The 69,802-nt window shown below is 61.9% G+C and overlaps 1 protein-coding gene across 1 annotated transcript; it reads right to left on the minus strand.

Moving 5' to 3' along the window:
* Nucleotides 1-510: 510 nt before the first annotated feature.
* C1QL1 (complement C1q like 1) lies at nucleotides 511-46,933 on the minus strand. Its single transcript, XM_075911420.2, has 2 exons — nucleotides 46,267-46,933; nucleotides 511-1,199 (listed from the first exon to the last, which is right to left on the minus strand). Exons 1-2 carry the CDS (start codon nucleotides 46,798-46,800, stop codon nucleotides 1,020-1,022), a joined length of 714 nt encoding a protein of 237 aa, XP_075767535.1. The 5' UTR covers nucleotides 46,801-46,933; the 3' UTR covers nucleotides 511-1,019.
* Between the last annotated feature and the right edge of the window lie 22,869 nt (nucleotides 46,934-69,802).

The following is a 69,802-nucleotide window of genomic DNA, read 5'->3' on the forward strand; positions in this document are numbered from 1 at the left end:
GGCTTTGTAGCCATGGGGGGGGGACGAGGCCTGCGGGGGTCCGTGTAGCTGTTGGGCGGTGGGATGGGATCTGTGGAGTGGCGTGTGGCCATCGGGGGATGGGACATGATGGAGCTCGTGGGGGCCTTGTGGGCACTGGGGGTGAAACGGAGCTGGTGGGGGCTGCGTAACTCTTAGGAAGCAAGATGGGGCTTGCCAGCATGGCTACTGGGAGGTGGAACAGGGCTGGTGGGGGCTGCATAGCTGTTGGGGGGTGGTAGGCTGGGGCTCATGGGACTGTGTGGACATGGGAGGATGGGGCTCGTGGAGGTCGCGTGGCCAAGGGAAGACGGGGCTCATGGGGGCCGTGTGGCCATGTGGGGATGGGGCTTGTGGGGGCTCCATGCTTGAGGGGGAACAGGGCTTGTGGGGGCCATGTGGCCAAGGGGGGATGGGGTTCATGAGGGCCGCATGGCCGAGGGGGGATGGGGCTCGTGGGGGCCACGTGGCCAAGGGGGATGGGGTTCATGAGGGCCGCATGGCCGAGGGGGGATGGGGCTCGTGGGGGCCACGTGGCCAAGGGGGATGGGGTTCATGAGGGCCGCATGGCCGAGGGGGGATGGGGACCATGTGGCTGAGGGGGGACAGGGTTCATGGGGGTCACATGGCTGAGGGGGATGGGGCTCGTGGAGGCCACGTGGCTGAGGGGGAACGGGGCTCATGGGGGCCGCATGGCCGAGGGGGAATGGGGCTCGTGGGGGCCACGTGGCTGACGGGGGATGGGGTTCGTGGGGGCCTCATTGCCGAGGGGGGATGGGGCTCATGGGGACCATGTGGCCGAGGAGGGACGGGGTTCGTGGGGGCCATTTCGGGGGAGGGCAGACAGTAGGGACAGGGCAGGTGTCAGAGTCTCTCTGTCGGCAGCCGGATGCCCTCCCCAGTGCTGCGTGGGCAGGGAGGCCATGGCCAAGGCCCGGGCCGGGCCCCAGGGAAGGGCCCCTCCCGGGCAGTCTGCCCCGTGCGAGGGCGGCGGTGACGGCTCAGTCCGAGTAGATGATGAAGCCCGAGAACGTGCTGTATTTGTTGTTGTTGCCCCCGTGCGCCTTGCCGCCGTCCAGCTTGACGAAGACCTCGTCGCCTGCGTCCAGGTGCAGGATGACGCTGTTGCTGGCGTAGTCGTAGTTCTGGTCGGCGTCCTGCGCGATGGCGCTGGCCCGCACCTGCGGGGAGAGACCACGGTCAGCCCTCGCCCACGGGCAGCCTCGTCCTGGCTTCCCGCAGGCGAGCCCAGCCCCCCGACCTGCTGCACCTTCCTGCCCAGCACAGTGACCCCCAGCCCTGTGGGCCAGGGCCACCCCACAGGGCGGAGAACAGGAGCTGGGGGGCAGGACACATGCGGCAGGAGCAGCTTCCTGGGGGGGGTGTTGGGGTTGGGGACAATTAAAGATCCTAATTCGAACTACCTACTCTGTGCCGTGTGTAGCCACGGGCACGGAGTGCGGACTAAGGAGGATTTAAAAACAGCGGCGCCCGGGAACATGCAAATGAAGCCTGGGATATTTAAATCCCGGGCTTCATTTGCAACTCTGCTTGCCCTAACTACCCTACCTAGATCGAACTAACGAGCTAGTGTAGACATACCCTAAGAGACTGGGTAACAAAATGGCAAATGAAATGTAATATTGATAAATGTAAAGTAATGCTGCTCTACCACTAAAGAAAGCCTTTTCCGATAGATCCCTTATGCCTTGTAAAACGAGGTATACAGGACCTATCGGAAAAGGCTTTCTTTAGTGATAGATTAGCATCTATACTGCCGCTTTTCTCCGACAAAGCTCTGTGCCAAAAAAAATGGTGGCCATTTTTATGCTAATGAAGCACGGGATATTTAAATCTCCGCTTCATTAGCAATTTCACCCAGCCTAATCTGCATCTCTCTGCTGTACCCCCAGCGTACCCCCCGTGTGCAGCGGCAGTCAAAAAAGCAAACAGAATATTAGGAATCATTTAAAAAGGGATAGAGAATAAGACAGAGAATATCTTATTGCCTCTATATAAACCCATGGGACGCCCACATCTTGAATACGGCGTACAGTTGTGGTCGCCTCATCTCAAAAAAGATCTCTTAGCATTGGAAAAGGTTCAGAAAAGGGCAACCAAAATGATGAGGGGTTTGGAACGGATCCCAAATGAAGAGAGATTAAAAAGATTGGGACTTTTCAGCTTAGAAAAGAGGAGACTAAGGGGGATATGATAGAGGTCTATGAAATCATGACTGGTGTGGAAAAAGTGAATAAGGAAAAATTATTTCCTTATTCCCACAATATAAGAACTAGAGGTCACCAAATGAAATGAATAGGCAGCAGGTTTAAAAAAAACAAAAGGAAGTTTTTCTTCACGCAGTGCACAGTCAACCTGTGGAACTCCTCGCCAGAGGATGGAACAAGATCCTTCACTCAGATGAGCATTTCCAGCCACAGCGAGGAGATGGGAGGGGTGTGGGATAATACATGGCTGGAATACAGGCACAGCAGGGTACAGGAAGGGCAGGCTGGGATAAGAAGGAGGGGGTGTTGCCCAATACATTACAAATGAACCTACTTGGTCTGAGGCTGAGATGGACGTAGAAGTTTTTTTAAACAACTAACAAAATCATCTGAAGTGCAGGACTTGGTGGGGATAGGAGGCTGCAGCTACCCAGACATCTGTTAGGAAAGGAACACAGCGGGGCCCAGAATGTCCAGCCAGTTTTTGGAATGCACTGCAGACAATTTTTCATTTCAGAAGGTGGAGAAAGCTTCTAGGGCGGCTGCTCTAGATTGGATTTTGACAAATAGGGAGGAACTGGGTGAGAATGTAAAAGTGGAAGGCAGGTCGGGTGAAAGTGGTCATGAAATGACAGTGTTCGTGATTCTAAGGAGTGGTAGGAGGGCGAACAGCAAGATAAAGACAATGGATTTCCAGAAGGCGACGTTAGCTAACGCAGGGAGTTGCTAGGTAAGAGCTGATGGGAACCAAATCTCAGGGGAAGCAGTGTGTGAGAGTGGGTTGTTGTTCAATGAAGGGCACAAGAGCAAACCCTCTCATGGCATAGGAATGATAGGAGGTGCGGCCAGAGACCTCCCTGGCATAACCAGGAGATCATCAATGATCTGAAACTCAAAAAAAGTGCCACCAAAAGTGGAAACTAGGGCAACTGACAAAGGATGAATATAAACAAATAACACAAGTACGGGGGGGAAAATTAGAAAGGCCAAGTTACAAACCAAGATTAAACTAGCTACACACAACAAGGGCAACAAGAAAACATTCTACAAATACATTCGAAGCAAGAGGAGGATCAAGAATAGCATAGGCTTGTTATTCAGTGAGGTGAGGAAAACAGCAACAGAAGATGTGTAAATGGCAGCCAAGTGCTAAATGCCTTTTTGGTTCCAGTTTTCAGCAAAAAGCTTAGAAGGAATTAGACTGGATTGTAACTCTGCGAATACAGAGAAGGTAGAGTACAATCAGAGGCTAAAATAGGGAAATAGCAGATTAAAAATTACTTGGACACGTTACATGTCTTCAGGTCACCAGCTTTTGATATGGTCACCCACAATATTCTTGCCAGCAAGTTAAGGAAGTATGGATTGGATAGATGGACGGTAATGGATAGAAAGTGGATAGAAAGCTGGCTAGACTGTCATGCCCAATGGGTAGTGATTAATGGCTTGATGTCAGGTTGGCGGTCAGTTTCAAGTGGAGTGCCCCAAAGATCAGTTTTAGGGCTGGTTTTATTCAACATCTTCATTAATGACCTGGTTGAGGGGATGGATTGCACCCTCAGCAAGTTCTCAGATGACACTAAGCTGGGGGGAGAGGTAGATACGCTGGAGGGCAGAGATAGGGTCCAGAGTGACCTCGACAGATTAGAGGGTTGGGCCAAAAGAAATCTGATGAGGTTCAACAAGGACAAGTGCAAAGTCCTGCCCGTGGGCCAGAAGAATCCCAAGTATTGGTACAGGCTGGGGACCAACCGGCTAAGTAGCAGTTCTGCAGAAAAGGACCTGGGGGTTACAGTGGATGAGAAGCTGGAGATGAGTCAGCAGGGTGCCCTTGTAGCCAAGAAGGCTAATGGCATATTAGGGGGCATTAGGAGGAGCATTGCCAGCAGATCCAGAGGTGTCATTATTCCTCTTTATTCGGCTTTGGTGAGGCCACATCTGGAGTATTGTGTCCAGTTCTGGGCCCCCCACTACAGGAAGGATGTGGACGCATTGGAGAGGGTCCAGCGGAGGGCAACCAAAATGATTAGGGGGCTGGAGCGCATGACCTATGAGGAGACACAAGAAGCAATGGGCTTAACTTGCCGCCAGGGATATTTAGGTTGGACCTTAGGAAAAACTTCCTCAGTGTCAGGGCAGATAAGCACTAGAACGAATTGTCCAGGGAATGTGTGTGTGTGTGTGTATGTGTGTGTGTGTGTGTGGGGGGGGGTCAAATGCCTCCCTCCCCCGATTCCAGCTTGGCCCCAGGGTGCAGGAGGAAGAGGAGCTCTGCTCTTCTCACACTGTATCTCCCTTTGGCATGCTTGGCCCTGGCCTTGGCAGCCAGGTTTGGGCAGGAAATGGAGAGGGAGGGTCCCACTGCTTCTTCAGCCACTCGGGTCATTGCTTGGTGGAGCGTGGCAGCTTCCTGAAAGCCCGGCCGGGCTGGTGGCCTGCCCCGTCCCCTCTGCTCTGGTGTCGGGAGGCACAAGTGGTCTGTGCCTAGGGAGGCTGGAATGTCTGTCACTGGAGATGTGTAAGAGCAGGTTGGCCAGACGCCCATCAAGGATGGTCTAGACCAGGTTTCCCAATTTTATTTGGCCACCAAACCCTTTTAAACTCGAAAGAATTTTGCGGAACCCCTAATAACAGTCTTATATGTGGAGCTGAAAAAGTAGAGCACAAATCACTAAGGATAATAATAAACAAATGCTAAACAAGGTCGTGAGATCAACATGTAGTTTAATTGCGCACATTTAAAAACAAAAATCACATTTAATGTGTCCAGAAAATAAAGTGACTGTTTTGACGGCTGACGCTTCGACTGTGTCCGACGCGGTGCTAGTATCTTCGTACTCAGTCACTCACGTGATCCACGCTCCCTGAGAGTGGGGGCGGGGATTGACGGCAGTCTAGAACAGGCCATCACAGCACCGACTGACTGCGCGCAGTACTGAGCAGTGACACCATCGTCTCCACTCCCTGGCTAAGCTGGCATTACACAGAGACACGTATCGTGGCAAACACCAATGAAAATTGTTTTCAATAAAATTCATAAATGCTTAAATAGTAATCATCTTTTAAATCATAACATGTTACTGCAATGGAATTTTCTCACGGAACCCCTATTTTCACTTCGCGGAACCCCGGGGTTCTGCAGAACGCCATTGGGATACACGGGTCTAGAGGGTGCTTGGTCCTGCCGTGAGGGCAGGGGACAGGACCTGATGACCTCGAGGCCCCTTCCAGACAGCCCTACGCTTCTCTGATTCTACTCAAGCTCTTTGAGGGCATCAACAAGTGTGTGAAAAGGGGGGATCCAGTAGATCCAGTGTTCTTAGATTTCCAGAAAGCCTCGGACAAGGACCCTCCCCAAAGGCTCCCAGTATGCTGTCATGGGTGAACAGGGAAGGTCTCTCATGGACTCATAACTGGTTGGAAGATGGGAAAAGAAGGGCAGGGAGAATGGTCAGTTTTCGGACTGGAGAGAGGTAACTAGTGGGGTCCCCCAGGGGTCTGTCCTGGGACCCATCCTATTCAGCCTGATTGCTGCAGAGAATGTGGTTAGAACTGATGGGATGAGAAAAGGCCAAGGGTGGCTGGGGGGACGGGCAGTTCCAGATCGTCTGTGGGTCTATCAAGCCAGCCAGCTCAAAGCAGCAGTGGGTGGGGGGGCACCCCGATCCAATCAAACCCTTGGTCTGTATTGAACAAGGAACTGAGGCAGTGTACAGGTCGCTAGGCTACCAAGGAGCCGTTGAAAATCGTGCCCTCCAGAAAAGTATCGCCTCCGTTAGCAAAGGCTACTCTATGGGCTTGAGACGGGACAAGAGACACAAGTCCTGTTCCTTTGCCAATAGCAGCCATCGCAAACCATCCAGAGCTTAACCCAAAGCGCAAAGCAGCGAGCTCGAAAGTCTAGCAAATGCCTGGCCAGCTAGGCAGCAAAGAAACTCTTCTAACTTACCTAGAGACCAACGCTCACGGTCGCTGGCTCGCTCTCCCGCGGCAGCAGTTCTTTAGAGCTGCGCACTGTGTGTGTCAGCTCTCAAAACGCTGTTTTACAGAGAGCGAACCTTAATCAAAGCAATGGCAACTGGTCATTTAAGAAACAAAGCTAATTATAACGAATGTAGATCAGTCCTTGCAGATAACTTCCCTAACAAAAAATGCCCAGATATGATCCATGGGGGAAAAGACCTGGATAGACCAATTATCCCAAAAGAAAAGGGCTTGATTTGGAAAAGAAGGCCAGCAACCTCAGTCTGTAGCAAAAATATAGATATATATATATTTACAATAATGTTTCAATGGCACTTCACTCCTGGCCAGTGAGAGACAGACAGACAGGCAGACAGAGTCGAAAGACGAGATTTTATACAGTTATCGCGGCCAGTCACTAAAGAGCACAGGGACGCAATCCGTAGCCAGAGCTCACATTGTTGGATATTCATTACCAAATGACCCCAAGTGCTTCCGGCACTTCCCAGTAGAATTGTTTACACAAGAGGAAATGAAGAATGAATCTCTCATCTGCTAGTAGCTGCTCCGCTCCTGAGAGCCTGCCCTGGAAAAAGAAAAATTGCCCAACTCCGGAGGAATGAGTGGAAGAACACGGGCGATGGGTGTTATGGGGAAATGAAAGCACCAATTACGGTCCCAGCCGAAGAGAGAGAGGATGGAGAGATACTGGAGATCCGGTTACCGCTTGCTCACTGCTCTGATGAGAGACAGACGCGCTTGCGAAGAACCCAGCTCACCTGTCCACATTTGTTAGCTATTAGCATTTGATGGACGTGCCTGGGTTGTTAAAAGACGCGCAGTCAGGGATATCACTCAGTGCACTAACAGCGCTAGAAACAGCCTGTCACAGCGAGGAGGGATACTCGCTCGCTAACGCGGTAACGCCTCGTTAACCAGTGAGGACATGCTGGGCCGTGTCTCTCCCAGCCAAAGCTCGCCGCTGTAATTAGCAGGTTTAGCCTCTGAGCGTTACTTGGCTGGATATTTAAACCCGTTTAAACTTCCTCGGTAAAGACATAAGCAGCCCAGCTCTGTTCCCGCGGCGGGGTCCTGACGGCGCACTTGGCCAGATGCCCTCAGACGATTCGCGGCGGGTGAGAGATCGCTTGCCTCTCGTGCCCTGCGCTGAATGGGGAGTGAGCGGCCGAGCTCAGGGGGCTGCAGCGAGGGAGAAGCAGCAGGAGGGAGAACCAGGCGGGTGACATTGCCCCAACTTCGCTCTGGCTCTGACAGAACCCACGGCAGGGCAGTTTCTCATGCACGTCTGTCAAGAAAAAGGCACAAAATGAAGCTAATTTTCAAAAGCTCGCGCAGTGGGCGGGGGGGGGGGGGGCTCGCCTGCCCTTCTCCTCAGTGCTCCCCTTCTCCCTGATACTCATGAGCTTATCGGTTACCATTAATGGTCACGTGTCGACTCCCAGCCCCGCTCCCGGGGAGCTGGCGGCCAGCCCGTGCTGCTGGCCCTGGATCAGGCTTAAAGCCGGCTCCCAGCGCGCACCGCTCCCAGTGCATACTGGCTCCCAGCGCGCACCGCTCCCAGTGCATACTGGCTCCCAGCGCGCACCGCTCCCAGTGCATACTGGCTCCCAGCGCGCACCGCTCCCAGTGCATACTGGCTCCTACCGCGCACCGCTCCCAGTGCATACTGGCTCCCAGCGCGCACCGCTCCCAGTGCATACTGGCTCCCAGCGCGCACCGCTCCCAGTGCATACTGGCTCCCAGCGCGCACCGCTCCCAGTGCATACTGGCTCCCAGCGCGCACCGCTCCCAGTGCATACTGGCTCCTACCGCGCACCGCTCGCAGTGCATACTGGCTCCTAGCGCGCACCGCTCCCAGTGCATACTGGCTCCTACCGCGCACCAGCTCCCAGTGCATACTGGCTCCTACCGCGCACCGCTCCCAGTGCATACTGGCTCCTACCGCGCACCGCTCCCAGTGCATACTGGCTCCTACCGCGCACCAGCTCCCAGTGCATACTGGCTCCCAGCGCACACCAGCTCCCAGTGCATAATGGCTCCCAGCGCACACCGCTCCCAGTGCATACTGGCTCCTACCGCGCACCAGCTCCCAGTGCATACTGGCTCCCAGCGCGCACCGCTCCCAGTGCATACTGGCTCCCAGCGCGCACCGCTCCCAGTGCATACTGGCTCCCAGCGCGCACCGCTCCCAGTGCATACTGGCTCCTACCGCGCACCGCTCCCAGTGCATACTGGCTCCCAGCGCGCACCGCTCCCAGTGCATACTGGCTCCCAGCGCGCACCGCTCCCAGTGCATACTGGCTCCCAGCGCGCACCGCTCCCAGTGCTTACTGGCTCCCAGCGCGCACCGCTCCCAGTGCATACTGGCTCCCAGCGCGCACCGCTCCCAGTGCATACTGGCTCTCAGCGCGCACCGCTCCCAGTGCATACTGGCTCCCAGCGCGCACCGCTCCCAGTGCATACTGGCTCCCAGCGCGCACCGCTCCCAGTGCATACTGGCTCCCAGTGCGCACCGCTCCCAGTGCATACTGGCTCCCAGCGCACACCGCTCCCAGTGCATACTGGCTCCCAGCGCGCACCGCTCCCAGTGCATACTGGCTCTCAGCGCGCACCGCTCCCAGTGCATACTGGCTCCCAGCGCGCACCTCTCCCAGTGCATACTGGCTCTCAGCGCGCACCACTCCCAGTGCATACTGGCTCCTACCGCGCACCGCTCCCAGTGCATGCTGGCTCCCAGCGCGCACCGCTCCCAGTGCATACTGGCTCTCAGCGCGCACCACTCCCAGTGCATACTGGCTCTCAGCGCGCACCGCTCCCAGTGCATACTGGCTCTCAGCGCGCACCGCTCCCAGTGCATACTGGCTCCCAGCGCGCACCGCTCCCAGTGCATACTGGCTCCTAGCGCACACCAGCTCCCAGTGCATACTGGCTCCCAGCGCGCACCGCTCCCAGTGAATACTAGCTCCTACCGCGCACCAGCTCCCAGTGCATACTGGCTCCTAGCGCGCACTGCTCCCAGTGCATACTGGCTCCTAGCACGCACCGCTCCCAGTGCATACTGGCTCCTAGCGCGCACCGCTCCCAGTGCATACTGGCTCCTAGCGCGCACCAGCTCCCAGTGCATACTGGCTCCCAGCGCGCACCGCTCCCAGTGCATACTGGCTCCCAGCGCGCACCGCTCCCAATGCATACTGGCTCCCAGCGTGCACCAGCTCCCAGTGCATACTGGTTCCCAGCGCGCACCGCTCCCAGTGCATACTGGCTCCCAGCGCACACCAGCTCCCAGTGCATACTGGCTCCCAGCGCGCACCGCTCCCAGTGCATACTGGCTCCTAGCGCGCACCAGCTCCCAGTGCATACTGGCTCCTACCACGCACCACTCCCAGTGCATACTGGCTCCCAGCGCACACCAGCTCCCAGTGCATACTGGCTCCTACCACGCACCGCTCCCAGTGCATACTGGCTCCCAGTGCGCACCGCTCCCAGTGCATACTGGCTCCCAGCGCGCACCGCTCCCAGTGCATACTGGCTCCTAGCGCACACCGCTCCCAGTGCATACTGGCTCCCAGCATGCACCGCTCCCAGTGCATACTGGTTCTCAGAAGCACTGCTCGCAGCACGCACTGGATCCTAGCACACACCGCTCCCAGTACATACTGGTTCCCAGTACACACCACTCCCAGTGCATATTGACTCCCAGTACACACCGCTCTCAGTGCACACTGGCTCCCAGTATGCACTGCTCTTAGGGCACACCGGCTCCCAGCATGCACCACTCCCAGTGCACACCGGATCCCAGCATGCACCGCTCCCAGAACACACCGCTCCCAGTGCATACTGGCTCCCAGCGCACACCAGCTCCCAGTGCATAATGGCTCCCAGCGCACACCGCTCCCAGTGCATACTGGCTCCTACCGCGCACCAGCTCCCAGTGCATACTGGCTCCCAGCGCGCACCGCTCCCAGTGCATACTGGCTCCCAGCGCGCACCGCTCCCAGTGCATACTGGCTCCCAGCGCGCACCGCTCCCAGTGCATACTGGCTCCTACCGCGCACCGCTCCCAGTGCATACTGGCTCCCAGCGCGCACCGCTCCCAGTGCATACTGGCTCCCAGCGCGCACCGCTCCCAGTGCATACTGGCTCCCAGCGCGCACCGCTCCCAGTGCTTACTGGCTCCCAGCGCGCACCGCTCCCAGTGCATACTGGCTCCCAGCGCGCACCGCTCCCAGTGCATACTGGCTCTCAGCGCGCACCGCTCCCAGTGCATACTGGCTCCCAGCGCGCACCGCTCCCAGTGCATACTGGCTCCCAGCGCGCACCGCTCCCAGTGCATACTGGCTCCCAGTGCGCACCGCTCCCAGTGCTTACTGGCTCCCAGCGCGCACCGCTCCCAGTGCATACTGGCTCCCAGCGCGCACCGCTCCCAGTGCATACTGGCTCCCAGCGCACACCGCTCCCAGTGCATACTGGCTCCCAGCGCGCACCGCTCCCAGTGCATACTGGCTCTCAGCGCGCACCGCTCCCAGTGCATACTGGCTCCCAGCGCGCACCTCTCCCAGTGCATACTGGCTCTCAGCGCACACCACTCCCAGTGCATACTGGCTCTCAGCGCGCACCGCTCCCAGTGCGTGCTGGCTCCCAGCGCGCACCGCTCCCAGTGCATACTGGCTCTCAGCGCGCACCACTCCCAGTGCATACTGGCTCTCAGCGCGCACCGCTCCCAGTGCATACTGGCTCTCAGCGCGCACCGCTCCCAGTGCATACTGGCTCCCAGCACGCACCGCTCCCAGTGCATACTGGCTCCTAGCGCACACCAGCTCCCAGTGCATACTGGCTCCCAGCGCGCACCGCTCCCAGTGAATACTAGCTCCTACCGCGCACCAGCTCCCAGTGCATACTGGCTCCTAGCGCGCACTGCTCCCAGTGCATACTGGCTCCTAGCACGCACCGCTCCCAGTGCATACTGGCTCCTAGCGCGCACCGCTCCCAGTGCATACTGGCTCCTAGCGCGCACCAGCTCCCAGTGCATACTGGCTCCCAGCGCGCACCGCTCCCAGTGCATACTGGCTCCCAGCGCGCACCGCTCCCAATGCATACTGGCTCCCAGCGTGCACCAGCTCCCAGTGCATACTGGTTCCCAGCGCGCACCGCTCCCAGTGCATACTGGCTCCCAGCGCACACCAGCTCCCAGTGCATACTGGCTCCCAGCGCGCACCGCTCCCAGTGCATACTGGCTCCTAGCGCGCACCAGCTCCCAGTGCATACTGGCTCCTACCACGCACCACTCCCAGTGCATACTGGCTCCCAGCGCACACCAGCTCCCAGTGCATACTGGCTCCCAGCGCACACCAGCTCCCAGTGCATACTGGCTCCTACCACGCACCGCTCCCAGTGCATACTGGCTCCCAGTGCGCACCGCTCCCAGTGCATACTGGCTCCCAGCGCGCACCGCTCCCAGTGCATACTGGCTCCTAGCGCACACCGCTCCCAGTGCATACTGGCTCCCAGCATGCACCGCTCCCAGTGCATACTGGTTCTCAGAAGCACTGCTCGCAGCACGCACTGGATCCTAGCACACACCGCTCCCAGTACATACTGGTTCCCAGTACACACCACTCCCAGTGCATATTGACTCCCAGTACACACCGCTCTCAGTGCACACTGGCTCCCAGTATGCACTGCTCTTAGGGCACACCGGCTCCCAGCATGCACCACTCCCAGTGCACACCGGATCCCAGCATGCACCGCTCCCAGAACACACCGCTCCCAGTGCATACTGACTCCCAGAGTGCACCAGTTCCCAACCCACCCTGCGGGCTCTGGATCAGACTTAAAGCCGGCTCCCAGCGTGCACCAGCTCTCAGCACACACCGCTCCCAGTGCACACTGGCTCCCAGCAAGCACCGCTCCTAGGGCACACCAGTTTCCAGCACACATCACTGCCAGTACACACCGCTCTCAGTGCACACTGGCTCCCAGTATGCACTGCTCCTAGGGCACACCGGCTCCCAGCATGCTCCACTCCCAGTGCACACCGCTCCCAGCATACACCGCTCCCAGTGCACACTGGCTCCCAGCCTGCACCAGTTCCCAACGCACCCTGCAGGCTCGGGATCAGGCTTAAAGCCGGCTCCCAGTGAGCACCGCTCCCAGTGTGCCGGCTGCCACCCCACCCTGCAGCCTCTGCACTATAAGCTTTTCACTGCAGAGCCTGCAGCGTGAGATTGTGAGCGGGTACGCGGTGACTCCACCGCTTTGTAACTCCCCTTGTGCCTGGCTGAGCAAAGGCTCTAGAAGGAGACGCCTGTCTCGGTTCAAAGGGTCTAGCGACAGAGACTCCCCCACCCCTGCTAGGTTGTCCCCAGGCGTAGCTGCCTCCCAGCGAACAAGGGGCAGCTGCCCGCGTGGCCATGGAGGGCACCGCTGGCACCGCGGAGGTCAATGGCTGCTGCTCCAGGGCGGCTGCCAGAGGCTGGGGCCAGGGCACGTGGGCCTGCACTAGCTGTGGGCGGAGGATGCATTCGCTCCCCACTAGATTCTCCCTCCTCCTGCTGCCCAGGGATTGCTGGCGCTAGACCAGTGGCCTGGCCCAATTGTCAAGTGCCCGCTGGGAGTCTGCCTTGGGAGGCGGCGGGGTTTTCGGTGCCCTCCGACAGGCGGCGCAAAGCTACCATGTATTTAAGAGAGATTGTCTGTCTGTCCATTCAAGAACTCCTCCGAAACAGTCGGCGCTAGGACCACCCCATTTGGGATGCAGCTCAGGGGTTGGTTGTGCCAGGACAATGGGGCGTGCCCAGAATGGAACTGCCTCTCTTAAAGCCAGACAGCAAAGAGACCACCAGGCCGGGAAAAGGGGCTGGTTGGGGGCATCCCCCCACTTTTCTGAGACTGCCCCAGCCCTGAGCCTCCCCCCGACACCTGATTCACAGGGGAGCGCTGCTGGTTGTTCCCCTTGGTCAGGGAGCGAGGGGAAAGCACCCAGTTTGCTGTATTCCTCTCGCCGGCGGGGGAGCGCAGGGTACAGACAAACCTGGACCTGTCCCAGCTGGGGGACGTGTGCCCCTCCCCCGGCTGTGCCCACTGCAGCAGCCATGGCACCTGGATATTTTCATTTCATTTTCCAAACACAAAGTGAGTTGAGCGGGGCCCAAGTAACCTCATGAATTCTTATCCGTGAGTCACGGTGCACTCCAGCCCCACTCCCGAGCAGCCCCCTGCCGCTGCCTCTGCCGCGGGGTGCCAGGCGGGAGCTGGTCCGTCGTCACCCTGCGCTGCTTCCTCTGATAAAGAGGCAGCGGGGGGCGTCTGAGCTCCTGGACCTGGCGTAAGCCAGAACTGAGCCGGGCTGCCTGCCAGCCTGGCTCCTAACACACTTTACATGCAGGGCAACGGCCGGGGTAGATCCTGGACCCATCACAAGCCAGAACTGAGCCGGGCTGCCTGCCTGCCTGGCTCCTAACACACTTTACATGCAGGGCAACAGCCGGGGTAGATCCCGGACCCATCACAAGCCAGAACTGAGCCGGGCTGCCTGCCTGCCTGGCTCCTAACACACTTTACATGCAGGGCAACGGCGGGGGTAGATCCCGGACCCATCACAAGCCAGAACTGAGCCGGGCCGCCTGCCTGCCTGGCTCCTAACACACTTTACATGCAGGGCAACGGCCGGGGTAGATCCCGGACCCATCACAAGCCAGAACTGAGCTAGGCTGCCTGCCGCCTGGCTCCTAACACACTTTACATGCAGGGCAACGGCCGGGGTAGATCCTGGACCCATCGCAAGCCAAGACTGAGCCGGGCTGCTGACCAGGCTGCTAAAAATGTACTGGAGGTTGGCAGGGGAAATGCATGTCGTCTGTAGCATTAACCTATACAGTCTTTTCTGATCGGTTAATTGGTTAATTGACTACACTGTTACACCCCTAGTCAGTACTGGTGATCTGTGACCTAGCACTAGCCCAGGCTGGTCACTTGGACACTGCGCCAGCTGTGAATACCTGAGCAGAGCAGGAGCAAATTGCAGTTCCACAGACACACCCCACGCCTCTCCCTCCCGGCTCGCTGCCCGGGGCTCACCCCACCCTGCTTCTGGGGAGACAGGGGCCTGGAGCTGCCCAGCTCCCAGCTCCGTGCCCGGAGGAAAAGATGAAGTCTTCCCAGCACTTCCCAAAGACCAGCCTGGTTCCCCCACTGATTCCCCCAGTGCAGCAAATCAGGCACAGAGCTCAGGCCTGGCTCATGGAGCAAGTATCTCAAAGGGCGTCACAAGGGGGAGGGGGCAAATTTTCTCTCCTGAGCCTCTGAGGACAGGACAAGGAGCAATGGGCTTAAACTGAAGCCAGGGAGGTTGAGGTTGGACATTAGGAAAAACTTCCTGCCTGTCGGGGGGTCAAACACTGGAATAAATTGCCCAGGGAGGTTGTGGAATTTCTGGAGATATTCAAGAGCCGTTGGACAGACGCCTGCCAGGGATGGTCTAGACCAGGGGTTCTGAACCTTTTTACCATCACACCTCCCCTGAAAGTGAACTTCACGTTCACACCCCCCTGGGAGCCATTTTGTGCACAGCCTAGCCCCGCCCCCTCACCTGACAGGAAGCTAAGGGGCGTGGCTAGGACTATAAGAACTCTGCCAGGGAGCTCAGTCGGGGCCCAGCCTTGGAGGGAGACAGAGGCCTGCCCAGAGCTCCTGGCTGATGAGGCTGAGACCTGGCCCGGGCCTTCCACAGCCGCCTTCCCTCAGGCCAGCGAAGGCTTCCCTGCCTGGGCCGCTGAGGCCTGGCCAAGCCGGCCAGCAGGGCTACCTCTGACCTAGAGGAGCCCAAGGCTCTACGGGTGCCTGGCGATTTGGAGGACCGGCCTGAGCTGAAGGCCCAGCTCGAACCCCGAGGCCTGCCTGAACCCTGGGACCTGGCGAACCCCCTGGACGTAGCCATCCGAGCTAGTTCCCAAGTCTGACGGCTGGTGGCGCTGTGGGGGGCGTGACCCCCGTTACGATGCCGAAATGAATAATATGAGCTTTTTACTCGGAACCTTTTCCTAACAAACGTACATACTATTTGAAGATGAAAGTCGGCAACGCTCACACACTGTCATTGTAGTGTGTCGTCACGTAGGCCGGATTGATCCGCACTGCTATCGTAGTGTGCCGAGCTCTAGGCGTTAATAAGGAATTAAGGTTTATCATTTTAATTCATAATATTAATTATGAAGAAATCTAAACTTTAGAATTGTATCGAGCGACAAGGCAATTGCGATACATTTTCTGGGAGGCATCTCCGACCTCCCCTGTATCCCCTTCACACCTCCCCTGGGGAGGCGCACCTCACTGGCTAAGAACCCCTGGTCCAGAGGGCGCTAGGCCCTGCCCTGAGGGCCGGGGACTGGACTCAATGACTCTCAAGGTCCCTTCCAGCTCTAGTGACCTATGATTGTACGGCTTCTTTCAGCAGCTCGTGACACTCGGCCCGTCCTGTGGGTGCAGGGCTCATGGGCCGCTCCATCCCAACTGACCCTGAACAGCTGCGATATGAAGAGAGATGAAAAAGACGGGGACTTTCATCTTGGAAAAGAGACTAAGCGGGGATGTGAGAGGTCTGTAAAATCATGACAGGTGTGGAGAAAGTGGATAAGGAAAGTTATTTACTTGTTCCCCCAACACAAGAACTAGGGCTCACCCAATGAAATGAATAGGCAGCAGGTTTACAACAAACACAAGGGCTACGTCCAGACTGGCATGATTTTCTGCAAATGTTTTTAACGGAAAAGTTTTTCCATTAAAAGCATTTGCGGAAAAGAGCGTCTAGATTGGCACGGACGCTTTAACACAAAAGCACTTTTTGCAGAAAAGCGTCCATGCCAATCTAGACGCGCTTTTGCGCAAGAAAGTCCCAATCGCCATTTTCGCCATCGGGGCTTTTTTGCGCAAAACAGTTTTTAGCGTCTACACTGGCCCTCTTGCGCAAAAACATTTCCGGAAAAGGGCTTTTGCCCGAATGGGAATGTCAAAGCATTTGCGCAAGAAGCACTGATTTCGGACAGTAGCACGTCAGTGCTTTTGCGCAAAATCAAGCGGCCAGTGTAGACAGCTGGCAAGTTTTTGCACAAAAGCAGTTGCTTTTGCAGAAAAACTTGCCAGTCTAGACACAGCCAAGGAAGTTTTTCTTCACACAGCGCACAGCCAATCTGTGGAACTCCTTGCAGGGGGCATGTTGTTGTGACGGCGTGTCAGGATTCCTCCGCTGCCTGCACCCCTGTAGTGGCACGAACAGACTCCACCAGCCAGTAGAATAGAGGGAGTTTATTGCTTCTCCAGGATACAGCACAGCACAGATGGAATCTGGTTACAGGAACTGGGGCTAGGAGGCCTCAGTGCCCCCCCCCCTTTGAGATGGGGGGTGGCTGGGCCCTACAATCCCAGCCCCCTCCCTAGCTCCTTCTCCTCTGCTTCCCAGACAGAAACTAAAAACCGTCCCTTCCAGCCCTGCCCCACAGCCAGGGCAGCATTCCACCTTCCTTTATTCCTCTCCCTGGGGGGTAACCGGTCGAACAGGCACCTCCCTGTCCCTTCAGCTACTCTGCTGGGCCGTGCTACAGACAGCAGCCAGTGGGGGTCACCCCCAGCCCCAGCCTAGCAACCAGCAAGGTACCCCCACTACGTCACCCTTGTGAAGACCAGGACTGTAACAGGGTTCAAAAAGGAGCTAGATACAGTCATGGAGGATGGGTCTGTGACGTAGTGGGGGTACCTGGCTGGTTTCTATGCTGCTGGCTCTGGGGTAACCCCCACTGGCTGGCGTGGGTACCACGGCCCAGCAAAACAGGATGAGTCACTATGCAACGGGTGTCTCAACCTGTCTGACCAGACACCCCCCATGGAGAGGAACAAAGGAAGGTGGAATGCTGCCCTGGCTGGGGGGCAGGGCTGGAAGTGGGTGGGTTAGTTGCTGGCTGGGAGCATGGAGGAGACAGCCTAGGGAGAGGAGCTGGAGTTTAGGGGCCCAGTCTCCCCCATCTCAAGGGGGCCTGAGGCATCCTAGCCCAGCTCTGTGACCAGACTACATCTGTGCTGTGCTGTATCCTGGAGAGGCAATAAACTTCCTCTATTCCACCGGCTGGTGCAGTCTGTTTGTGCCATTTCGGGGTGCAGGAGACGGGGGACCCCCAACGCGCCATCACAGGGTCCATCAACGGCTGGTAGTCAGGCGGGCTGGGCTAGGCTTAGTGTCCCTAGCCTTGGCCTGTCAGGCTGGGAACGGGTGATGGGAGGGATCACTGGATGATTCCCTGTTCTGTTCACCCCCCCTAGGGTCCCTGGCACTGGCCATCAGAAGGCAGGGCCCTGGGCGAGATGGACCTTGGCTCTGCCCCAGTGTGGCCGTTCTCGTGTTCTTAGCACCTCTGGCTTCAGTGCCAGGTTCCAAAGCGCAGCCCGGCTCTCGCTGGCCGCGGTCGGTGTCACTCCAAAGCCAGCGACTGGGAAGTGGCCGGGGGTTGGCACAGCCGGAGCCCGCGGGGAGGCTGCTCTCAGCTGAGCGAGCTGGCAGCTCCCCACAGAGGTGAACAGGGCTGTGGCCACGTGGTGTCCGGCAGGGCCCGGGTCCGTGGCGCAACGCCTGTGAGGCAGGGCCTGGAGAACCGCCTGGAGCCCCCGAGCCGGCTCGCAGGGGTGCAGGCGGGTGTAAGGCCACCAGAGCCGTGCTGAGGCGTCCGGTGCTTCAAAGACCCGCGGAAGCGGCAGGGCAGCAGCGAGGGGGCAGGCCAGGAGGGGCAGAGTCAAGGCTGGACTGTGCTGACTCGTGTGGAGGGGCTCTGCCTGGCGGGCCGTCACAGCAGATGTGCTGCAGACCCAGGCTGGCCTGGCAACGCCGCGGCGGTTTCGCTTCTTTGGCGAGGGGGCTTTGGATGGAGCCACGTGGCTCCTAATCAGGCTCCGAGCACTCACAGCCCAGCACTGGCTGCCGCCCCAGGTGACAGGAGCCGAGCTCTGGCAGGAATAAAGCCCCGTCCCTCGTTGCAAAGCCAGCAGGAGCCACCCCGCCGGAGGCTGCAGCCTGGCACCACAGCTTGGGAGGCGGAACAGCCCCACTGCCCCAGGCGATGTTACCTCTGAAACCTACTGACGCTTTGACCAGGACGATGTTAACACTCCCTGCAGAGCCCCCGCGCATGTGCTTACCTACAATCACTTGCAGCTGCCCATACCTCCCCGGAGCCAGCCGCCCCAGCTGCTACCTACCCCACTGCCAAAGTGCCCCCGCGGTGCCGGAGAATGCCCAGGAGGGGAGTATCATCACCGGGCGGGCGCGATGGGGTGGGTGAGGCGATGCCGGTTACTGCACCAGCTACTGCTGGCGGGACAGTCGAGGTTTCCCAGCAACAGCTGAGCAGCCCAAAGACTTTCCCTCGCCCACCCGGGCCATGCTCTGCAGGCAAGGCCATGCTGTCACACCACGTGGGAATGCCACCGGGCTGGCGTCAGACCCACCCCGCCAAGCAAACGGCGAGTTGCCCTGCCTGGTGACAGCCCCACAGAGATCACGGGGCCAGTGGGGTGACACAGATCACGGCGCCAGCAGGTGACATGGCCCCGCAGAGATGACGGGGCCAGCGGGTGAAACGGCCCCGCAGAGATCTCGGCATCAGCAGGTGACACAGCCCTGCAGAGATCACGGGGCCAGAGGTCCACGCAGGGAAGGGGGCTGCCGTGGTGCTTCTTGGCTCTCAAGGCAGATGCATGGGCCAGGCTACTGGATTTCCATTTGGCTGGCTGCAGGGACACCCCCACAGGCAGGGAGAGGGCCCAGGGCTGGGTGCATCATAGCTCCGGGAGCAGACACCCATTCGAAATCTCCTTGGGTATGTCTACACTACAGCGCTAATTCGAACTAAAGCATCCAGACTAAAAAACTTGTTCGAATTAGCGTTTTGCTAATTCGAACTAGCATGTCCACATTAAGTGGACCCTGAACAGAGGTTAAGGCTGGCCGGAAGCAGTGCCGGCAGGGCATCAGAGGAGGACTTAAAGCATGGAGATGCTGCCTCAGGCTAGCCGAGGGCTGTGCTTAAAGGGACCCAACCCCCACCCTGGACAGACAGTTCTCAGGGGTGCCCCGCTTGCAAAGCAGTCCTGGCTTGGGGTGCCCTGAGTGCCCACACTGGGCACATCACAGCACTCGGCCATCAGCCCGGCTGCACTTGCCGCAAGCTGCCATCTGGGGAGAGGGGGCAATTGGGGGGCTGCAGGAGAGCTTCCACCCCCAGAAGCCCGCAGAGCCAGCCCTGTCCTCCCCATCGGGGGCTCGTACCCCATTCCTCCCTCACCTCCTTCCACTTACCCTTCCCTAGCCCCCCTTCCTGATGTACAAAATAAAGAAAACGTGTGGTCAAAAATAGAATCTGTCTTTATTAAACAAAACTGGGGGAGACTGGGAAAAGGAGGTGGGAGAGGGAAAGAGAGAGGCTGGGAGAGGGGAGGGCAACTACAGTGATCAGAGGTTTGGAACAGGTCCCATAAGAAGAGAGGCTAAAGAGACTGGGACTTTTCAGCTTAGAAAAGAGGAGACCGAGGGGGAATAGGATAGAGGTCTATAAAAGCATGAGTGGGGTGGAGAGGGTGCATCAAGAAAAGTTCTTCATTGGTTCCCCTAAAGAAGGACTAGAGGACACCAAAGGAAAGGAATGGGTAGCAGGCTTCAAACTAGTAACAGAAAGTTGTTCTTCACAAAGCAAAGAGTCAACCTGTGGAACTCCTTGCTGCAGGAGGCTGTGAAAGCTAGAACTAGAACAGAGTTTAAAGGGAAGTGAGATCAAGTCATGGAGGCTGGGTCCATGGAGTGCTATTAGCCAGGGGGTAGGAGTGGTGTCCCTGCCCAAGGTTTGTGGAAGGCTAGAGAGGGATGTCACGAGACAAATGGCTTGGTCACTATCTTCGGTCCATCCCCTCCAGGGTCTCTAGGGTTGCCGCTGTCGGCAGACAGGCTACTGGGCTAGATGGACCTTTGGTCTGACCCAGGACGGCCATTGTAAGCTCAGGGCTCAGGGTCGGGGGTCTCACTGGACCCCCTTGATTCTCTTGCACACCTGCTCCTGGGTGGCCAGGCTGGCAGCTCTCCTGCCCTAGATGGCCACTTTCCTGTGCCTAGTGCGGAGATCGTGGACGAGGTCCACGATGTCCGCACTAGCCCAGGCGGGTGCCCGCCTCTTGCGGTCCCGGGCAAGCTCCCGGGAGCCGCCAGCCTGGTCCCGGGAAGAGGGGGAGGGCTGGGGGGCATCGGGTGGGTGGCTCGAGCCGTGCCAGGTGCAGGGTCTGCTGGCTGGGTGCTGGCAGGCTTGCACCTGGCACGGGCACCGTAGCCAGCCCGTGCCCCTTTAAGGGATCCGGGGCCGGGAGGGGGGCAGAAGAGTTTCCCTGGTGGTGCCCAGAGTGGCCACCAGGGAAAGCTGGGGAGGGCTAGCCTCCCACTAGTTCGAATTAAAGGGCTATACACTCCTTAATTCGAACTAGCTAGTTCCAACTAGGCTTAATCCTCGTGGAATGAGGTTTTCCTAGTTCGAACTAAGCGCTCCGCTAGTTTGAATTAAATTCGAACTAACGGAGCGCTAGTGTAGCGCCTATCAAAGTTAGTTCGAACTAACGTCCGTTAGTAGTAGTGTAGACATACCCCTTCAGACGCTGCTCCCAGCCCAGCTCCGGGGCTCCCCGTCTAGCACCACGGCACCCAGCCCAGCCACACGGTGCATGGCCAAGGACGCTCCACCGACAGCAGCCTTGGCGAGGCAGGGAAGGTGCAGGCTGGCACAGGAAGCTACGAGCAGGGCTTGCCGACTGATGGATCCCCAGGGGGATCTGGTGCCCAGCCGGCTCATCAAACCGCTCGCCAGCCACCTTGAGAGCACCAGGGGCAGCTGGAGGAGCAGCTCCGGCGGCGCGGCGTGGCCGTTCCGAGGGCCTGTGGCAGGCTGACGGGTGCTGGCGGTGTTTACTCACTAGATTGGATTTCAGCACCGACGCTATCCCAACGGCGCGGCTGCTTCTGGAGTTCTGCAGAACGTCTGCCGGGCCCAGGGGGACGCTGCTGCCGGAGCGGAGGGCAGGCCGGGGCTCTCTGCTGCCTGGGAGCAGCCGGATCCCAGGGCCAGCGTACTGGCTCAGCACGGAGCTGTGTGGTCGAAGGAGGCTTTGAAAGGCCACGTGACGGGGCCGGCGGCCGTATTCCAGGCTGGAGCGTTCTCTGGCTGCTGCTGGGAACGTGCAGCGTGCGCCGTGCATGAAGACACGGTGCGTGTGTCCTTGCACCCCGAGTGCTGTGGGCTGGTACATTTATAAATATGGCCGGGTGGTTTCCCGAAGCTATGAATTCTGCGGTGCTGGGTGTTCATTTGCAAGTACAATTTGCTGTGACTGCCGCCATCCATTCAGTGTTGCAAACTAATAACGATAATTTGATTCCCCCACCCCCAAAATGGAACTTTATTGTATGGGAAAAATCAATGCAGAAAATCTCCCACCGGCAATGTCGTGAATTTTTTTGACATAACTTAATGGGGTGATAATTTAAAATTAGAAAGAAAGCAAATAGTTCTGCCCGGTAGTGCCCAGACGAAGTCTCTGGTGGCTATACGTTCACCCGCCGTGGCTCGGGGGAGCTGTGGTCCCTGGCATGGAGCCCCGCTGTTTGGGGTGTAGGAAGCAGCGACCAGCAAGTCCTCCTCCAACCCACAGGTTAACCAGGATCTGCCAGAGACGCACCCACTGGGCCTCGTGCATCTTCCCGCCTCGTCCTGCCGGGACCTCTTGCGATTGTCTCCGCCCTTCGCCGTGCCGGCGGCCGGGGGCCCTTTGGTAAGAGGCCGGCGCAGTGCGGGCTGCCGGGGCCTTCTCCCTTGCCTGGGACTCACGTCACACTGGGACCAGGAGGCTCCCGGAGTCCCACCCACGCTGATGGGCGCTGCCGCTGCGGAGCACCTCGGCCCAGCCCGGGAGCACGGCCTGCTGGGCAGCAGGATTCGCCGCCACCAGACGCTGTAAAACATTGGCCCCTGCCCACGGGGCAATTGCAGAGCCCAGCAAGGTCCCCAGGCGGGGGGGGCTGAACCGATACCTCACCCCAAGAAGCACAGCTGCTGGCGCTGGCCCAAAGCCCCCCGGTCACTAGGGCCCACGGCAGATGGGCCTGGAGCACGTCCTGCCACCCAGGAAGCCGTGGCTGGCACCACCCCCAGGAGCCAGCAGGAGAGGGCAGCAGAGGACTCCAGGGCAGATTAAGGTCTCTCGGAGGATAGAAAGGGCACCCTAGGCACACACATCGCGCGCCACGCGCCCTGCCTGCCTCACCCTCCAGGGGAATTCAGAGCACCTGCCAGCACACCCACCAACGAGCGCGCCCACCCACGGGCCACCGCTCTTACCCAAGACCACCCACAGACGACCCACAGACCCATGGACCACCACTCCCACCGAGCCACCGCTCTTACCCACGGGCCACCGCTCCCACCGGGCCACTGCTCCTACCCATGGGCCACCACTCCCATCGAGCCACTGCTCCTACCCGCGGGCCACCGCTCCCACCTGACCACTGCTCCTACCCACGGGCCACCGCTCCCACCTGACCACTGCTCCTACCCATGGGCCACCACTCCCACCAGGCCACTGCTCCTACCCATGGGCCACCGCTCCCATCGGGCCACTGCTCCTACCCACGGGCCACCGCTCCCACCTGACCACTGCTCCTACCCATGGGCCACCACTCCCATCGGGCCACTGCTCCTACCCACGGGCCACCGCTCCCACCTGACCACTGCTCCTACCCATGGGCCACCACTCCCATCGGGCCACTGCTCCTACCCACGGGCCACCACTCCCATCAGGCCACTGCTCCTACCCACGGGCCACCGCTCCCACCTGACCACTGCTCCTACCCATGGGCCACCGCTCCCATCGGGCCACTGCTCCTACCCATGGGCCACCACTCCCATCGGGCCACTGCTCCTACCCACGGGCCAACACTCCCATCGGGCCACCGCTCTTACCCACGGGCCACCGCTCCCACCGGGCCACTGCTCCTACCCATGGGCCACCACTCCCATCGGGCCACCACTCTTACCCACGGGTCACCGCTCCCACCTGACCACTGCTCCTACCCATGGGCCACCACTCCCACCGGGCCACCGCTCTTACCCACAGGTCACCGCTCCCACCGCTCCTACCCATGGACCACCACTCCCACTGGGCCACTGCTCCTACCCATGGGCCACCACTCCCACCGGGCCACTGCTCTTACCCACGGGCCACCGCTCCCACCGCTCTTACCCACAGACCACTGCTCCTACCCACAGGCCACCACTCCCACCGGGCCACTGCTCTTACCCACGGGCCACCGCTCCCACCGCTCTTACCCACAGACCACTGCTCCTACCCATGGACCACCACTCCCACCGGGCCACCGCTGTTACCCACGGGCCACCGCTCCCACCTGACCACTGCTCCTACCCACGGGCCACCGCTCCCATCAGGCCACCGCTCTTACCCACGGATCACTGCTCCCACCACTCTTACCCACAGACCACTGCTCCTACCCATGGGCCACCGCTCCCACCTGACCACTGCTCCTACCCATGGACCACCACTCCCACCGGGCCACTGCTCCTACCCACGGGCCACCACTCCCACTGGGCCACTGCTCCTACCCACGGGCCACCACTTCCACCGGGCCACTGCTCCTACCCACGGGTCACTGCTCCCACCGCTCTTACCCACAGACCACTGCTCCTACCCACGGGCCACCACTTCCACCGGGCCACTGCTCCTACCCACGGGCCACCACTCCCACCGGGCCACTGCTCCTACCCACGGGTCACTGCTCCCACCGCTCTTACCCACGGGTCACTGCTCCCACCGCTCTTACCCACAGACCACTGCTCCTACCCACGAGCCACCACTTCCACCGGGCCACTGCTCCTACCCACGGGCCACCACTCCCACCGGGCCACTGCTCCTACCCACGGGTCACTGCTCCCACCGCTCTTACCCACAGACCACTGCTCCTACCCACGGGCCACCACTTCCACCGGGCCACTGCTCTTACCCACAGGCCAGCGCTCCCACCTAGGGATGTTAAATATCGGTTAAGCTCATGAATTCTTATCGGTTAGTCGACTAGTCTATAGTCCCCAGGGGCGGGGCTGGCAGCCGGTGCAATCTGGCCCCACTCCCAAGGAGCCCCGTGTCACACTGCTCTGCTGCCTCTGTATCCGGCACAGCAGAGCGGGGGGTGCCAGAAAGGAGATGGTCTGCAAGGGGAGCCGGCTTAAAAAATCCCCAAGGATGACGGGCAGCTCGGGAAAGCAGCCATCTGCGGCCTCTCTGGCTTCCTGGTGCCCCTGCAGCTCCCCCGCGGCCCTTCCCCTGCACCCCCTGCAGTCTGCACAGCTGGTCCAGAGGCCAGTGCCCGGGTTGGACTAGTGCCCGGAGCCAGAGCATCCTGGCCAAGCCGACAGTCAGGTTGTTCCAACAACCTGCCGGGGCTCTCGGGGTGGCTTGCAGGCCCCGTGACCGGCAGCGGAGCGGACGGGTGTCACTGGCAGAGACGGGCGCCTCGGGGCCCTGCCAAAGGGCAGCTGGGCTGACACGTGGCAGGCAGCGGCCACACTCACTCGGCGCGGCCCGCGGCTCCGTGCCCCTCAGGGAGGCGGATTTACTGCCTGGCAGCAGCGGGGCATTGGGACAAGGCCGAGCGTAGAGACACGCACCAGCGGGCTGCCCCTCGACCTGCCCTCACACTGCAGGCCTGGCCCCAGGCCCTGCTCCGGCTCCGTGCCAGGCCAACGACCGACTCCGGTTTCTGCAGCAGCCATTCGATCGCCAGCATCTGGGCGCCGGAGCTCGGGGCTGGCTGGAGCCAGCAGCCTCCATGGAGAGTCGCAGCCCAGCTGGCTCCTACTGTGGAATGGGGGCAACGGCAAGGGCCCCATAATGGCCCCCTTCTTTCCCCCCTGCGGTGAGCTCACCCTGCCTGGCCCTCGCCGGGGCGTGCCCACGAATGCCGAGGGCTGGCACCTGGGGCCTGGCTGGGCACAAGAGAATCCACGGGCCGGATCCAGGCCCCCAAGCCGTTTGATCTGGCCCGCGCCCGCCCTGCCGCTCCCCCAGCCCCAGGCCAAGCGAGACCCAAGGACGGGGGAGCGCGATTTCCAGCTTTCCCATGTGCCCCTCCAGCCCCTGCCGTGAGCACTGCTCCTCCCCCCCGCCCTGCTCTGGGGCCCCGGGGGGGATCAGCCCTCGCTGCGTGACGGGACCCCTCGAGGGGTCATCAAGTCCAGCAGCTGGAGCTGGATGGGCGCTCTCAGCAGGCTCATAGACTCCTGGGCTGTGTCTACACTGGCATGAATTTCCGGAACTGCTTAAAACACAATACTATTCTGTTTTCAGTTTTTCCGGAAAAGGAGCATCTACATTGGCAGGCTGCTTTTCTGGAAAAGCCCTTTTCCGGAAAAGCGTCTGTGGCCAATGTAGACGCTCTTTTCCGGAAAAGTGCCCCAATCACCATTTTCACGATCGGGGCTTTTTTCCGGAAAAGACTACTGGGCTGTCTACACTGGCCCTTTTCCGGAACAGTGTTCCGGAATAGGACTTATGCCCGAGCGGGAGCAGAATAGTTTTTCCGGAATAGCGGCTGATTTTGTACAGTTCAAGGTCGTTGCTTTTCTGGAAATTCAAGGGCCAGTGTAGACAGCTCGCAGCTTATTCCGGAAAAGCGGCTGATTTTCCGGAATAAGTGGCCCAGTGTAGACACAGCCATAGAGTTTAAGGTCAGAAGGGACCATTATGATCATCTAGTCTGACCCCCTGCACAGTGCAGGCCACAGAATCTCACCCACCCCTTCTAGAATAATCCTCTCACCTAGATCTCAGATATTGAAGCCTTCAAATACGTTGAAGACCCCAAGATGCAGAGAATCCTCCGGCTGTGATCTGTACCCCATGCTACAGAGGAAGGCGAAAAACCTCCAGGGCCTCTGCCAATCTACCCTGGAGGAAAATTCCTTCCCGACCCCAAATATGGCGATCAGCTAAACCCTGAGCATGTGGGCAAGACTCACCAGCCAGACACCCAGAAAGTTCTCTATGGTAACTCCTATCATCCCTCCATTGACCTATTTCCCACTGATAATGAATGGTCAATTAGTTACCAAGATCATGTTATCTCATCAAACCATCCCCTTCATAAACCCATCTAGTTTAATCTTGAAGCCAGATAGATCTTCTGCCCCCACTACTTCCCTTGGAAGGCCGTTCCAGAACCTCACTCCTCTAATGGTTAGAAACCTTCGTCTAATCTCAAGTCTAAACTTCCTACTAGCCCCTTATATCCATTTGTTCTTGTGTCCACATTGGTATTAAACTTAAATAATTCCTCTCCCTCCCTGGTATTTATCCCTCTAATATATTTAAAGAGTGCAATCATGTCCCCCCTCAGCCTTCTTTTGGTTAAGGTAAACAAGCCAAGCTCCTTGAGTCTCCTTTCATAAGACAGGTTTTCCATTCCTCGGATCATCCTAGTGGCCCTTCTTTGTACCTGTTCCAGTTTGAATTCATCCTTCTTAAACATGGGAGACCAGAACTGCACACAGTATTCCAAATGGGGTCTCACCAATGCCTTGTATAATGGCACTAACACCTCCTTATCCCTACTGGAAATACCTCGCCTAATACATCCCAGGACCGTATTAGCCTTTTTCACGGCCATGTCACAATGGCGGCTCATAGTCATTCTATGATCAACCAGGACTCCAAGGTCCTTCTCCTCCGTTACGTCCAACTGATGTATCCCCAGCTTATAACTAAAATTCTTGTTATTAATCCCTAAATGCATAACCTTACCCTTCTCGTTATTAAATTTCATCCTATTGCTATCACTCCAATTTACAAGATCATCCAGATCTTCCTGTATGATATCCCGATCCTTTTCTGAATTGGCAATAGCTCCCAACTATGTGTCATCCGCAGATTTTATTAGGACACTTCCACTTGTGGTGCCAAGGTCAGCAATAAAAAGATTAAATAAAATTGGCCCCAAAACTGATCCCTGAGGAACTCTGCTATTAACCTTCCTCCAACCTGACAGTTCACCTTTCAATATGACCCGCTGTAGTCTCCCCTTTAACCAGTTGCTTATCCACCTCTCAACTTTCATATTAATCCCTATCGTTTCCAATTTAATCAATAATTCCCCATGTGGTACTGTATCAAATGCCTTACTAAAGTCGAGGTAGATTAGATCCACTGCATTTCCTTTATCTAAAAAATCTGTTACTTTCTCAAAAAAGGAGATCAGATTGGTTTGGCACAATCTACCTTTTGTAAAACCATGTTGTAATTTGTCCCAATTGCCTTTAGCCTCAATGTCTCTAACTACTTTATCCTTCAAAATTTTTTCCAGGATTTTACATACTACAGATGTCAAACTAACGGGCCCATAGTTACCCGGGTCGCTTTTTTTCCCTTTCTTAAAAATCGGAACTATATTAGCAATTCTCCAGTCAAATGGTACAACCCCTGAGTTTAGAGATTTATTAAAAAAATTTTGCTAATGGACTTGCAAGTTCATGTGCCAGTTCCTTTAATATTCTTGGATGAAGATTATCTGGGCCCCCCGATTTACTCCCATTAAGCTGTTCAAGTTTGGCTTTTACCTCGGATATGGTAATATCTACCTCCTTATCTTTAGTCCCATTTGTTAACTTACCATTATCCCTAAGCTCTTCATTAGCCTCATTAAAGACTGAAGCGAAGTATTTGTTCAAATATTGGCCCATTCCTAGATTATCCTTAACCTCCACTCCATCCTTAGTAATTAGCGGTCCTACTTCTTTTTTTGTTTTTTTCCTATTTATATGGCTATAAAACCTTTTACTATTGGTTTTAATTCCCTTTGCAAGGTCCAACTCTACCTGACTTTTAGCCTGTCTCACTTTATCCCTACATGCTCTAACCTCAATAAGGTAGCTTTCTTTACTGATCCCTCCCATTTTCCACTCCTTACATGCTTTCTGCTTTTTCTTAATCACCTCTCTGAGATGCTTGCTCATCCTGCTTGGTCTAACACACCTGCCTATAAATTTTTTCCCTTTTCTAGGGATACTGGCTTCTGACAGCTTCTGCAACTTTAACTTAAAATAATTCCAGGCCTCCTCCACTTTAAGATCCATAATTTCTCTAGTCCAATCAACTTCCCTAACTAATTTCCTTAATTTATTAAAGTTAGCCCTTTTGAAATCAAAAACCCTAGTCTCAGATTTATTTTTGTTTATCCTTCCATTTAATTTAAACTGAATTAGCTCATGATCACTCGAGCCAAGGTTGTCTCCTACAACCATTTCATCTATGAGGTCCTCGCTACTCACCAAAATCAAATCTAAAATAGCATCCCCCCTTGTTGGTCCAGCAACTACTTGATGCAGGAATTCATCAGCTATCACATCTAGGAAAATCTGAGCCCTATTATTATTACTAGCACTTGTTCTCCAGTCTATATCTGGAAAGTTTCCATGAGTATTTACTTCATTAAAAACATTAAAGAGGTCTCTATCCATATCCAAATTGGATCCTAGTGGTCTATAACACACCCCAAGCACTATCCCATGGCGAGTGGCTGCAATGGTTCTTTGCAAAGGCGCTGGCCCAGCACGGCCCCCTTGTCCTTCCAACCCTGCGCCCTGTGGCACTTGGCCCCAGCGCGCCGCCCCGCCCCGCCCCGCCCCGCCGGGAGAGTTCACCGGCCAACGGAGGGGAGGGGAGAGGAGGGCCGGAGATGCTCTGGACATTGGGGGCAGGGTGGTGCTGAGCACACTCATAGACTCCAAGGTCAGAAGGAACCATTATGATCATCTAGTCTGACCCCCTGCACAGTGCAGGCCACAGAATCTCACCCACCCCTCCTAGAATAATCCTCTCACCTAGATCTCAGATATCGAAACCTTCAGATACTTTGAAGACCCCAAGACGCAGAGATCCTCTAGCTGTGATCTGTGCCCCATGCTACAGAGGAAGGCGAAAAACCTCCAGGGCCTCTGCCAATCTACCCTGGAGGAAAATTCCTTCCCGACCCCAAATATGGCGATCAGCTAAACCCTGAGCATGTGGGCAAGACTCACCAGCCAGACACCCAGAAAGTTCTCTCTAGTAACTCCTATCATCCCTCCATTGACCTATTCCCACTGATAATGAATGGTCAATTAGTTACCAAGATACACACGGAAACACTGACCCTCCCCCCTGCCCGACACACAGGTGACAGGGCCGGGCACGGAGCCCAGACCCCCGGCCGGCCCTGCCCATCTCCCCCCCCCGCCACAGTGCTTTGGGATCAGGAGGCGCAGGGGCTTGGACAAGTGCCTCTCCTCCCGCTGAGCACGCAGGTCGGGGGGGGGACCAGCCTGCCCTCCTGCTGGGGCTCTCCTAGGGTTCCCAGCGGGGGGGGGCAGAGCCTGAAAGGGCCACTCATTTGGCCGCTGTGACCTGGGCCCGGCAGCCCCGTCGAACACGAATGGTGCAGGATCCAGGTCACCCATCAGCGCTCGCCGGCCGTGACATCAGCCCCTAACGAGCGGCGATCGATGGCAGCCCAGCGCCTGGCTCTACGGCAGAGACGCGCTCAGCCACGAAGCTTGGCCCCAGTGGGAGGCCGCCCGGGCGGGGGCTGGGTACTGAACAGGGACGCTCGGTCCCACCATCCCCGTTCGCTCGCAGGGCCCAGGAGTCTGGGTGTCCCTATCGGATCCCCCTGCCCCCGCCATCAGCCCGCATCACCTCCCGCGGGGGAACGCTCCCCCACGTCCAGGGGCCTGAACCACGGGGCTGGAGCCCTCTGGACAGCGGCTTCCTGGCAAGGGGAGGGAGGCAGCGAGCCCCGGGCTCTGCTACCAACATGCCGGGCGACCCACTGCACCTCGGTTTCCCCTCTGCCTGCTTCATCAGCTTGCCAAGGGGCTGCCCCTCGCTGGACACGTGTCCAGGGCCTTGTGCCACAGGCCCTCAACTCTGCTGGGGCCACTAGGTGCCACCGTAGCCACGCCAGGTGGCTGCCCACGATGCACTGGTGGGAGCTGCATGCAATGCCCACTAGTGAGCACAAGGGGGCGCCGCGACTGACCCCGGCACCCCGAGGGTGGGGCGGCTCATTTGATGAAGTCATGGCTCCGGGCTGCTGTTCACTTGTGCCTCCTCCGGCAGGCCCCAGAATCCCACCCCTGCTGCAGCTTGGCCTGGCAGGAGCGAGGCCGAGCAAAGGGCTGTGAAAACCCAGACCCAGCCACGCCCAGGGCAGCGCCGCCTGGGTCTGTGTGCAGAGCAAAGCCTCCGTTTGCTCCCTCGGAGGGATGTAACCGACTGGCACCAGCCCCCTGCTGGCTGGAATCAGAACTACTCTGCTGTGTGTCATAACCCCCCTATTGCTAGAGAGTCTCACACTGGCGGCAGGCCTGGACGATCAGCTCAGGAGGGTCTGTGTCTGCGGCTGTGACATGCTGCAGTGACGACTGTAAAGCTCCTCGGTGGTCACAGCTGTTACCAGAGATACCGAATCACCCCCAGGAGGGTGAAACAAACACAAAATGGTATTGACAGGCCGGCCCCGGGGGCCCGGAGCGCTTGTTTGCTCAGCCTCTGTCCCTGCGGCTGGACACACACTGGCTCCTAACAACCCAACGCTCCCCCGGCAGGAAGGGCCACGCGCAGCTACAGGCAGAGCCAGCGGATTCACCGGGACAGGGCTGTCCCTACAGTCCTGGCTGGGACTCCTGGGGGAATGGCAAGGCCTTAGCTCGGGCCTGTGGCCACCACCACCAGGCGGGGGGAAGGAGCGGGAAAGCGGGGGAGGGGTGCTCCCAGAGAAAAGGGGGGCAGGGGGCACTGTGCGTGGCCCAAGTCCCCCTAGCCAGGGTGAGGGGGTGCTTTACCCCAACAGGACACAGCCAGGAATGGGAAGGGACCGAGCCAGACTCCCAATGCCCAGTCCAGCCCTTGCCCCGTTGTTGCCCCAGCTGAGCCCCTGTCCTGCCTCAGTTTCCCCATCCCCACTTGCAGGCTTCCTTACGCCTCTGGACAGCGCCTGGACCCCGGCGTCAGGGCGGCACAGCGGGAGCAAGTCACGTGGCGAGCGCCTCTCACCCAGCAGCGGGCTGGGAACAGACCCGGGGGCCCAGTCTCAGGCCCGAGCTACAGCCAGATGCTTTGCCCCACGGTTTGATGACAAGGGAAGATGCTCGGCGGTTTGCTGCCCAGCCAGCTACCACAGCACGTGCCGAGCTGCCTGGCGCCCGCGAGGCCCCGTCCGGTTTGATGACAAGGAAAGAAATCTGCCTCGTGCTGGTCGAGTGAGGACTCGTGGGGGGGGGGGGGGGGGGGGGGGGGGGCGGACAGCAGGAGCACGGCTCTCCACGCAGCCCACCCGCTTCAGCAACTGGCGCCAGACGCAGCAGCAGCTGCCCGGCAGGTGCTCGCCATGAGCTTGTCAGTTACATAAACCCTCCTTGGCAAGGTGTTTCATAAAGACGATGGAGTTAAAACACACAGAGAGGGAGAAAGTCCCAGCCCTAGGGGCTGTTTGCTCGTGCCCATCTGCTGTGTGTCATAGCCCACGTATTGCTAGCAGCGAACAGACAGTTATTTCTGGTGCTCGCTGGCGACAGCATAGGGCTAATGAGCGCGCTAGACTGGGGCTCCTAAGCTCTGATCATGGCTGTGCCCCAACTTGCTGTCCCTCCCTCTCCCCGTCGGTAAGACGGGTAACGTCGACTACTAAACGGAACAGCTGCCGAGTGGCACTAGCCTCTGCCAAGGGGAGGGACTGGGATACGGGCGCTGTGGCCTAGTGGCTGGAGCGTGGGGGCAAGGACTCAGCACCTGAGCTCTGTTCCCAGCTCTGCCAGGGACCAGCTGGGGCCCAGGGCCTGGTCCGACTGCGTTCCCTGGGCAGCGACTGTCTGTCTCGCACTGTCCGGGTGGCTCAGGCAGAACTGGCATGATGCCATCAGCCCCGTGCTACACGTACAGGAAACCGAGTCACGGGGAGGCCAAGCGCCCTGGGAGGGGGAACAGCAAATTGGCCACAACACGTTCTATGGCGAGGCAGGGCTCTGCCTGAGTCGCACCCTCTCGCCCTCGGCACACGGACCCATCCCGCCACTTCCACTGGCCACTGCGGCAGACGGGCCGTTTCCCTAGGGAGGATCCAGGGCGTGGGCTGAGCAGGCCAGAGAGGGCCCCTCGCAGGGCCCAGTGTGGAAAGAGGATTTGGCCCAGCTGCCCTCTGCGCTATTGCGCAGCTCAAAGCCCAGGCCCAGGCGGAGTGTGGGCTCCGAACAGGGCGGGCGATGTGCCACGAGTCCAGAGGGCCCCACGTCAGCCAGGGAAAGCTGCGCGCGTCTCTCCCCGGCACTGGGACAGCTGCAACCTCCCCGCGCGGCCCCCCGGCCGGGATGACAGCGCCTGAGCGGCTCCGGACTTTCAGGATAGACTCTGTGGCTACGTCTACACGGGCATGATTTTCCGCAAATGCTTTTAACAGAAAAGTTTACCGTTACAAGCATTTGCGGAAAAGAGCGTCTAGATTGGCACGGACGCTTTTCCGCGAAAGCACTTTTTGTGGAAAAGTGTCCGTGCCAATCTAGACGCGCTTTTGTGCAAAAAAGCCCCGATTACCATTTTCGTAATCGGGGCTTTTTTGCGGAAAACAAATCTGAACTGTCTACACTGGCCCTTTTGCGCAAAAGGACTTTTGCCCGAACGGGAGCAGCATAGTATTTCCGCAAGAAGCACTGATTTCAGACAGTAGGAAGTCAGTGCTTTTGCAGAAATTCAAGCGGCCAGTGTAGACAGCTGGCAAGTTTTTCCGCAAAAGCAATTGCTTTTGCGGAAAAACTTGCCAGTCTAGACACAGCTATAGACTTTAAGGCCAGAAGGGACCGTTATCATCCAGTCTGACTCCCTGCACAATGCAGGCCACATGATCTTGCACCCGCGAAGCATCTTTCTGCCAGTTTGACTCTGGGAGGCGCTGAGCACTGTCGGGGAGACACAGTCTCTGTCGCCACCGCAGTGCAGCCACCTCTGGGGCGAGCCCCGGCAGCCACTTGCGGCACACCCTGCACCGCAGATCGAGACAGGCAGGGCAGAGGATCCTGTGCCCAGCTCAGACCGCGGGGCCCTGAAATCGATGGCAGGTCACAGATGTCGTGAGATTCTAACAGCCCTTCTGGGCTTGCTCGTCCGTGGGGCAGAGGCCCCTCCACGCCCCAGCTGCTCTGCACCGAACCGAGCTCCCAGCAAGGCACCCGCTAGCTCAGAGATGCCAGGCGCCGGAGAACCCCTGGGTTCCCCTGGGGAGTTCGCTCTGACCCCGCCTGGTAAACCCACACGCGGCCTCAGCCTCCAGCCCTCGGGCTCCTCCACTCCTTTGGTCCGGCAGCTTCTCCCACAACAGGGCCTGATGTATGGCCCTGCCCTGCAGGCTGCCCGCTGCCCATCGCGGGCCAGGAGCCGGGACCAGGCCTCAGCAAGTCCCCTCCCCTAGGCAGCAGCCCCGTGAAGTGCATCCCCCTTTCTTGGCCACAGGAGAAGCCAAGCCCCGGTCCCATGCGGGCGCTAGGCAGAGGCGGTACAACCGACACCCACTGGTGGCCCGGCCACGGCTCGGCAGGAACCTTTTCGGTCCCACACAGGACGTGTCCGTGGCTTCAGACAGATCCAGGCCCGCGGGAGTCCTACAGGTTGGCCTGGGGCTGCCCAGGTGGGTACAGGCTACGTGCCCCACCGTGCAACGTGCCTGTTTGAGCCAGGCTGCGAGCCAGACTACAGCTCCCAGCATGCAGTGCTTCATCGAGAGCCCCACGGCCGGGTGCGGGCTGGCCACGGGCCGTACGTTCCATCCGCTGGATCCGAGCGGGAAGAGCGTTCGCCTCGGCGAGCCGCACGGCCCATCCGGGCCCAGGCACGGGAGACTGGCGCCAAAACACCACCAGCAGCCACAGGCAGCGAGCCCGGCCAGGCAGAGGGAGGCAAACGCTGCTGGAGAAACCCGGGAGCGGGGCTTGTGGCTATTTCCTTTGCCAATTTCGGCCCTCGGGGTTGGGCGGTTATAAAGAGTCAGCACTGAGCGGCCGCCCTGCAGCTGGGGGCAAAGCCGGGCTGCCCCGCCCCACGGAGCCCCGAGTTAACACTGCCCATTAGCCGCCCGGCCAGAGAAATCCTCTGGCTCCAAACTCCGGGTCCAAGCCCCCCTCCCCGACCACGTTGCACTTGCTGCGGGGCCACAAGGCCTGACGAGAGGGGATGTTTATTCCCCCTTGTGTCAGCTGCCTGCAGGGTGGGTGGGGGCCACAGCTCAGGCCCCCACGTCTGGCCGACCCGCTCGCTGCTTCCCTGGGCTCGTCTGCAGCCCCACTCGGCTGCTCTCCGGGGCAGGGCCCGTGGCTCCGTGTCCGTGCGGCGCCTAGCACCCAGCCCACGCGCCTCGGCAGCAGCTACCCGAGGGACCGTGCAGAGGGGAATCCGTGCAGCCGCGGGGCCGGGGCTGCAGAGAGGGTTTCCCTGGGTCACCTGGCAGCCCACACGCAGCCCGGGCACCTCCCCGCGGGGTGCAGGGCATTGAGTGGCACCAGGGCCCTGCAGGAGAGAAACGCCAGCCGGCACCGCCAGGCCAGCCTGTGCTGGCGAGTGGGGGGCGAAGGCCACTATGGGCCCAGCTGAGCGAGGAAGTGGGGAGTTTGGGGACTTCAGGGGGGGCTGCATGCGGGGGGGCTCAGTGCCCGGATGTTACTGGTTGAATGTGACAAAGGGGGGGAGTTTGTTGTTGCAGAGAACAGCCCAGAGTCGGAGCCGGGGGGTCTGGGACGCTGGTGACCCCGACCCTGCTCAGAGGACACGGCCGGTTCCGGCCAGAGAGACAAGGGGCAGCACAGAGGGACCCCAGGGACCGGCCCAGCTGGCCCCAGGGAGGGGAGAACATTGGACGGGGAGGGAGGCGGAGAAGAGGGGCCGGGCGACCCTCTTACCTGGGGAGAAGACACTGGCGGAGGAGGGACTGTTGCTGGGGTTGTTGGGGGCTCTGCAGGGAGACGGGGGCTGTTTTGGGGGCCGAGGGCAGAGCAGGCAGAGCCCAGCCGGCTGCAGGGGAGACTGACGCAGGGGAGGGACCCGTTGCTGCTCAAAGCTCAATAAAGCCCCGGTCGGTGCTGGCTGATAGTCGCTCTGGGCTGGAGAACAGGGGGCGCTTCCCTCCGGGAGGGGAGGCCCTGGGGGTCCGGAGAAAGGGGACCCCCAAGGGGGCTCACGGCGGAGGCAGGCGGCTGAGGCCCTGAGAGGCGCCGTCCCGGAGGCAGAGGGCCAGCTCCCCCCGGTGAGAGTGGGCCCCCCAGGAGAGGGTCTCTGCACTGGAGGGGCTCCCCGGGAAGGGGCTGCCGCACTGGAGGGGGGGGGTCCCGCCCCGGGGGGGTCCCGCCCCGACTGGTGAGCTGTGACAGGTGGCAGGAGCCTGTCCCAAGCACTCACCCACCTTAAGGCTGGGGGAGGGGAGGGGCCGGGCCGTGGCCCAGCCCCTCACAGGTAAGGGCCAAGCCAGGCGAGTCTCCCAAGTCCCAGTTGGCTCTGCGCTGCCCCCAGCACCCCCGCCTGCAACGGGGCCCAAAGGCCCCAGCACCTCGGGGAGGAGCCTGTTAGCCCCCCCTTGCCCAGGCCGGCTGGGCCCTCCCTGAGCACAGGTCAGCCCTGCCCCACAGCAGAGCGAGGCGGCAGCTTCTTCCACGCCGCCTGCTGCCGAGGCCGTTCAGGAATATTTCAGGCCAGGATATTTCCCGGAGCCCCTCCCTCCCTGTCCTGCCCTGAGCCTGCTTGGCAAGCCGGCCTGTCCCCCTGGCGAGAGCCCCTGGGGCCCCGCAGCATGGCCGGGGCGGAGCTGACCATGTGCCCAGGGACTCATGGGAGGAGGCTGCCCCGGGTGTGTTCCTAACACTAACGGGAGCCGTGACTGCCTGGTACCAGGGAACAATACGAGCCGCCAGCCCTTAGCCAGCCCTCTTCCCCCACAGAGCTCACAGCAGATGGGGAAACTGAGGCAAAGGAAAGCATCGACTCGTAGGACCGGAAGGGGCCTCGAGAGGCCATCGAGTCCTGTCCGCTGCCCCCATGGCTGGACCAAGCACCGTCTAGCCTGGGGCCAAAGAGCCAGACTGCAGGACAACGCGGAGCAAGCGGCCCACACGGAGCCGGACAAGGCCTGTTTGCATGACTGAAAAGACACGACGTGGTATTACTGACGGATGATTAATAGTGGGAAGGAAACACTCAGACTTGATTTCACGTGCCGCGTGGGGGGGAGGGGCACCTCTTCCTGCAGCCAGCTGGGGGCCGGACCACGGGGCCTGCCCCAGGAGTGGGGCTGGGGACAGGATGCTGCAGCCAGATGGGGGCTGGCCAAACTGCTGCAGCAGTCACAGAGCTGCCGTGGCAGGGCCACGGGGCCTGCCCCAGGAGCACAGCGGCTGAGGCCAGACCGCAGCAGTCGGATGGGGGCTGGAGACTCCCGTCTATCCCGGCTGGGAGCGGGCACACGGCCCCGACAGCGTGCCCTCCGCTGGCCCTTTAAACGAGCAGAGCGCCCGGCCGCGGGGAGCAGGCAAGCAGAGCGGCCTGCCATGAGCGATTATGTTTGCATTCATTTTTCATTTTAGCTTCAAATGTCGCATGCGCTCTGGGAGCGGCAGAAGAGCCGGGTTTGGGTCTGCACTGAGCCGTGCGTGGCTCGCGTGCCATAGGCTGCCAACCCCGATCCAGACCATCCCTGGCAGGCGTCTGTCCAACCTGCTCCACACGTCTCCCGCGATGGAGAGTCTACATCCCCTCCCCCGTGCCCCCGGCAATTTATTCCAGTGTTTAACCCCCGACAGGCAGGGAGATTCCCAACCACCTCCCTTGCTGCAATGTAAGCCCATTGCGTCTTGTCCTATCACAGATCAAGGAGGATATTTTCCCCCTCCTTGTAACAACCTTTTAGGTACTTGAAAGCTGCTCTCACGCCCCCTCTGTCTTCTCTTTTCCAGACTGAACAAGCCCGATTCTTTCAGCCTTCCCTCAGAGCTCATGTTCTCTGACCTTGCATCATTTGTGGCCCTCTTCTCCGGACCCTCTCCAATTCCTCCACCTCTTTCTTGAAATGCGATGCCCAGAACCGGACACAAGACTCCAGCTGAGGCCTAACCAGCTGTGACGGCGCGTTGGGGGTCCCCCGTCTCCTGCACCCCGAAATGGCACGAACAGACTTCACCAGCCAGTGGAATTGAGGGTGGTTTATTGCTTCTCCATGATACAGCACAGCACAGATGTAATCTGGTTACAGGAACTGGGGCTAAGAGGCCTCAGTGCCCCCCTGAGATGGGGGGATCCCAGCCCCCTCCCCAGTTCCTTCTCCCCTGCTTTCCAGCCAGGAACTAACTCCCCCTCTCCAAGCCCTGCCCCCAGCCAGGGCAGCATCCACCTCCCTTTGTTTCTCCCCATGGGGGGTTGGTTCAACCGGTACGGAGTCACCTTTGCATAATGAGGTTTTCCCTGCCGGGTCTTGCTCCAGACAGAAGAGGTCACCACAGCCCAGCAAGTACCCCCACTACGTCACACCAGCGCAGAGCAGCGCGGAAGAACGACTCCTCGTGTCTTGCTCACAACGCTCCTGTTAACGCAGCCCAGAATCAGGTTTGATTCTTGTGCAACAGCGTCACCCTTTCTGCAGGACTCCTGCCTAGACAGTCGCTGCCCGTCCTGTGTGTGTGAGATGGATTGTTCCTTCCTAAGGGCAGCACTTTGCATTTGTCCTCATTAAACTTCATCCGATTGACCCCAGACCATTTCTCCAGTTTGTCCAGATCGTTTTGTCCCCCAAACTCCCAGGTGGTTTCAGCAGTGCTCCCGGTACCGGATCCCCACCCCCATTTCTAAACATAGAAACCCCGATCTTCCCCCATCCGCCCACCAACTGCAAGTCCTGGGTCTCGGCCTTTCCGCCAGGGACGCCCCACACGTCACACCCCCACGGCCCTGCAGAGTGCACGCCCTTCCCCCCACGACTAGGGGTGTAGGAACTGCCGGTGTGGACCACACCGGGGGGCAGCGAGGCCGTGCTCCTGCCTGGCGCTGGACGGCTCAGAGGGAGGCCCAGGAAAGCCCGTGTGAGCCGTTACGGATCCCCTGCCCAGAGGTGAGCGGCTGAGCCCTGTCTAGCTTCCTCAACCCCTACCCCAGCGCCTCTCGTTTGCCCCCTCCCTACACTCAGCAGTTCCGGCAAAGTCACTGCATCAGAGGGATCGGTCCAGGGTAGGGCCAGTATCCGACCCCTCTGCCCTGTGGAGACGGGGCCAGGGCCAGGCTGTTGGGGCCAGGGGAGGGTGCCCCTGGGGTTACCACTTCTAGGATCATTCCTCTGTCCCAATCTTCGCCCATCATGTTGGCTGCCGTGGCTTTCGCTGGTGCCTCAGTTAACTGAGGCCAAACGGACGGGGGAAGGGTGCAAACGACCCTGCCCAAAGTGCATTAACTTCCACCCTTCGCGTCGCATTTCCTCTGCCTCTCGGCTAACGGCACCGGGCCTGGAAGTTCCCCGGTCCGGGCTGGCACCCCAAATGAATCCGTGTCGCCTGCAAATGCAGCTGCCCCGATGCCCCGGCTCCTGCAGAACCCTGCCGACCCCAAGCAGAAATGCTAAGGAGCCGGGGGGGGGGGGGGGTGCATCAGAATGGCTTAGACACGAGGGACAGAGTCTGCTCTGACATGGACACCCCAAGTTCAGCGGCTGGCACATGCCCAAGGGCAGAGCCGGTCGGGCCCAGAGAGCCGGGCGCCCCCATTGCAGCCTGAGCAGGGTGCTGAGCTCTCGGGAAACCAACGTTGCTACTTCAACAAAACCTCCTGACTTGTGTGTCTGGGGACCCCGTCGGGCTTGATGCTGCGTCCCTCGGCACGGGGCACGTCTGACACCCGGCAGTCAGGGCCTGCTCAGCTCATGCCACTAGAACGTTACCCGCTCGCCGCAGTATCCGCAGAACAGGGCAAAATCTGAAAGCTGGTTGGCAGCTGCCTGGCGTCTCTGTGCTCCCGCTCCCTGGGCATCGTCAGCGAAGGGTGCCCGGACGAGTCCCACGAGGCCTGGCCAAGTCTCACCATTTTTAGCACAAGTCTTGTGAGATTTGGTGTTTGTCCTCTAGCATTTCCTGGCTGCATGAAAAGCCTCGTCAGTGTGACCCTCATGGCTCGGACACCAAGCCGGTGAAGTCAGCTTCATGGTTCTGGGGGGTCTGGCTCGTGATTTCTGAATACTTGGGGTGGGCAATATTGGAAAGCAGATTGGGCAGCTTCAATGGTTTTTTCTAGTAAGTGGGACGTAGTGGGGGGTACCTTGCTGGTTGCTGTGCTGGGCAGTGAGCTGTGGGTGACCCCCACTGGCTGCTGGCTGCAGCACGGCCCAGCAGGGCCGGGGGTGAGTCATTATGCAAGGGGGCTCTGAACCTGTCTGACGAGTGATCTCCCAGGGAGCGGAACAGTGGGAAGAAGGGGAGTGGAGCCCTGGCTGGGGGCAGGGCTGGAAGTGGGGGAGGGAGGTTTCTGGCTGGGATCATGGAGGAGACAGCCTAGGCAACGGGCTGGGATTTAGGGGCCCAGTCTTTCTCATCTCAAGGGGGACTGAGGCATCCTAGGCCTGCCCTGGAACCAGATTACATCTGTGCTGTATCCTGGAGAAGCAATAAACTCCCTCTGTTCTACTGGCTGGTGGAGTCTGTCTGTGCCATTACGGGGGTGCAGGAGACGGGAGAACCTCAACGCGCCATCACAGGAAGTTTCACTTGCTGGTTCTTATGTGCTGGTCCAGCCGGGCCGTGGTTACGTTTCCAATGCAAAACCGTTCTGTACGTCTTGAAAGGCGAAGGAATTTGCACGAGCAGCACCAGTCGCCCTGCGTTCCGTGATCCCTCCCCCCCCGCGAAAACCTTCCCAGCCGTAAGGCGGGCGTAAGGCCGTGCAGGATCAGCTACTGTGGCCTGATTGGCCGAGCCCGTTCAGAAAGGGCTCACTCCTAAGCCCGGAGGATCTATGCAAGACAGAGGCACCGAGAGCGGGCGGCTCAGAGCGGAACTCGGGAGCATCCCCTTCCCTTGGGGGTGGCGACACTAACGGGCAGAACCTGCCCTGTGCTGCAAGGCTGAGCTTCGGTGCCGGCACCAAAGGGAGATTCCTTCAGCCCTCCCACCTGCTGAGCTAAACGGCCCCCCCAGCCACCGCGGGGAGGGACCAGTTGCAGTCAGCTGCTTCCCCTGGAACAAAAGACGCAGCTCAGCTGGCGTGGGGCCGTGCTGAGCACGGGTCAAAGTGTTCAGCGGATGCACTGCGAGAGGCACCCTCGAGGCTCAATGTCCTCCCCCCGGGCCTTCTAATCTGGGCACACCCCTCCAGCCGCCCGCGTCCTGCCCTTCGGATTCCTGCCGTGAAACCGTCACTCGTGTTCCGGAGGACCCTGCTACGGCTTGTGCATGTGTCGCGGCTGCACGTGTAAAACGGGGGTCACACGCATCAGTGCTCGCTTGCACGGGGCCACATGTGCTAGAGGAGACGCCCATGAGGTCCCGAGCGAGGGGACTGCTGACGGCAGCCGGCAGGGCTCCGAAACACCAGGGTAAACGCTCGGCTGGAGGGAGGAGGGTCCCACACGGCAATTCGAGAGGCTGCAGTCCAGCAGAGAACCATCGGCTCCACAGCTTCCAACCTCTGAGCTCCTACCGTGCCCGGTGCCCCTCGTGGGAATCAGCACCCTCCAACGGGCGCCAAGCCACGCGTGCTGGGTCTGCCGTTCGCACGCCCAGCGCTGGGAATCGGGAGGGGTCACGCCCGGGGGTCGGGAGCCCAGCGCTCCCTGCACTGCTCTCGGGGAGCCCCCAGCTGGTGCTTTCCCACCTGGCACCCTTCCTCAGAGCCGTGTGCCCCCCGTGCAGCGTGTGGGGGGGGCGCGAGAACACGCTGGCGGGGACGGATCCTGCCGGGTGCAGTGTCTCCTGGGCTCCGAGCGGAGCAGCAGGCGCGCTCGGGGCTCTGGGAACGCTGGAAGCTGCGCCTCTCCCACGGGGGCGGAGCGCGAGACCTGGGCTGCCCACGCTCCGTTTCCTCCCACTCCGGGGCTCAGCCCGGGCCTTCCCCTGCTACGGTCTGGAATGGGGGGAGTCTGACCCGCTCCTCCATTGCTGGGTTCGGTCAGAAACATCCGGGCCCAGTCGGGCAGCCCGGGGCCCCGCTCAGCGCTCGCAGCCGGACGGGGAGCAGCTGCTGAGGTTGCATGAGGGGAACTGGGGGCTCTGCATTTGTATCAGCCCCCTCGCCCCCCAGGACAGGCAGGATTAATCCGGCCGGCGGCCAGGCCACGCGGATCATTCCGCTCGGTCTCCCCACGGCCGGGCGGCTGGAGCAACATGGGAAGGCTGCGAGCCACTGACCCCAGCTGCAAACCCAGCCTGCGGTGGAAAGCACCACGAGCCTGGGCCCTGCAGCCCCCTGCCCCTGCCCCCCACCCCGCGCTCCAGTGCCTGCCGCAGGACATGGTCCTAAGGGCTGCTCTGGCGCCATCTGCCCCAGCCCAGGTTTCACTGGTTGCTGCCACCATGGCCGGTCGGCAGCGGGAATGTGGAGGTGCCTGGCATGAGAACACAGGGGTAGGGAGCAGGAAACTCGGGGGACAAATGGGGAGCAGAAGCAGACTGAGGGGGGCAGGGGAATGTGGGGGGTAGGCCGAGGGGGGAGGGAGAATGGGGGGCAGGGAGAACGAGGGGGAGGCCGAGGGGGTAAGGAGAATGGGAGGCGGGGGGCAGGGAGAACGGGGGGCGGGGGGCAGGGAGAACGAGGGGGAGGCCGAGCGGGTAAGGAGAATGGGAGGCGGGGGGCAGGGAGAACGGGGGCAGGCCGAGGAGGGAGGGAGAACAGGGGGGAGGGAGAGTGGGGGCAGGCCGAGGGGGCAGGGAGAACGGGGGGCGGGGGCAGGGAGAACGAGGGGGAGGCCGAGGGGGGAGGGAGAACGGGGGGCGGGGGGCAGGGAGAACCGGGGCAGGCCGAGGGGGGAGGGAGAACGGGGGGCGGGGGGCAGGGAGAACGAGGGGGAGGCCGAGGGGGTAAGGAGAATGGGAGGCGGGGGGCAGGGAGAACCGGGGCAGGCCGAGGGGGGAGGGAGAACGGGGGGCGGGGGGCAGGGAGAACGAGGGGGAGGCCGAGGGGGTAAGGAGAATGGGAGGCGGGGGGCAGGGAGAACGGGGCAGGCCGAGGGGGGAGGGAGAACGGGGGGCGGGGGGCAGGGAGAACGAGGGGGAGGCCGAGCGGGTAAGGAGAATGGGAGGCGGGGGGCAGGGAGAACGGGGGCAGGCCGAGGAGGGAGGGAGAACAGGGGGGAGGGAGAGTGGGGGCAGGCCGAGGGGGCAGGGAGAACGGGGGGCGGGGGCAGGGAGAATAGGGGCAGGGCAGGGAGAACGGGGGGCGGGGGAGATGAGGGGAGGGGCAGAGGAGGCGTTCCCATTGCAGCGCCGAGCTCTCCACTGCGGGGGCGTCCTCGCCCAGCCGCCCTGCCCCCGGCCCCTCCCACGCAGCCTGTGGCAGGCGGTGGAGTCCGGCTGCTTGTGGCAGGAGGCGGCAGGTCGGGGCACAAAGCCCGGCTCCCTGGGCGGTGGAGAGGTTAAAGAATTTGCACAAGATCTGAGAAGAGGCGGGACCCGGACCCAGGAGACCCAGGCGCTGGCGTCACGCCCAGAGCTGCCACGGCTCCCACGCAGGCACGGGGCTCCGGGACAGCCAGGGCAGCCAGGCGTGGGAAGAACCCCCTCCTCACCCACATGCCACTCTCGATGGGGCAGGGGTGGGGAGGGCCCCACGCTGGATACAGGGGCGGGGCAGGACCCTGACCCCCACCCTTGGTTCCCAGAGGGGTTTATTGGAGGGATTTGGGCGTTTTGTACAACAGGAAAACGAAAGACGGCAGATTGTCCTTGGAGACACTTTCCACTGGACTGAGCCCCCCAGCGACCAGCCCAGCCGCAGGGCGCGCTGTGTCCGTAAGGCCACTGGCAGCACCCTGGGGCTAGGGATCGGGAAGCGGGGTGCAGGACGGGCGCCCCCTACTGACGGAAAGGCCGGCGCTGGCTGGACAGGCTCACGCACACGGCAGAGCCACCAGTCTAGGCCCCGCTCCAGGGTCACATGGACCCACACCCTTCCCTTCCCCCACACGCTCCCCTGGCCTTCCCTGAGCCCACGGCCTGCAGCCCCCCTCCCGCATGTAGCTAGCAGCGGCCGCGTCGGAGCTTCCCGCGCTGGCAGGGCCCCGCTCTCCGCCCCGTGCGGCTGGGTCTGCGGGAGCAGGAAACAGCAGTTCGGGGGTCTGCCCCAAAGCGTCCTGCATCAGCCAAATGCAGACTCGGCGCAGACGCTGCCCAAGTGGGGGAGGGAGGCCTGGCTCAGCGGGGACTCTGGACTTATTCCACCCCGGAGAGGTCCCCACCGATTTCAGGGGCAGCAGCGGTCGGCCGGACGGCGCAGAATCGCCCTTAGGGTGCGCAAATGTCTACGAGCACAGGGATCGGCCCATGGCTCTGGGGGGCGGCTAACCCCCCGCCTGGCAGCTGTATGGAGGACCCTGCGTCCTGATGCATGCGCGAGGAGCCGGCGCGGCCGAGAGCGAACAGCCACACGGCGGCGCCGCCGCGAGCGCCCCCCCGCGCCCACTGAACCCTCCCCGCCACAGCCTGGCCTGCGCTCGGCCGGGGGAAGGGCCTGCGGGCCCGTGGCTGAAGAGGCGGGTCACAGGCCAGTTCCTGGCCCAGCGGAGGGGGCAGGGGCATCTCCCCCCACCAGACACGTGCTCAGCCTGCTCAGCTCCAGGACCCGGGCAGATGATTAGTTTTAATGACATGACTCAGGGCCCTGCTTCAGTGGCCCCAGGCTTCCACTTGGCACCTGCTAAGTGCTGGGGGGGGGGGGGGGGGCAGCACTCAGCACCTGGCCCCTCCAGCCCAGACACCGGAGCTGTCAGGCTGCATGGCCTGTGCTGCTAAAAGCATCTGACAAGAGGGACTCAGGTACAGGGACGGCCAAGGGAGCCACCAACGCTGAGGTCCCCTCGTGCCTCTGGCGGGCTCCGTGACCTTGGCAAGCAACTGCCTCCTGCCTCAGTTTCCCCTCTGGCCCGGTCTCTCTTGTCCATCTCGCTGGTCGGTGCCATGCCCCTCACAAGGCCCGAGCTCAGCTGCACCCTAGAGGCTCCTGAGCCACAAGGAGCCATTTGTCAGCCACAGCAGGGAGGAGCCGGCGCAAAGCCCAGCACGGCAAAACCCATCAGGCCCTCGGCCAGAGCGGGCTCCCTGGGGCCTGCCGCTCCCAGGCTCGGGCCATGCAGGGAAGCGACTGGAGCAGACACCCGGCCCTGGCTGGAAGGTGGCAGCTCCGTAAAGCCCCGGCACACGCTGCAAAGGGGAAGGGGCAACCCGCAGGCTTCCCTCCCTGCCGGCTGATTCCCTGAGCCTCGCCCGTAACGAGGGCGGCACGGCTGCTCCACTGCCACAGCGGGTGACACCGAAGAAAATGACGCTCAGGTGACATTTAAGGTGCGACAGGAGAGTCGCTGCTCAGGCTGGTGATGGGTGCGTTAAATCACTGGCGGGTTTTCTCTGGGAGGGAGGGGGGAGGGATTCCAGGGACGGGAGAGAGGGAGGCAGAGCAGATTTCAGTGCATAAAACAGTCTGACATTTCTGGGAGGCCTCAGGGCATTCCAAGTGGGATCGGAAGGAGCCTTACAAACTGAGACACCACCTCCAAGCAGCCACCTCTGGGGTGGAGCGAGGCAGCTGGGCCCAGCCCAGGCAGCGAGCGAGGGCAGAGGCCAGCTTGCCCAGTGGCAGGAGAGTGAACAAGTCTCCGCTGGGGAGGAAACTCAGCTCTGGTGCAGATACTGGGTTGGCCAGGGCCTGTGCGTCCAGGGCTCGGGCTGCCCTGCCTGGCACTGCCCGGCCAAGGGACACGGCCCTCGAGATAAGGATGGAAAAATCGGATCATCCCGACCGGCGCTGCCTACCCCAGGCTGGAGACCCGCAGCCAGGACCTCCTGCCCCAGCCCGCAGGCAGCCAACACAGCGATCTGCAGCGCAGCCGGCTGCATCCCGCTCCCGGGCAGGGCTCTCCTGCCCCCTTGCACGGGTGGGGAAGTCGAGGCCGGGTGGGATGGCGCCGATTGCCCAGGGGCTCCGGAAGGGGAAGGCAGCAACCTCTCTGCACCGCCTGTGCCCCTTCTGTGTGGGGCAGGGCCCGTCTCCCACTGCGGGCAGGGCCAGGCTGCCCTGGGGCGAAGGAGCCCACACTGGCCAGGTCCCGGCCCCCGCGGCTCCGGGTTGGGCGAAGTGAAAACCCCGGAGCTACCGAGACCCCCCCAACTCGTCACATCTCCCAGCTCGGCCGTGCCGCACATGCGCAGTGGCCCATGTTCTGAGCACTTGTAAACTGGCCCCGGATCCCGCAGCCCCGCGACCCCTGCGCGCTCGCGGGGCGGACTCGGTGCCCGGTGGACGCGCGCTGAGCAGGCGGGAGCCGCCGGGCCAGGCGATCGGGCCAGAGACCCGCTCCGGGCGCGGAGGATTCCCCAGCCCCAAGCGGGCCGGGCCAGGGACCCGCCGCTGTCGCAACCCCCGAATCGGGACCCACCGGGCGTCCCCCCCCCCCACGGGGCCCCGCCAGCCACAGCCTGGCCCCGCCGCAGCCAGGGGACGCGAGGGACCGCCCCGGCCCCCCCTCCTCGGGCCCCCCCGCCCGCCCCGCACCTGCGGACCCCAGTGTCCCTTCGCCGCCGCCCCGCTCTTAGCCCAGAAACTTTGCATGGGGGGGGGGCGCTAAACATCCATTCGGGGCCGCAGCCCCCGGCGCTCGGCTGGAGCCCACGAGGACCCGTCCCCGTCCCGCACCCCCGGCCCGGCCCGCACCCACCTGGCCGTTCTTGCACAGGTCCGCCCACATGCTGGTGCCGTCCCCGCCGCGCATCAGCACGTGGTAGGTGAAGAAGTAGGTGCCCGGGACGCTGCACGTGAACTTGCCCGTGGCCGCCTCGTAGCTGTTGCCCAGGTTGGTCACCACGTCGTCGAACTTGAGCACCTCGTAGCCCTCGTGCGGGTTCTTGAGCCCCGCGTAGAAGGCCACGCGCGGCGCGGTGCTGTACGTGGCCGTGCTGAAGGCGCCGCTGCCGCCCGCGGGCCCCGGCGGCCCGGGGGGCCCCTGCTGGCCCGGCTCGCCCCGCGCCCCCGGCGGCCCCGCGGCGCCCGGCGGGCCCGGCTCGCCCTGCTTGCCCGGCCGGCCCGGCTTGCCCTGCGGGCCCTGCAGCAGCGCGTCGGGCGCGGCGCTGGCGCTGGCGGGCGCCCGGCCCCGGTAGGGCTCGCAGACCATGCGGCAGGCGCCCAGCATCTCGTAGCGCCCGCCCGCCGAGCTCACCAGCGCCGGGATGAGGATGACCAGCGCCAGCAGCATGAGCACGCCCAGCGCCGCCGCCAGCAAAGTTTTCCGGCCCGCGCCCAGCCGCGCCAGCGGCCGCCCCGGCGGGGGAATGGTGCCGGCGGGCGGGGCCCGGGGGCGCAGCGAGGCGGAGACGCGGGGCTGCTGGGCGCCGCTCGCCGCCTGTCTGCGCGGCAGCCGCGGGAGGCTGGGCCCTGCCCACGGACCCCCCACGCCCCCCGCGCCGGAGCGCGGCCCGGATAGGCTCGGCTGCCGCAACCGCGCGGGGAGGGGGGCGGATCGCGCCCGGGACTGGCCGCCCGGCGCCCGCCGCTACCTGCCGGCAGCTGCCCCGCCCCGCTAAGTTCCCAGCCGGGGCGGGGGCCGGGACGTCACCTTCGCCTTCGGCCGGGGAGCCCCCTGCGTCCCGGGGAGACTCCCGGGCTGGCGGAGGCGGAGCTGCGGGGGGAAGATCCGGGGGGCGAGGGGGAGCCCCGGGAGCCGCTGGCTGGGGGGAGTGGTTGGGGGTCGGGGACCACTAGCGGGGGGGGGGGGGCTGCCTCTGTTGACAAACAAGGACCCGGCAGGCTCGTGCCCGGGGCTCTGCGCCCTCCCTGCCGCCGGAGCCAGCCGCGGGTCCAGCTCCCGACCAGCCGCTCCGGCCCCGCCCGCCCCCCGCAGGGCGGTCCCTCGTCTGGCCCGGGGCTCGCTGGTCCCTGCCGATGGGGCTGCGGCAGCCTGGGGTCTCGTTGCTGGGGCGGATTTCGGGGGCGCCGCCCATTACTGCCGGTGCAGGACCCGGCCCGAGAGCGCCGCCTTCGAATTGCAGCCGCGGGCCGGCCCCGAGAGTCCGCCCCCCCCAGCCCAGAGCCTGCAGCTGGCGCCTGTCGGGGGGGGGGCGGGTGCCGGGGTCCCTGCTCCCCCCGCCCAGCCCGGTGGCTTTTCCCCCAGTGCCCCGGCTGCGTCAAGCGAGGAGGGGGCCGAAAGCGGCGGCGTCTCCTGCCCTCGGGACGTTTGCCAGCGGGAGGGAGGCCCGGGAGCGAGCCCCGCCTGAGCCCAGCGGCCCCCGGCAGCGTGTCCAGCCCGCGAGGTGGCGGGGCCAGGCCGGACTCGGAGCGCCACGAGCAGGGTGACCGGGGCCAGCGCGCAGTGCGGCCGGGGCAGGTCCGACCCCGGCTCGGCCTCAGCCTCCCCCTTCCCTCGCCTCCCCGCAGCCCGGAGCCGCCGGTGCCCCGAGCTGCGCTGGAAGCACCCGGGGTCCCCTCGCCACCCAGCGCCGTCGCTGTCAGCCCCAGATGGATGCTCCGCGCTCCGCTGGCGTGGAAAATAACCGCTTCCAGCTTCGCAGGGGAAGGCGCCAGCCCGTCAATTAAAGCCACCTTGGCCAGGCGCTGAGGCGAGTTTCACGGGAAGGGAAGGGGCGGGGGGCTGCTCCCTCCCTCCAGTAATTACGAGGCAGGTTCGCGTGAGTCACCCCCAGGGAGCCGAGCGACTGCCAGGCCCGCCGCGGGGGTCTGCTGCCTGGGGGCGGGGGGCTCTGGCTCATGGGCAGCCAGGCCCGCCGCGGGGGTCTGCTGCTGGGGGCGGGGGGCTCTGGCTCATGGGCAGCCTGCAGCTGTCTCAGTGGGGCTCAGCTCGCTGCCTGCGGCTGGACTGGGGGGGAGAGGCAGCGGCGGGTGGATTCAAACCAGAGGCCCCTCTGGAGACCCGCAGGGGTGGCCCCTCAGTGCCAGAAACCCCCCGGGTTCGGCAGCAGGTTCCAGCCCAGGCACGCCCGAGTCACAGCTCGCCCGGTAATGGGGCCTGCCCCCACCCCCGCTTATCGTCACCAGGAAGCCTGCGTCCAGCCTGGCCCTAGAGCTGACTGTCCGCCCGGCCCCAGCGCTGCGCCCGAGCCCAGGAACTGGCCAAGCGCCTGGCATGTGGCTGGCGCAGCCGCCCAGAGCTGGGCATGCTCTTCCGGCCCCGAGGGCTCCCGGTTCCCCTGAGGGCCCGCAGCCCCCGGGCCCAGCCTGTCCTCGGACCCCACGACCCTCTGCTCAGAGCTCGGTGCGGGTGAGTTCAGCCGTCACGGGGGGCAGGCGCGGGACCTGACGCTCCTTTCGCATCTGCCGATCCCACCCCGGTGCCACTCCCCTAACTCGGGAGGTAGAGTCCATCCCTCCCCCCCACCCCCTGTGTGCCCTGGGATCCTGCCCCAGCCGTGGGACCCACTAGCCTGGTGCTTGCGCCCTGGGGATGGGCCCTACGGGAGCCACCTGCCCATAGGCACCTGCCCATCCCCACTCCAGCGAACGGCGCTTTGTGCCTTGACCAGTCACCTCCCCAAGGCCCTGCTGCCGCCTGAGCCCTGGTCCTGGGCGCCAGCAAGTTCTCAGCCGCTCTCAGGATCCCAGAGCGAGGGCCAACCTCAGCCCCTTGCTCGTTGCCAGGGCCTATCTGTGGCTGGTTCCCAGCCCAGACTTTCCCCAGCTTCCGAGGGAGGCACTCAGAGACACCCCCAATTAACCCGGATTTTACATCCCTGGCGGGCGCCCAGTACATGCCTGTGGCGCTCGGGCCAGGAGAGCAGCCCCCAGCTGTGTTGCACCCGGGCCCTGTGTGACGCAGTGGGGGTTGCGTTCACCTTGTTACGCTGCATGCAAGTTCTCCTGTCCTGAAATGATGCCGTGTGCGTGCCTCAGTTTCCCTGGACTCATGCCTCGATGGTGATGGGCGTTTCGGTGTGACCGCCTCCTGCAGGTACACAACGGCCCTGAGCTGCAAGGGGGTGCGACCAGGTGACACCTTTTCCCCGGGAGGCAGGACAAAGGCCAGAGGAGGTGCCTGGCTGGGACCAGGAGCTGGGAGTGGGTCAGTTTCGGCTGGCTTGGGAGGCGGGGGGTGGGCCGGGGCCCTGGCTCTGGGCCCCTCTCCCCGAGATGGATGGTGCTGGCTGCTCCTGGTTCCTGCGCTAACGAGTCTGTTTACACCACGTCCCTGTCGACTAATAAACCTTCTGTTCTACCTGCTGGCTAAGTCGCACGTCTGGCTGCAGATGGGGCTGCAGGGCCCGGTGACTCCCCCGCCTCGGTGACACCTGTTGCGCTATGAACAGGGCACAGAGAGGGGCCGCGGCTGGGGGAGGGGCAGCCGGTGAGGACAGACGGGGGTGCTGGGAGGGCTGTGCAAAGAGGCTGTGTTGAGCGCCGGGGGGCTGAGGGGCCGGGGGGCCGGGAGGGCAGGGGCTCTTTCACTGGCCAAGGAGAGCTGAGGGGTGTTTGGCCACAGAATTTTCCTTTCCATTTGCCTTTTCTCTGCTCCCTCGCTCCTAATTGCCAGGGCTGCTCCGCTCCCGTGAGGCCTTTGGAGCCGGGGGCTCATTTGGGCGGCAATGGGAACAGCTCTGAATATGTCCCTTTCTGCTGGATAATTTTGCCTGACACCCTCTAATAATCAGCACCAGTGGAGGAAAAGAAAATCCCAAATCACCAGCTTCTAACCCAATAATGTTCTATTAAGGCCAATTTGGAGAACAATGTTATGGCTTTTTAATACCCTGTAAGTGAAAGACACTAAATTAGAAAATGTAATAATCAAAAGCCCCCCGGCCCCCCCTCCAGGCGCCCAGCGCTGCATGTATAAATAATAAAGCTGCACCTCCATTCAAAGCATCAGCCAATATCGCGCTTAAAGCCACTGGGTCAGGCGCAGAGATAGATAGCAGCTCTGAACGAGTGACAGGCAACCCAATTATACATTGAAATATAAGGGACAAACTTATGAAAGGAATATCCAGTCCTTAATGTGGCGAGATGAATATAGACACACAAATATGGCTGCACACGTCCCCCCGCAGGCAGCGTGCAGGGGCTCCGAGCCGGGCGTGTTTCTCGGCTGCAGCAGCACCCAGCTCCTACCAACGAAACAGCAGAGTGGGTGTTGAATCAGTGCGCATGGGGGGCAGGCGCCCTACGGCGCATCAACCCCCCACTGAGCTGTGTGCCCAAAGGGGTGGGTGCAAAAGCAGATGTGGCTCCTTGGCTCAACCCAACACTGGGTTCCTGCCCCACATTGCAGGCCTGCCCCACACTTCCACCTCTGCGCAAGGCCCTTTTACTCCTCTGGAAGAGGGGTGACCTGGTGGGTCTCCCAGCAGCCACGGCCAGTCAGCGTGGACGGGGGACCAGGCCTGCGGGGTGTCCCTCGGTGGGTCTCCCAGCAGCCACGGCCTGTCAGCGTGGACGGGGGACCGGGCCTGCGGGGTGTCCCTCGGTGGGTCTCCCAGCAGCCACGGCCTGTCAGCGTGGATGGGGGACCGGGCCTGCGGGGTGTCCCTCGGTGGGTCTCCCAGCAGCCACGGCCTGTCAGCGTGGACGGGGGACCGGGCCTGCGGGGTGTCCCTCGGTGGGTCTCCCAGCAGCCACGGCCTGTCAGCGTGGACAGGGGACCGGGCCTGCAAGGTGTCCCTCGGTGGGTCTCCCAGCAGCCACGGCCTGTCAGCGTGGACGGGGGACCGGGCCTGCGGGGTGTCCCTCGGTGGGTCTCCCAGCAGCCATGGCCTGTCAGCGTGGACAGGGGACCGGGCCTGCAAGGTGTCCCTCGGTGGGTCTCCCAGCAGCCACGGCCAGTCAGCGTGGACGGGGGACCGGGCCTGCAAGGTGTCCCTCGGTGGGTCTCCCAGCAGCCACGGCCAGTCAGCGTGGACGGGGGACCGGGCCTGCGGGGTGTCCCTCGGTGGGTCTCCCAGCAGCCACGGCCTGTCAGCGTGGACGGGGGACCGGGCCTGCGGGGTGTCCCTCGGTGGGTCTCCCAGCAGCCACGGCCTGTCAGCGTGGACAGGGGACCGGGCCTGCAAGGTGTCCCTCGGTGGGTCTCCCAGCAGCCACGGCCTGTCAGCGTGGACGGGGGACCGGGCCTGCGGGGTGTCCCTCGGTGGGTCTCCCAGCAGCCACGGCCTGTCAGCGTGGACAGGGGACCGGGCCTGCAAGGTGTCCCTCGGTGGGTCTCCCAGCAGCCATGGCCTGTCAGCGTGGACAGGGGACCGGGCCTGCGGGGTGTCCCTCGGTGGGTCTCCCAGCAGCCACGGCCTGTCAGCGTGGACGGGGGACCGGGCCTGCAAGGTGTCCCTCGGTGGGTCTCCCAGCAGCCACGGCCAGTCAGCGTGGACGGGGGACCGGGCCTGCGGGGTGTCCCTCGGTGGGTCTCCCAGCAGCCACGGCCTGTCAGCGTGGACGGGGGACCGGGCCTGCGGGGTGTCCCTCGGTGGGTCTCCCAGCAGCCACGGCCTGTCAGCGTGGACGGGGGACCGGGCCTGCGGGGTGTCCCTCGGTGGGTCTCCCAGCAGCCACGGCCTGTCAGCGTGGACAGGGGACCGGGCCTGCTTTCCTCCTCTTCTCCCGGCTCTCACGCACAGTCTCTGCTGGGCTGCAGGCTGCCCCCAGTACCAGGGCTGGGAGCCGAGGCCCCCGGCATGCCCAGGGCCATCTCTCCTCACTCCCAGCCTCGGCTGCAGCCGTCCCACCCAGGGCAGGTTTTCAAACTTCCCATCAGGTTTACATGGAAACCTCGACTCCGCTGTGACCTCGTGGCCTGAGGGGCAAGGTGCCTGGGCGTGAGACCCTGCTGCCCGCCTGCCTGCCGTAACCTGGGCCTGGCTACGCGGCTGTCTTTGAGGGATGTGAAATCCTGGTTGGGGGTTGACCAGTTACCTGTGGGTAAGGGAGGGCGGCACTCCAGCTCGGCCGGGTTGGAGCAGCCCTCACCCTGCCTGCGCTCTGCCACGGGGGGGGCTGCTCTGGCCAGGCTGAGCAGCACCTGCTGCAACCCCCCCACAGCGCTCCTGGCCGGGATGTTCCGGCGTTTCCAGCCAGCGCAGCGGCAGGGAAAGGGTTAAGGCTGCCACATGGAATGCACCTCGCGTGGTTCGTGGCTTTACACTGCCCCGAGGCCAGGACTTTACCTCCTGCCCTGGGCGTATACCCCCTGGTCCCATCTCCGGCCTAGAGACACGAGTGCTCCAGCGTGGCCGGCCTGCCGCCCCAGGGCCTGCACCAGGCCTCTGCCCCAGACAAGCTGAGGAGGGCTCCAGCTGCACGAGCTGGGCCGTGTGGGTGCCTCGCGCGCAGGGCACTGCTTCGCCCGGAGCGGTGCTGCCTTGGGCCTTGCTGGGCTCGGAGCAGCAGGGTAGCAGGCGGGGGCTGGGCCTGCAGAGATGGTGCTAGTCCCCGCTCCTCCCCAGAGCAAACCGCAACCCTCCCTTGTACTTCAGGCCTTTGCCCTCCCCTGGGGCCTAAGCCGAGGAAAGGTCTTGCTGGTATGAACCCTCCTCTGTAGCAGCTGCCGTTTCTCCCCCAGCACTGCCTGCCGGCCCCATTCCCTTGCTACAACGTCTGACTCCTCCGAGCCCCTCGCCCTGTGCTCCGAGCAGAGCCCCTGCTGGGCGTGGGGCAGGGAGCTGTCCGTTAGACACACTCGTTAAGCCCCCGCCGGCTTGCAGAGCAGCCAGTCGGCGATTGTTCCCCCACGGCAGTGAAATGGCCTTCACGCTCTCCTCCCAGTACCTAGAGCCCAGCGTGTCCCAGCTGGGGCATCGTTCCTGGAGGGAATCTGGTTTTATTCGTCCAGAAATACTCCGTGTCCTGCCTAGCGGTCTCTGTCCCTGGCTGCCTGCTCCTGCTTCTCTGCTTCAAGCCTTCTCTCCTCCCGCGTTTTGCTTTCCCACCTCCTGCTTGGGCCGCGCGGCTTCCCGCTCCCTTCAGCTCCCGCCATGGGGCTCCGAACTCAGCCTGCTCCAGTTCATTGCTGCCTCCGTGAGCATGGGGTCAGCCCTGGTCTCTGCCTGTAGATCCAGCCCCGGGACGGACCATGCGCATCCCCTTGCTGCTTCTCCTGCTCCAGGAGCAGCGATTCATCCCTGCGGCACTCAACCCTCGCTCTGCTCTCACACAGCTTTCCCACGCTGCCCAGCACTTGTCTCTGCTCTGCTCATCCCGGCCTCCTTGGCTTCTGTTTCCCGTACTAGAAATAAAGAGAAAGTAGCAAACCGGAGCCGTTTGCTTTTGTTTCCAGCTGCCTCACTGCTGAATCTCTCGGTATTTAAAATCGCTGGGACAGAAGTGCCTGGAGCGCGACTCTGAGCTAACGACTCAGCTGGGTGTGATCCTGCCACCGCACTGCTCCACCGAGGGGCCCAGCGGTGTGACACCTCGCTACAGTGTTCCCTGTAAGCTGAGTGCTTGGGTGGCCACCCAGAAGAGATTCAAATGCCGCCCAGATGACTGGCAGAGCACCCAGAGCCACAGCCTGTGTTTCTACTGGTGGTGCACATCCACACATGCATTGGTGCACACAACAAAATGTATTCTGCACACAAATACAAATAGAAAATTCGGGGCAGTCACCCCAGCTCCTTCCAGTGGCTCATGGCCAGGCGTGGCTGGGATCTTCCATCCAGGAGAGAAGCCTGCTGCCCTCATGCCTCCTCCATGGACAGCTGCCCAGTGCATCCCTGTCCCTGCAGTTAGAGTCCAGAAATCCACCGTCTACACTTGCCCCAGGGGACTCCCCTGCTGTCTGGTTGTTCTTGGCCAGGCTCACCCCTGTAGCCTTTGGCATCTCTTTGCAATCATTGTCAATGGTGCCCATTGTGAACCGCACAAAACTCCATTTGCCTGTAGACAGGCAGACAGACAGACAGACACCCCTGGCCTGAAAGAACCGTGTTTTCCCCTTTTCCAGTGAGCAGCCCTCAGTCACAGACCTTGGGAATGTTGTTCTGGTGCATCTCACCCCATGGTTAAGACCAAAAGAGAGAAGGGCCGTCCTGTAGCACCTCAGAGACAAACAAATCGATCTGCGCGGCGTCATGAGCTTTCGTGGGCACAAGCCGCTTCCTCGGAGGAGCGGAGCAAACGGGAGGGAAACCCAAAATGTAAAGCAGGAAAAGAAGGGAGGGGAGGAAAACCCTGCCAGTTGCAGGGCCGGTGCTAACGGGGGCTAATTGAGTGGGCTGGAAGTGTCCCATGCTTACTTAGCTTTCGCTGTCCCGCGGGTGTTGAATGTAACAGCCCACCCAGTTCACGCCTCTGTTCAGTCCCTGGGAGACAGTGTCAAATCTGCAACTGCAGCCGGTTCTGTGGCTCTCTCTCCGGCTGGTTCCTGACTTTGCTTTGTCAGAGAACGGCTACAGTTCAATGCACTAATGAGTGCCCAGGCAGGCTAAGGCAGTGTGACATGGGCTTCCATTGGAGACCTTCTCCAGCCCTCCCTGTGAACTGGTACAGAGAGGCCAGACCCTGGGCCCTCTGCAGGTTGGCACCAAGACACCCCTGAGTCCCGCCCCGCACACGGATGCCGTTGGGTCAGCCAATGGCTGATGCACAGATGGGCTTTCCGGGCCACGTTGTCTTAACATCCCGGTCTGGGCGGGGACTCTCCAATGCAGCCGGGTGGTACCTTTGGCCCTGTGGAGCCAGCCCACCGGAGCATGGTGGGTTAGGACACTGAACCCGCAATGAAGCAGGGAGGGTCTGCGCCACACAACCCCGCCCCCATCACGGGCGCTGTCCGCCAGGCAGGCTGCTGCTCAGCAGGCTCAGGTGTTTGCTCGGAGCAGCTGTTTGTTCCTGACTCTCGCACTGTTCCGCACCCAGTGTCAGCTGCATCTGTGCGCAGCTCAGACCTGTCAGACTCTGGCCTGGCCCACCTGCCACGCTGCCCTCCGCACTGCGGGCCGCCTGGGCCTTGGTGCGCAGCCTGCTGCTGTCATGAGCCTCACAGATGGCTGCAGTAATTAGCCATGCCCAGGGACTGCTTTTTGGTTCGGGGGAAAGGCCAGTCCATGGATTCCACTGACAAGGGAGCCAAGCAAATTGCTCCTCCCCCCGTAAGGGACTTTTGCTGCCCCCGTCATACCGTTGGGCACTTCCACTGCGCGCCGGGCTCAGGGACTTGCCCTGCCCGATGTACCTGGCATGTTAGCAGTTCTGGGCACTGGGAGCTGCGACAGCGTTACGCGTTCTGCAGCCAGCACAGAGCCTTATGGCCCCACTGCTTTGGGGACCATAACAACTGGCCAAGCCCAAGGACTGTTGTGACAAAGTGGGGGCTGAATTCACTCTGTTGACTGTGTTATACTGCATGTGATTTCTGCTGTCCTGTGGTAACTCCGGGGCGTGCCTCAGTTTCCCTGACTTTGCACTAATAGCAAGATGGTGGTGGGAATTTGGGTGAGAATGTCTCCCTTGGGTACACAGCAGCTGATGCTTTCTGTAACCTGAGCCCGGTAGGGGGTGTGAGACCAGGTGACAATGGGTTTAAATTGCAGCAAGGGAAGTTTAGGTTGGACATTAGGAAAAACGATTTCCCTAGGTGGGTGGGGAAGCACCGGGAGGGGTTCCCTAGGGAGGCTGTGGAATCTCCACCTCTGGAGACGTTTAGCGCAGGCTAGGCACACACCTGCCAGGCATGACCTGGATCAGGGCCCTGCAACCTACAGTTTGTGAACCAAACGTGGCTCAGTAGGGAGCCAGACATGGCTCTTTGGCAGCTGGAGCTCAGCCCCCCGTTGCTCCCCCAGAGCAGGGAGCCCGCGCTGGTGCTCCAGCCTCATGCCCCCCCTCCGCCCCGCGAGATTGGAGCACCAGCACCACCTTCCTGTATGCTGGGGGGGAGGGGTGGCGAGAAAGCCCTGAGCCACCCGCTGGATCTGGCTTGCAGGGCCGAGGCGGGGCCAGAAATGACTCCACGTGCTGCCGCTTCCCTTCCCCCTGGGGGAGCAGCCTTGCAGCGATGCACTTCCTGGAGGCTTTTCCCACTGCTCCTATTGGCCAGAATCCGGCCAATGGGAGCAGTGGGAGGTAAAGCCTGGATGTTGCATGAAAGCAAGCAAGTGCCGCCCACCCTCCAAGTCAAGACCCCCACCCCTCATATCCCCCCTGCCGAGACCCCTGCACCCTCCACCCCCTCCTCTCCAAGACCCTGCACCCCCAGCCCACTCCTGTCCCCTCCCCCCAGCCAGACACCTACTCCCACCTTGCTCCTGCACCCTCCCCCTTGGCCCCACATCCTGCGCTCAGCCTGTTCCAGGATTCTCTCCCTTGGCCCCACAATCTACCACCAGCCTGAGCTTGCATCCTTCCCCAGCTGGCTGCGGGAGGCGTTTCAAAGCGGCAGCACGGAAGGGAGCCTGGCGTCACGGGGGAGTCCTCAGCTCCTCCCCTCCCCCCACATCGCTTTCGCCTTTAAAGCGCAGCAACAGGCCTAGGGCTGGTTCCACACCTCAGAGGTAGAGGCGCCCTCCATGCGAAATGGCTCGTCTATTGGATTAGCCAAGTACCCGCAAGGGAGGCTGGAGGCGGGGCTGGCTGCAGGGGCCCCCGGCTGCGGGAGTCGCTGCCCCCTGCCCCGGACGGATTGTACCGGCTGCTCCTGGGTCCTGGGCTGGCAAGTCTGGTCTCCCTGTGCCCCAAAGACCCTGCTGGCTGGGAATCCCCTCTGGGCGCTGCTCTGGACCGAGGCGCGGCAGGGAGGGGGCCGGGGCCGGGGGGGGGAATAGCCAATTGCCTGCCGAAGCCCCGGGGGGGGGGGTGGCCGGGTTCGTGGGCGGCCCGAGTCCTGGAGCTGCGCGCACAAGCAACCTGCCCCCGCTGGGACGGGCTGGAGCCTCAGGCCCGTGGGGTCGCGCCCCGAGCCTGGCGGGGGAGGTGTCCACCTCGGCTCAGAGTCCCGGGGAGCGCGCAGGGCATGAGCCGCCCGGGTGAAAGGGGGGCTCAGCCCCGGCCTCACAGAACTGCCCGTGGCTCCGGGCGCTCCCCCCGATGGCGGCCTGGGCCCTGCCCGCGGGAGTGGGGCTGGCAGCTCGCTGGCTCCGGGCGTTCAGTCGAACCCCCCGCCCGGCACCGCCCCCGGCTCCGGAAGGCTCCTCGGGGTGGCGCCTTGAACCCAGGTTCGCGTGTCCCGTCAGGGGAAAGGCCTTCCTGACCCCGCGGCCGGCCAGGAGCCTGGGAGCTGAGTCCATGGGGAAAGACCCAGCCAGAGCTGCTGCCCACCCCCGACAGCCCTGCCCCCCTGCAGCCCTGCCTCCCCCCATCCCTTCCCTGACAGCCCTGCCCCCCTGCAGCCCTGCCTCCCCCACATCCCTTCCCTGACAGCCCTGCCCCCCTGCAGCCCTGCCTCCCCCACATCCCTTCCCCGACAGCCCTGCCCTCCTGTCCTTCCCCTGCAGCCCTGCCCCCTCTGCAGCCCTGACCCCCCCCACACATCCCTTCCCTGGACAGCCCTGCCCCCATCCCTTCCCCCTGCAGCTCTGATCCCCCCCGCCAGCCCTGACCTCATGAGAACCGCCAGGCTGAGTCAGACCAAAGATCCACCCAGCCCAGCGTCCTGTCTGCCCACAGTGGCCAGCGCCAGATGTCCCAGAGGGGGGACACAACAGGGAATCCTCACGTGATCCCTGCCCTGTCACCCACCTCCAGACAGACAGACACTAGGGACACCAGGCTCTCCCGCCCTTCCCCCCTACAGCCCTGACTCCTCTGCAGCCCTGACTAACCCCCCCATCAGCCCTGACCTCCCCACCCATCCCCCCTACAGCACTGAACCCCCCCACAGGCACCAACCCCCACCTACCCGTCCTACAGCACTGCCCCCCGCCCTCCCCCCTCTGCATAGCCAACTTCCCTTACCCCCCACAGCGCTGACCCCCCCCCACAGGCACCAGCCCCCACCTACCCGTCCTACAGCACTGCCCCCCGCCCTCCCCCCTCTGCATAGCCAACTTCCCTTACCCCCCACAGCGCTGACCCCCCCCCACAGGCACCAACCCCCACCTACCCGTCCTACAGCACTGCCCCCCCACCCTCCCCCCTCTGCATAGCCAACTTCCCTTACCCCCCACAGCGCTGACCCCCCCCAGGCACCAACCCCCACCTACCCGTCCTACAGCACTGCCCCCCGCCCTCCCCCCTCTGCATAGCCAACTTCCTTTACCCCCCACAGCGCTGACCCCACCCCATAGGATTGGATGGGGCCACACGATCGTGTAGCCCAAGGCCCTCGCAAGATGCAGGCTTGTGGGGTCTAAGCCCCCCCCCCCCGGAATGTGGCTGTCCAGCCTCCAGCCAAGGCGCTTGCCTGACCCTCCGGGGTCTGGGCCGTTGTTCTACCCTGCTGGCAGCCGGGGAGATTTCCCTGTGATTTAACCCAACTCTGCCGGGCTTTGCACCCAGAACCACCCCCCGCGAGCACGGGAAACCGAGCATGCTCAGTGCGCCAGGGCAACAGGCGCTTCTCCGCCCTACCCCCCAGTACACCTGGCGGGGAGAGAGCGAGTCCCCTCTGCACTCAGAGACCACTTCACCCCAGCGCCTCCCTGGTGAAACGTTTCCTTTCCTCCGGAGCCTGCCAAGCCAGCAGGAGCCAAGTAACTGACCCGTTTGTCTTACCAGCCAGTCGAGCCAGCGCACTGCATGGCGGGGAGGGCGGGGTCACCACTGCTGGAGGGGAGATTACACAGCACGGCCCCTGACACAAGGGGTGACCTGGTAACGGGGCATCAGCACCAGCCCAGCTGGCATGCGGGGAGTGGCCGTCACATGGTGCATCACGTCCCCTAGCCCGGCTGAGGGGTTTCTAAGTGTCCCACACAGGGATTTTGATGCATTCATTAGCACTATTATTTTGTATTTGCATTCCACAGCCCACAGGAGATCAGGGCCCCGTTGAGTGATGGGGGGGCACAGACACCCCGGGAGGCAGTCCCTGCCCTAAACTGTCTGATCAGACTAGACAAACAAAAAGCAAGACGGGAAAGGGAGACAGGGAGGAAACCCTTCGGCGTGTCAGACTAGTAACACTGCCTGCTTGTATTCCTTGCATTCTTAAGGCTGGCTCTGTATTTAACCAGTCAAAATCAGAGGTGGAAAGTAACCTAGTAGAACTAGAAATACTTCGGTACACTACTCAAGCACAGTTTTTCAGTATTTGTACTTTACTCAAGTAATTTATTTTTGTGATACTTTGATTTTTACTCTATTTGTTTTTTAGAAGCAATTGATTTTCAAAATGATCAGAGTCCAGCCTTGCTCTCCTCGGACAAAATATGAGTCCAGCAACACTGAAGAGTCTCACAGGCAGGGGAGGCAGGCAGAGGTGTGTTGGCCCTGATGGACACCTCTCTGATTGTACGAGAGGACCACAGCAGATCCTGGTGTCTGCTGAGCAGGCTAAATACCCATCAAGCTGCCTGGCAGTGTCATTTGTGCAAGAGGATTTCAATACAGCAAAGAAGTCTTCTTCATCAGAGGAGCAGGCGGGTCCAGCAGGGGCTCCATCTGTTGTCTGAGGTAGTCAGGACCTGTATTGGAAAATAAATTAATGAGAACTAATATAAAAACTGGGGTGCAACTTAATATATAAAGTTACAGAAAAATTGTGCTGCCAACTAATGAGCCATCAGATCTGATTGGCTCTTTTAAATCAATCCAAGGATGAACCTGCTTTCCCTCACAACCTAACCTCAAGATGATTCTTACCAACAACCACAGGACATACCACACTAATACCAACCCTGGTACCTTCCCTTGCAACAAACCCCGTTGCCAGCTTTGTCCACATATTCACTCTGCTGATACCATTAGTGGACCTAACCAAGTGAGTTATAAGATCAAGAACACATATTCCTGCGCATCCAGAAATATAATTTATGCCATCATGTGCCGAAAGTGTCCGTCTGCTATGTACATTGGACAAACATCTCAGACACTTCGCCAAAGGATCAATGCCCACAAAACAGATATCAGACAAGATCACAAAGAAAAAACAGTTTCTTGCCATTTTAACCAGAAAGGACACTCTCTCAATGACTTAACCACCTGCATTCTGCTACAAAGACCTTTTACATCTGCACTTGAAAGGGAATCCTCTGAACTGTCATTCATGTTAAAATTCGACACTCTCCGGGAAGGAATGAACAAACACTCAAACTATCTTACCCATTACCAAGATAGCTTCCCCAATTATCACCTCTAATACCATTAGCTCACAGACATCCCACTCTCCCCACCTCTAATATCATCAATTCACAGACACTTACCTTCCTTCCTCCCCGCCCCCCTGCATCCCCCTCCTGTTCTGAAATGTGATTTGTCCTTTTCATATGTGTTCATTTTTTTAATTGTATCCTTTGGTATATATGGTTGTGACTATTTTCTTCCACTATTTGATCTGAGGAAGTGGGTCTGGCCCAGGAAAGCTCATCATCTAATAAACCATCTTGTTAGTCTTTAAAGTGCTACATTGTCCTGCATTTTGCTTCAACATTTCAGTGTGGAACTAAACATGTGACAAATGAATTAAACATACACGGTTTATTTTTAACATATACATATTAGCTGGTAGGTAAAAAACTTTCTCACCTAAAAACAACCAGTCAGACTGAAAACTTGTTCAGCCTCCTGCAGCTGTATTACATGGGAGAACTTGTACTGACAGACTGGGCTGCTTTAACACAGTCTCTTACCTTTTCTAATCACAGCATCGTCCCTGGTCCAAGCAGATTTAAACTTTGGCAGCAAGTTGGCAGCTGTGATCAACTCCGGGTCCTCAAACATTTCACCAAAGCACTTCTCAATGCCACACTGAAGCGCATCTACCAGTGGCCTACAGAGCGTGGAAGACATCTCGAGCCTTGGCAGTTTTGAATCCAACTGGCGTAGTGCAGGTCTGTAGGAAGCAGCCATCCCATTTGTGCACTGGTCTCTGTTGGAGAATATTTAGTGCCTTCGCCACTGGGCCCGTGACCATGGCATGTTCGGCCAGGAAGGCCAGCTCTGCCGGATTCAGCCTGCAGAGCCGTTAATAGACATTGTTAATTAAGTTAAATGCAGCATGATCAAATTTTTTAACAAAAAGAAAAGCAGAAAGCAAAGTGCCGCGACTTGCATGTTAATTGTGAGGGCTGCAAACACATTTCTCGCGGCCCCTTCTTCATTTGGTTCGCGCCGAATTCTCCGCACAGCCGTGAACCCAGAGTTCCGTCCTGTCTGGGGTGGCCGGATGAACCGTCGCTTGCGTTCTGCTTCCACCGTTTCTGCTCCAACCGCCCAGCACCCAGTTCTACTCCACGGTGCTTGGCATTTGGCAAGAGTGGAGCTGGCCAGTACCACAGCTACAGACGAAACTAGGTTCAACAAGTGGCAGGCACAAGGGTGGTGCCCCTGTGCTGCCCTCCGTGCCGCGAGAGAGCCGCTTTCCCATTTGCCCAGGGTGCCTGGCCAGCGTCTGGAGGCTGCAGCGCGACCGGGTGGCTCCTGAAACCATGTCCATGGGCACCGACTCTCAGGGTGCCCGCCCCCGGCTAGGGATGCAAGCGACTCAAGCCTTGGCTTAGCGGGTAGCTGAGTAACTACTTGACTAGTTGCTTCCCCCTCCCCCCTTGCCCTGCTGCCGTTGTATCAGAGGCACGGGGGAGGGGAGCAGGAGCCAGTTCTGGGGTTCCCCCTGCACCCTCTCCGTGGGGGGGCAGGGGAGGCAGAGGCACAGAGGGGAAATGGCGCGAGCGGGGACCGGAGCAGTCCCCACCCGCGCGGGGTCCCTGCTGTGCATGCGGCTCGTGTCCCTCCAAAAGCAGCGGCGCAGCAGGCTAGCGAGCGCCCCCCTTATCGACTAATCGATGCAAATCCCATCGACCACTCGATTAGCTGATGAATCTAAATTTAACATCCCTCCCCCCGGCTCTGCCCCCCAAGGCCCCACCCGCCTCTTCCCATCCTCGTGCTGCCCCTCCCCCGCGCCTCTCCAGTGCTGATTGCAGCGGGCGGGCGGGGGGGGGCGGGGGATTGCTGCTGAGCCAATGGCGGGCTGCCAGGGAGGTGGCAGGTACTGGGGGGGGAGCCGATGGGGGGGGCTGCCAGGGCCTGCTCAGTGCCCACCAGCCCCGGAGCACCACAGAGTCAGCCCCTCGGGGCGCCTCCTTCCCAACCCAATCATCCCTGGCTCCCTCAGCCTTTGCCCCTCTGGTCATCGTCGCACGCCCTGGATCCGTGCACGGTGGGGCCGACCCGGGCACAGCCCTCCCCCCGCGGCCTGGCGGAGTGACACAGGGTCTGCGTGGTGGGCCCGCGAATGCCTCCGTCGCTCCCCACTGAGCCTCACTGCCTGGCCAAGCACAAACACACACCTCAGGCTGGCCAGGCTCCCCGAGGAAGGAGGGGGCTGTGACCTGGGTCAGGGATTGGGTCCAGGGTTTGGGTGCAGGAGAGGATTCTGGCCTGGGGGAGGGGTGCAGGAGGGGGTGGTGACCTGGGGGAGGGAGTTGGGGTGCAGGAGGGGTTGGGGTGCCAGAGGCAGGCTCTGGCTGGGAGGCACTTACCTAAGTGTCTCCTGGCCAGCAGCCCTGCAGCACCCCCAAGGCCACTTGAAACTGCAGGCTGCTCCCTTCACGTGGCTCTCATCTCTGAGAGGGGGGAGGGGTTTATGCTGCCCCCATCCCCTCAGGCCAATCTCTCAGCTCCTATTGGCTGGTTGTTTCCAGCCAATAGGAGCCGAGAGATTGGCCGGTCGTTTCCAGCCAATAGGAGCTGAGGATTAGGCTGGGGGCGGGGAGATCACTGGAAGCCTGCCCCTCCCACTGGAGCAGAGCAGAGAGCCACCTGGAGCAGCCCTGTGCTTAAAGCAGCTGCTGCTGCGTGCCAGAGGGTCCCGGCAGGGGGGTCCATGGGCCGGATCAGGGGGCTTGGCAGGCCGGATCTGGCCCACGAGAGGTGACTTGCCCACCCCTGGGCTAGTAGTTTCCTGGGTGCCGAGCTCAGGCCAGCCCGCCAGGGTTCCCCAGCGCTTCCTTTCCGCCTCTGTGAAGCTGGGCACCTCGGTAGCCTTGCTGCAGCCTGCCCGGACCTCTCCTGTCACCTGGGGCTGTCTGATGTCCCCGGGGACTGCTCGACCCCTGCGCTGCTCCAGGCCCCGCCACCACCCACCCTGCCCCGCCTCTGCCTGCCCTCCCCCCAGGGCCTCTCCACCTCCCCTGGGCCCTGAGAAGCCACAGGAGGCGGCACTGCTGGCTGTTTCTCCTTGGCTGCTCCAGAACCCGCAGAATCGGTGCCCAGGCCTCAGTTTGCAACTGCTCGCACCACTGGCTCCTTGATTCCTTCAGCACCTGCCCCCTGACTTGAGTTCTCCAGCCTGGCCATGGGGCTCTCCCTGCCCCGCTCAGCCTCCCTCCCCCACCCCGTCTGGGCCCCCTCACTGCTCTGCCCATCCCAGGGGAGGCTTCGGGAGGAGACTGAAGCGAAGTAGCCACTGAACAGCTCCGATTTCCTGGCCTCAGCTCAGCTGCTCCCTCGAGCCCCCCCCCCCGGCTTTGATCTTCTTTGTCTGACCCCCCCCCGCAGCCTCCTTGGACCCCCCCCCCCCCACTGTCACTCCCTGTCCTAGGCAGCTGTGGCTGGCCTGGGCTCCCCTGTGCCTGCCCCTCCCTCCATTCAGTGTCCTGCCTCTCGCCCTTCTCATCCTTCCTCTGCATCTGCCCTGCTCCCCCGGACACCAGCTGCTCCCGCAGGCGCCCCATGGCCCCAGTGAGAAAATCGTTCCCTGCTGTGCGCGCTCACTGCGCGTGGCACGGCTCCACCCGTGCCTCAGTTTCCACACCTGTGCCCTGGTGGGGGTCGTGACCTTAGTCTTTGCCAAGTGCTTGGGGGATCTGAGGGTTCGTATTGGCCCAGGCACCTTCCCGGCTTCCTTGGGCTCCGGTGGGTTTTCCCAGGCGAGCCCGGCTCAGGCAGCTCAGTGCTCCGGGACACAAGCGATTACGCGCCTCGTGGGCGGCAGAGTCCCAGCCCCCCCCCCCCCCCCCCCGGCTCATCCAGTTATTTCCATCTAGTCCCTGCCCCACCGCCCGGCCGCCCCCTCAAGGGCACGTCCGCCAGCTCCCACCCCTTGTGAAACACACCAGTGTCCGGGGGGAGTGGGACAAGAGCTCCCTCTCCAGCCAGCGCCCGGGGCGCGCCACGTCCCCATCACCGGCCGGGCGAGCCCGTGACACGACGTCCCTGCAGGCCCCGGCTGCCGAGAGGGGCTGGGTGTTAAAGGAGCCGCTCCCAGTGCAGCGCGGGCCCGATCCAAATCAGCACTGCGCCCACTGACTCCAGTGGAGTGACACCCATTGACACCAGCCCCGGCGGCCCTGCCCAACGTACCCGGCAGCTCAGTGGCAGGATCAGACCCCAGGGGACCCCTGGCTCCCCTGCCAGTGCCTGCCCCACAAGCCCCTGCTGCCTGCCCTGAGAGGTGGCTCACCAGAGACTCCCCCGCCCATCCCCCACTCTCTGGGCAGACTCCTCAGCGACCCGCAAGTTGGCCGGTTCGAAGCCCCGTGTCTGCATGTTGGGCATGGGGCTCCCAGAGAGGGCTGAGGCCAGGGCTGCGAGCGGGGCCTTCGGGAAAGTGCCCCCCACACTGCCCCCGCCCAGGGAGCCACCCACCCCTCCTAGCCTCTGCCCCGCTGCCGCGGCCAGGCCTGGCTGGCTGGGCCGTCCCGGACAGCCAGGGGTTAAACATTCCCCGGCTGCCTTCTCTGGCTGCTCGCTGCCAACAGACAGTGCCCTGCAGAGGAGACGCTGAGCTGTCAGCTCAGGGCTGCCAGCCACCCCCCCCCCCCCCCCCCCCCCCCCCCAGCGCCCAGCCCCCCGCCATGTGCCTTGCCCCCTTCGCTCTGCAGCCTGTCACTCCGGCTTCCCAGCCTCCAACGGGGCAGCCCAGGAGTGGTGACAGCGCAGGAGCAAAACAGCTGAAGGCAGGAGAAACGATGCCAGCTGGCCCGGCTCCGCGCCCGCCCATCGCTCCCGATCACATCAGCGCTGGGACCCCCGGGCCGGCACAGCACCACGGACGCCTGCCCCAGCCGGGCCCTCCCCAACTGGGGGAACAGGGCGAGTGTCTGCCCCATGTGGCTAGGAGACCACCCCCGCCCGGAGCCTGCGCCCCTGCTTGATGGACTCACCAAGCAGCACCTGAGCCATCCCCGGGGGCCCTGCTCACGGCCCCAGAGCTGGGCCGGCCTCGGACACCTGGCCAGGAGCAGCCGCGGGAGGGGGCCAGGGCTTGGAGCAGCAGGAGGCGTGTGGCTGGAGAGGCAGGCAGGGCCCAGAGCCAGGGGTGGGGGTTTGAGCCCTGGGCCTTCGCACACGGGCCCCTGGCTGGGCAGCCTCCGTTGCTGGCCTGCTGCTCCGGGCCACCCCACAGCCCCCTCACCGCCGCTGGCTGCTGCTCTGGGCACTCTCTTACTGCTGCTGGCCAAGCCCTTAGCCTCAGCTGGGCTCCCCAGGAGAAGGTGCAGCCGCCACGCGATTATTCCCCTTTATTCGGCTCTGGGGAGGCCACGTCTGGCGCATTGCGCCCAGGTCTGGGGCCCCGGTACAGAGGGGATGTGGCACATTGGAGAGGGGCCAGCGGAGGGCAAGAAAAACGGTGCGGGGGCTGGAGCGCATGGCCTGTGGGGAGAGGCTGGGGGAGCTGGGCTTGTTCAGTCTGCAGCAGAGCAGAGGGAGGGGGGATTCGAGAGCAGCCGGCAGCTCCCTGCAGGGGGGTCCCAAGGGGCTGGCGAGAGGCTGGTCTCAGCGGGGGCGGGTGGCAGAACGAGGAGCAATGGGGGCAGGTTGCGGGGGGGGGGTCTAGGTTGGACAGTAGGAAAATCTCTTTCCCTTGGGGGTGGGGCAGCCCTGGCTGGGTTCCCTGGGGACAGGTGGAATCTCCATCCTAGCGCTGTTTGAGTCCCAGCATGACCACACCCCGGCCGGGCTGACCGAGTCGGGGCTGGGCCTGCTCCGGGCGGGGGCTGGACTCGGTGCCGCCTGAGGGCTCTGCCCGCCCTGGGCCTCTAGGATTCTCAGCAGAGCGAGGAGCCACCCCAGAGCCAGCCGCTGCGGTTTCTCCTTTTGCGCCTTCCCTCCCCCCTTTGCTGTGGCTCGTTCACTAGGAAACGGACTCGCCAGCCGCGGCCCGGCCCTGCGAATGGCCGTTCCCTGTGTCCGGGATCTATCCCATCTCGGCTACGCCCAGGGGCGTCTCCTGAGAGCCTGCCTGCAAAAGGCAGAGGGAGCCAGGCGTGCGGCTGTGACGGAGCCTTTACCAGCCACTTACTGGTCTAAGGGCTGGTTACTGGGGGCGGAAACCTCCCCCCCCCCGCCCTGGCACCAAGCCTGGGCAGGAGCAAACCCATCGTGGGCAGCGCCCGCAGCGCCCGCCGCAAGGCCACCAGGGGCTGACGAAAAGTCCCTTTTCCCATCAACCATCCAGCCGCTCCTAAAGCCAGCTGATCCCAGCCTCATCCCGGCAAGCCCGGCTGGCAGCCGCCGGGGCCTCGTCCTCCACGCGGCTCATCGGACACGACAGCCGCAGCCTCACGCCCGGCAAGCAGCTTTGATTCCGTCAGTGAAGAAGGGACGGAGGCAGCTGGGGACACTGAGCAGGGCTCCCCACGGAGCGAGGCCCTGGAGTTGTTAGGCTCGCTTACACTGCGGGAGCGTTCCCGGGTGCTGCGGCAAGGGAGCCGAGCTGCGGCCTTTACAGGTGGCTCGTTTACCTCCCAGATCCGGCTGCCCTGCCTGAGCCAAAGTGACAGCTGGGCGTGCCGGGAGCCGGGAGCGCTGACTCCCCGTCCCTGCCTGCTGCCAGATGGGCCTGGGAGACGCAGGCTCTGCCGCAGCACCAGGGTACGGGGGGGGGAGAGTAGAAAACGAGAGGGGAGGAGACAGAGCGGGCACGAGGGGCCAGTGCACTGCCCGGGGGATGGGGGTGGGAATCACAGCCGGGGGGCACAGCCGGGGGGCACAGCACTGCTCACACTGCCCCACTCACCCCTGGCACTGCTGCTAGACACTGTCCTCTGCATGGCAGCGCTCTGCCACAATGGAGGGCAGTGGGCAGCTGCAAGGAGATCTAGGGCATGGTCGGAGCACTGCACCTCGCACAGGGCAGGACACTGGCAGTGAGGGGATCACAGGGTTGGTGCACTGCACCTCGCACAGGGCAGGACACTGGCAGTGAGGGGATCACAGGGTCGGTGCACTGCACCTCGCACAGGGCAGGGACACTGGCAGTGAGGGGATCACAGGGTCGACGCACTGCACCTCGCACAGGGCAGGACACTGGCAGTGAGGGGATCACAGGGTCGACGCACTGCACCTCGCACAGGACAGGGACACTGGCAGTGAGGGGATCACGGGGTCGGCGCACTGCACCTCGCACAGGGCAGGGACACTGGCAGGGAGGGGATCACGGGGTCTGTGCACTGCACCTCGCACAGGGCAGGACACTGGCAGTGAGGGGATCACAGGGTCGGTGCACTGCACCTCGCACAGGACAGGGACACTGGCAGTGAGGGGATCACAGGGTTGGTGCACTGCACCTCGCACAGGGCAGGGACACTGGCAGGGAGGGGATCACAGGATCGGTGCACTGCACCTCGCACAGGACAGGGACACTGGCAGTGAGGGGATCACAGGGTTGGTGCACTGCACCTCGCACAGGACAGGGACACTGGCAGGGAGGGGATCACAGGGTCGGCACACTGCACCTCGCACAGTGCAGGACACTGGCAGTGAGGGGATCACGGGGTCGGCGCACTGCACCTCGCACAGGGCAGCGACACTGGCAGTGAGGGGATCACAGGGTCGGCGCACTGCACCTCGCACAGGACAGGGACACTGGCAGTGAGGGGATCACAGGGTCGGCGCACTGCACCTCGCACAGTGCAGGACACTGGCAGTGAGGGGATCACGGGGTCGGCGCACTGCACCTCGCACAGGGCAGCGACACTGGCAGTGAGGGGATCACAGGGTCGGCGCACTGCACCTCACGCAGGACAGGGACACTGGCAGTGAGGGGATCACAGGGTCGGCGCACTGCACCTCGCACAGGACAGGGACACTGGCAGTGAGGGGATCACAGGGTCGGCGCACTGCACCTCGCACAGGACAGGGACACTGGCAGTGAGGGGATCACAGGGTCGGCGCACTGCACCTCGCACAGGACAGGGACACTGGCAGTGAGGGGATCACAGGGTCGGCGCACTGCACCTCGCACAGGACAGGGACACTGGCAGTGAGGGGATCACAGGGTCGGCGCACTGCACCTTGCACAGGACAGGGACACTGGCAGTGAGGGGATCACAGGGTCGACGCACTGCACCTCGCACAGGACAGGGACACTGGCAGTGAGGGGATCACAGGGTCGACGCACTGCACCTCGCACAGGACAGGGACACTGGCAGTGAGGGGATCACAGGGTCGGTGCACTGCACCTCACACAGGGCAGGAGCTGCTGGCAGCGAGAGGACACAGGGCACTGTCCGGTTGGACACTGCAGTGTCGTGAGGGGCGGTGGAGATCATGGCTGGAGGGAGGTGCAGCCCCCGTGCTCTCGGTCTGGGCTTAGGGAAAGCTCCCTGGGCTGCAGCCCTCGCCCGGCAAACCCTTCGCGATTCCCGCTCTGGAGCAGGGGGCAAAGGGACCTGACTCCAGCCTCCAGAGTCCAGCCCAGGTTTGCAGCTGCCACTGGGGTGGCCGTGGGGATGACTCTCTCCTGCCCTGCTCTTCGCCTGGCGCTGCTCCCCGGCTCCCTGCGGCTGGTGCCAGTGCAGAGCGAGGCCGCGGGACAAGCCAGTGCCCCTCTGCATGGCCCGAGGGCAGAGCTGGTTCCAGGCAGCAGCCGGGCTTGGGGTCACAGCAGGTGTCAGCTGGCTAGTGCCGGCCACGAGCGCTGACCACTCAGCCGCCTCCGTGCCCTGCGCCTGTGGGTTACAGCCTGGCCTACAGGCAGGGCACCGGGCTGGGGGCCAGGAGAGCTGGGGTCTGGGCCCCACCCTCCCCCTTGCCTGCTGGGCGGCCCGGGCGCTCGCTGCACCTCTCCGGCTGCCAGTCACCTCCTGCCCTTTGCGGGCCGGACAGCGAGCTGCCGGGGCCAGCCTAGCGCCGGGCTGGGCTCAGCGGGTGCTGCAGAGGTGGCAGGTGGTTGTCAGGAGCAGGGCTGGACCGAGCCATTCCGGCGCCCCGGGCAGACAGTT

Source organism: Pelodiscus sinensis, chromosome 29 (assembly GCF_052426305.1).
Source record: "Pelodiscus sinensis isolate ZL-2025 chromosome 29, ASM5242630v1, whole genome shotgun sequence".
NCBI lineage: Eukaryota > Metazoa > Chordata > Testudines > Trionychidae > Pelodiscus > Pelodiscus sinensis.

Coding starts and splice junctions, on each gene's coding strand:
- C1QL1 (XM_075911420.2), bottom strand. CDS start 46,800: ATGCTGCTGGCGCTGGTCATCCTCATCCCGGCGCTGGTGAGCTCGGCG. Junction 1,200..46,266: donor ACCTGTGCAAGAACGGCCAG/GTGGGTGCGGGC, acceptor CTCTCCCCGCAG/GTGCGGGCCAGCGCCATCGC.